Source organism: Mustela nigripes, chromosome 6, assembly GCF_022355385.1.
Source record: "Mustela nigripes isolate SB6536 chromosome 6, MUSNIG.SB6536, whole genome shotgun sequence".
Taxonomy (NCBI): domain Eukaryota; kingdom Metazoa; phylum Chordata; class Mammalia; order Carnivora; family Mustelidae; genus Mustela; species Mustela nigripes.
In genome coordinates, this window is record NC_081562.1 from 16472640 (window position 1) to 16544728 (window position 72089).

At 43.1% G+C, this 72089-nt stretch overlaps 1 protein-coding gene across 1 annotated transcript; it reads right to left on the reverse strand.

The window, feature by feature from the left end:
• Positions 1–10192: 10192 nt before the first annotated feature.
• C6H12orf75 (chromosome 6 C12orf75 homolog) lies at positions 10193–47605 on the reverse strand. The gene is made up of 6 exons (XM_059404626.1): positions 47089–47605; positions 33190–33214; positions 15525–15560; positions 14629–14708; positions 13781–13812; positions 10193–11086 (listed from the first exon to the last, which is right to left on the reverse strand). Exons 1-5 carry the CDS (start codon positions 47462–47464, stop codon positions 13808–13810), a joined length of 522 nt encoding a protein of 173 aa, XP_059260609.1. The 5' UTR covers positions 47465–47605; the 3' UTR covers positions 10193–11086; positions 13781–13807.
• Positions 47606–72089: the final 24484 nt, after the last annotated feature.

Below are 72089 nucleotides of genomic sequence, written 5' to 3' on the forward strand. Positions count from 1 at the left end.
ACCTATATCCAACTGCACCTGGGCGGGCAGGGGAATGGCTCCAGCCGGGGTCATAGTCAAGTGACTCCAGCAAGCACAGGAACAAGGGAGTTGATGACGTATGCGACAGAGTGGTGATATGGATCACCCTCGGTGTTTCAGCTGGGCTAAGAGGGACATGAAGGCACAAGAGAGGCTAGCAATGAAAGCAGCCATGAATGGTCCCCCTGGGGTTGAAAGGCTGCTGGAGTCAGGAGGTAGAAAGAGAGGATAGCGAGCGAAGTGTGAATGTCAGAAAGTGTCCCTGTAAAACAAAAAACAAATGTTGTAGTTATAAATAATAAGAGTTGGAGCGTGCGGTAGGAGTGAGTGTCAGAGGCTGGGTAGAGAGCAAGTTAATTGCGGAAGGTAAGGTCAAGGAGCTGGGAGACCACGCAGGGATGTTGAAAGCGAGGAGGAAGGCTGGAGAGTCACGAGACCAAGACCCGCCATCTGAATGGAGCAGCAGGTGCTTGCACTACAGCGGATGACCACAAGGGGGTGTAGGGGAGTACTGTTTCAGAGGTTAAAAATTGTGACTTTTATTAGCAATATTTGATTTTAAAGAGGCTGAATTCCACCCCTACCCCGCAGTGATTCACTGGCCATTTGTATTCTTTTTGTGAATTGCCATTGGTTTCTTTGTTCATAATTTTCTTGAATACTTTTCAAAACTCGTTAACCCTCTGTCACAAATGTTGCTTGTGTCTTCTTCAGTTGTTTGCTGTTAAATGTTCCCAGGCTTGTTTTTTCAAACATACACGTGCTTTCATGTTTTATGCAGATCCAACAACACTTTATGGACTCAGCGTTATGTGCCATTTACATGAATCTCTTCCAGTCTATGTGAGATAGTCACCAATATTTTCCTTTTGTATGGTTTTATAATTCACATAATGCTCACATGCACTCAAATATATTGAAAGATTATTTGATGACTCTTGCCGTTTCTCCACCCAGGTAGTAAATTGTTTTCAGCACCATTTTAAAAATATAATCTTCCTTTACATACTAATTTATTAAAACATTATATGCAAAATTTATATTGATCTGGATGTGTTTTTTTCTTCCATTCTATCAATCTATCTACTCCTGGACCAGCCCTATTGTGGCTGTTGTGGCTTAATTAGTGCTCTGAGATCCAAGAGGTCAGGTTCATGGTCCACTCATCACTTGCCAGTTTACATGTTTTTTTTTTAAATAACTGTAACTGCACTAAAGCTACAGGCAATTATGGAAAGACAATAATTTGTCCACAAAAGACACAATCTCCTTCGATCATTCCCTCTCAATATACCACCCTTGTGCACAGAATTAGGAAATCCCAGACTACGGATTTCATTCTTTAGCTCCAAACAGAACGTACATCAGTTGAAAATATACCTAAGTCAACAATGATAATGGATCTAAAGAGGGTTGCTTTTTTTTAACAGACCATTTGCCTAAAACAAAATCAGAACCTCCAGCCTCTCTTCTCTATTCCTAATGGCTTTGTTTCTATGGGAACCTGTGCCTGTGAGAGTATGGTTGTCCTAAACACTTGCCACTGTGGGGCGCTTCTAACACGGGACCCTGTTCAGTGGTCTCTGTGTGTGATTCCCAGGACACCAAACTCCCACATTTTCTCTCACCTCCCACCCCACCCCCTCTCCACCTTTTCACTCTTCTTGGCTGGTCCTTCCTCATCTTCTGAGCCCCAAACAATGAGTGGCCAGGATTCAGCCTTTCAATCTCTTCTCCATCTACTTACTCTACTGGCGATCCCATCACCCTATGGCTATAAATTCCATGAGCACACTGTATATATACATCCTCCCTCCTGCCATCTTACCTTCCTTTTCTATGTCCCCACTTTGAAGTGGAAGAAGCATCTCAGAGTTAATGTGCCCATGTGCCCTGTCACCTGATTATCCCTCAAACCTGCTCCTCCCAAAATCTTCCCCATCTCAGCAAATGGCAGCTCCATTTTCCCAGTTACTCAGCAAATATCCTTGGAGAACTCCTTAATTCTTGTTTTGTTTTACTCTTGTATCCCACATCTGATGCATCAGCAAATTCTATGTGCTCTCCGTTCAAAATATATCTAGAATCTGACTACTTCCAAAGCTCTCGCCCTCTTCCCAAATATTATCATCCCTCTCCAAGGTTATTCCAACCACCTTGCAACTGACGTCCCTGCCTCCATCCTCACCACACACAACACAGAAGCCTATAATTCTGTTAAAACTTAGCCCACATGACTCTTCTGCTCCAAACCACCCAAGGGCTTCCCACCTCACAGAATGACAGCCAACGATCTACATGCAGAAAAACAAAAATAGACAAATGGGATTGCATCAAACTAAAAAGCTTCTGTACAGCAAACAATCAACATTGTGAAGAGAGAACCTACAGAATGGGAAAAATATTTCCAAGCCATACATCTGATAAGGGTTAATATCTAAAATATATAAGGAACTCAAACAACTCAATAGGATATAACCCAATTTAAAAGATGGCAAAAACCCCAAATACACATTTCTCAAAAGAACACATATGAATGGCAACAGATATATGAACAGATATATAAAGACACTCAACATCATCAAAGAAATGTAAATCAAAAGCATAATGAAATATCACCTCACACCTGTTAGAATGGCTTTAATCAGAAAGACAAAAGATAACAAGTGTTGGTGAGAATGTGGAGAAAAGGGAACCTTTGTGCACAGTTGATGGTAATATAAATTAGCACAGCCATTGTGGGAAAAATATGGCGATTCTGCAAAAAATTAAATATAGAACTACCATATGATGTAGCCATCCCACTTCCAGGTATATATACAAAGGAAATGGAATCAGTATATCAAAAAGATAGCTGCATTCCTAAGTTCATTGCAGTATTATTCACAGTAGCCAAGACATAGAGACAATCCAAGTGTCCATCAATAGATGAGGGCATAAAGAAGAAAGAAGATATATAATAAGGATATATAGTTTATATAATACATAATATTCCATTATATTTCTTGTGCTAATATTATGTTTTTATAGGATTATATATAAATAAATTGAACGGAATATTATTCACTCACGAAAAAGGAAATGTTGTCACTAATACTAAATGAGTTGCCAAAGGCTTTGAAATCGTCTCAAAGGTACTACTGCTCTAGAGAAGACACCACAGTTGTTCCTTGTCTGGGAGAGAGCTACAAATTATTTTGCTTTCACTTACCAACATAAGGCCATTTCTTCAGTGTGGTTCTAGGGGACCCAATTCTAAGAATAATGAAAAATAATATAAAATTTTATACAAATATACAAGAATATACTTGTCTTCTAAGGAGTCTTCAGTACTTCAAAATTAAATATTTAGAGAATAAGCAAAATATGTCATTGAGTGCTAAGTTATCAAAGAGTTAATGTCTCCACTGGACAACGAAGTTTGACTTCATTTAGTGGAATGGTTTTGTGGAAAAAGAAATTAGAGAAATGCATGAAACAATAGGATGACCTCAACATTACCAAGAACCTAATGACTAGACATCTGGTTATATCTGGTGTTGGGAGGGGCATGACCCTGTCTTAAGGCAATGTTTCTGATATTCTTTTTTTATTTTTTTTTTTAAGATTTACTGGAGAGAGAGAGCAAGGGCTGGCACAGAGGGAGACAATCGCAAGCAGACTCCCTGCTGAATACAGCACTGGACATGGGGCTCGTTCCCTCAACCATGAGATCATGACCTGAGCCAAAGCCAAGCGTTGGATGCTCAACCAACTGAGCCACTCATGTGCCCCAATGTTTCTAATATTCTTGATGGAATGTTTCATTTGGAACAGATGCCTATGTTTCTTCATTATTCTTGACTCTCTACATTGGTTTCTATACATTAGATAACATTAGACAAACAGTCACCTCTTCCAGTCTTGAAGATGTGGTCTCGTGTAGGAGAAAAACCTTATCAAACTCTTAGTAATCTTTCCAACCTTTCTATGAATTGCACTGTTTGTGTCTGAAAACTCCAAGTATTTTGTGTTATAGATTAAATGGGAAGCCCCACCTTCACCATGTAGAACTAATAGTATTACTATTACTAATAAATACTATTCAATACTACTTACTATAGTAAATACTATTAATAGTAAATTACTCTGGCCTCCCACAGAGAGAACTATAGTACTATAAATTACTATTATAGTAAATACTATTTACTAGAGTAATAGTACTATTAATAGTATTACTCATGGCTTCCACAAAGGGACCCACAAACCAGGAATTGGAACAGATGGCAAGAGCAAACCTTCAAATGGCCCCAGACAAGGGGTAAATGAAAGAACCCAGCACATAAGCTCCATGACTGCCTCTCCCCAGGGCCTTCCCACTGCTTTCAGAAGTTCCAGCGTAGCTCAGGAAGCCCCTCACCAACTCATCTTGTCACCCCCCCACCCCATCCATCACCACCAGCTCCCACCTAGATGAAGTCCTAGCAGTTCCCAGGACACTCCAAGGGCCTTCAGGACCTTCTTTGCACCTGAGGTTCTCTGCCTGAAGTCTCTTTCTCCCATCTCCAGTTGACCAACTCACACTCTCCTATGTGGTTCTGCAGGGGATGCCCTATGGGGGTCTTTCCTAACCTGCAGGTCTGACTTATTTGCTCCTGGTCTGTGCTCCCAAAGTAATCCACGCCAACATTGGCCACTGCTCTGTACATACATATCAGGTTACCCAGTACATCCGCCACTGTTCTAAAGAGCCTACAGTGTGGGTGCCTGGGTGGCTCAAGAGGTTTAAGTATCTGCCTTCAGCTCAGGCCATGATCTCTGTGTCCTGGGATCGAGCCTCGAAGTAGGCTTTCAGCTCAGCAGGGAGGTTCCTTTTCTCTCTCTCCTTCTACTCCTCCCCACTATTCATGTTCTTTCCCTTTCTCTCTCTCTCTCTCTCTCAAACAAATAAATAAAATCTTCAAAAACAACAAAAAAACAAGAATTCAGGGATTGCGGCTTTCAGCCGTACCTTTAGTAATTAGTACCCACCTGAGACACAAAAAGAACTTGACTGGCAATTGTTGATAAGCAACTGAAAATCAGAACTGGGTGTTAGGACGCAAGCTATAGAAGAAGCACATCACTTTGAACTGCTTGAATTTATCATACACATCAAGTATAAATAAGCAAATAACCAAATATCTTCCTGGGAAGGCCTCTTACGTAACTTTTCCCTCCAGAAATTCCTCACAACCCTGCTCTCATTTGCAGAACTCAACCTGTTTTCTCTTCCTCTTCAAGCTCTTGCCAACTCAAATACCCAGAGACAGCTTCCCCATTGTGCTGACTTAGCATCGTCTATCATTCTGCCTCCATCCCTAAAGCCTACTCCAAATCACTTTGGAGAACGCAATTTATCAGGCCCGCCATTCTTCCTTCCACCCCAGGAGATGGCTGCACTAGCCAAAACCAGACTTCTCTATTCCAGATTGGAGCAGTGTCTTCCAACACTGAACTCAAGCCATCTTTCTTAACAGAGACTAGGAATAAACGTCTCCTAGCTTAGAAAGATGCTTAAGAAAACATTTTCTATTAATCAGAAATTCTCTGAAACTCATCTGTATCTTTTTAATAAGCATCTTACACAGAGCCAGGATATAGTGTTTGAAAAGACATTACCTTAAATTTCAGGCATTTTCAAGGCTCCATTACTCTTTCACTTTTCTTTTGAAAGATCTTAATGTTAATGTTTCTCCTTCTTTAAGTCTTTCACTCAAGATTTTTGAAGTACTTAATAAAGATTATAAGCATTAACCTTAATACAGAGGTAAGTGGGTGGCAAGTATTATTAGCATGTCAGAATCACAAGGTTCTAAATTTAAATAATGTCTAGTTGAAGGAAAATGTGAAGACTTGTCATAATATGGAAAACACTATTCATTTATAATAAAATTTGATGAAGTTTTAGGAATATGTTTTAACTTCTGAATAGGATTTTTATTTTATAAGCCAGCTTGCTATTAAAAGTCAGCCTAAGGCAGGGGGTTTGGGGGAAGCTTGGGTCATGTCAAGAATCAACTTGAACCAAGGACCAATGGTCAAACCTCAAAGAGTCTGAGCCATGAAACAGTGACAGAACTGGATTATAACCTAAAGAACAAAATGAATATCCATGAGTCAATGCTGATATAAATAAGTGATTGAATAAATAAGTAAATAGGGGAAAAGGGATAAATTTTTCTTGGAGAAGAAATCTGAGTAATACATATGAAGGAATGAGGGAAGCAGAAAATCACCACCGGAACACCACAGCGTTCAATGCTGCAGGCAACTTCCAGGGGTGAATGCTAAAATTCATGGGAGAAGAAACTAGACATTGTCGGGGTCTCCAAGTATCTCCCTCAAAATACTCATGCTTTAACGGGTGTCTAAAAATCCCTTGATGTTCCTTCCCCCAGGAGCTGGAGTTTCATTCTTCTTTCCTCTGAGTATGTTATAAACTTAGTGACTCACTTAGATAGGGCAGAGTTTGGAAAAGAAAAACTAGAAACCTTGTGGAGAAATCTGACAGATGCCCCCTAACCGAGCAGGTGATTGTGGTCAGTACCATCAGCAACAAGTCAGGGTGAAATCATGAGCTAGGATATGCGATGTTCCCCTCAGTCTATAACCCCAGTCCAATCATCAGAAAACATCAGACAAATCCAAATTGAGGGAAATACCACAAAATATCTATCAGGATGCTTCAGAAGTATGAGGGTCAGGAAAAACAAGGCAAGACTGAGGAACCATCTGGACAGGAAGACTAAGGAGACAGGACGACCCAAAACAATGGACTGTGATGAAATCTCAGATTGGGTCCTAGAACAGAAAAAGGACATTTATGGAAAAACTAAAGGAGTCCAACGAAAATCTTGTTTAGTTTGCACTAATGTTTAATTTCTTAGTTTTGGCAAGTTTATGTAAAATGTTCACAGTAGGAGAAGCTGGCTGGGTCAAGGGCATATAGGGACAGTCTGTGCTAACTTTGCACTCTTCTGTAAATCGAAAATTCCTTCAAAATTAGAAGTTTTAAAAAAGTAACCTGCTGGGCACCTGGGTGGCTCAGTGGGTTAAGCCGCTGCCTTCAGCTCAGGTCATGGTCTCAGGGTCCTGGGATCGAGCCCCACATCAGGCTCTTTGCTCAGCAGGGAGCTTGCTTCGCCCTCTCTCTCTGCCTGCTTCTCTGCCTACCTGTGATCTTTCTCTGTCAAATAAATAAATAAAATCTTTAAAAAAAAAAAAGTAACCTGCTAACCTCAGTTGGATAAACTGCTGATGTGCCACCTACATGCCATTATGGGACAAGAGCATGTGTATTATAGTCGTGTCTTACTGAGTCTTATGTCAATATATATATATTTTTTTCATGTTGAAAGTCCACAGGCTTTTATAAAATTCTAGGTTCATGAGATTTGAGACTGAGGTGGTGGACAGTGTAAATGGAAAAATGAGACTGTGTCTTGGTATCTAGGGACAGAAACCAACATAAGCTAAAGCAAAGGGGAGAATTTATCACAGCGCCATGAATTTCTTTCATAGTAGCCAAGTCACACGGCCTGGGCAGACTGGGGCCAGGGCTGTTGAGTCATTGAGAACAGAGGCAGCTCTCCCTTTGCACTCGCTGTGGGATCTCCTGGCCTCTCATTCGTGCTTCTTGCCACACAACAGCTCATCCTTATGTGCAAATGTCAGTGCGATGTACATTAATGGTTGACGTGTGGACATTAACTATCCTTGCATCTCTGAGATCAATCAACCTTGATTACAGTGTATGGTCCTTTTAATGTACGGTTGAATTTGGTTTGTTAGAATTTTTTTTAAAGATGTTATCTCGTTATTTGAGAGACAGAGAAAGAGAGAGCACAGAGGGAGAGGGAGAAGCAGACTCCCCAATGAGTAAGGAGCCCAACGTGGGGCTTGACCCAGGACCTGGGGATCATGACCTGAGCCAAGGGCAGCCCCTTAACTGACTGAGCCACCCATGCGTCCCTGGTTTGCTAGTATTTTGTTGAGGACTTTCTGCATCTATGTCCATCAGGGTTACTGGCCTGACCTTTAATGTTCTTCTCTGTGGCATCCTTGTCTGAGGATAGTTATGTCATCTTCTTTGAATGTTTGATTTCATTCACCAGTGAAGCTATCTGGTCCTGGACTTTCATTTGCTGGGAGGTTTTTGATTACTGATTCAATCTCCTGGCTAGCATTGGTTTATTCAGATTTTCTGTTTCCTCAAGATTCAGTCTTAGAAGATTGTGTGTTTCTAGGAACTTATTTATTTCTTCCAGATTGTCCAGGTTTGGGGCATACAATTGCTTGTAGTGGTCTGCTATGATGTTTTATATTTCCATAGTATCAGCTGTAACTTCTCTTTCATCTTTTATTTTGAGACTAGTCTTTTTAAATTGGTGAGCCTGCCTTAAGGCTCATCAGTTTTATCTTTTCAGAGAACCAACTCTGCATTTCACGGATCTTTTTCTGTTATCTTTTTAGTCTCTATTTCATTTATTTCTACTCTGATCTTTATTGCGTCCATCTTTCTACTAACTTTGGGCCTCATTTGTTCTTCTTCTAGTTCTTTTAGATATGGATCAAGCCAGATATACAGCCAGCAGCTTTCAGGGTGTGTAAATAGACACAGTCTTATGGGTCTGCATTCCTAAACCATGCAGACTTCCAGACCAAGAAGCCTAGAGGTGTCCTCAGGGCAACAACTGCAAAGCTTGTGGCTTTAGAGGTATATAAGCTCCTTTTGGGGTGGTATGTGTGGCCACGGGAGAGCATGAATAAATATGGTTATCTCCCTGCCCATCTTCCCTGGGGGCACCTCTGTGGCCTAGGACTATAAGCCAGACCTAAAGCCTGTCCTTCAGGCAGGATCTCCAGGACGAGAAACTATGCTTCTTTCCCATGAAGGCTGAGAGTGTTTCCATCTACTGTTTGTACAGTGGCTTGGGGATGTTGACCTGTCAAAGACTGTCTTTGTCAGGTCCACGGGGTCCAGAGAACAATCCTCCTCAGCCACCAGAGCCAGGGGCTCAAGGGGCTTCACCGGTATGGAGCGTTCATGTTCTGTGGCTGGCAGAGTGGGTGTGGGGGAAGGTACCCCCCTGGGCAGGGTCACTCTCAGCTGTGCTGCACAGGGGCAGGACCCCCACCAGAGGAAGCAGGCTGGGGCGGAGAAAGGGGTGGATAAAAATGGCCACCCCCCCATCACTAGTCCCAACAAGGCAGAAGGAGAATGCAAAACTGGTGTCTGATCAAGCACCTCTGTCCCCAGAGAGGCCCAACAGGTTCTTGTCGCTCTGGCAGACACGTTAGGGTTAACAAATGAGTCTCCTAAGTATATGGTCGGGGTTTCGTGGTGGGTCCTGGGATAAGTGGGTCTGTACATGGGCCCTTTAAGAGTGGATTTTCCACTCCCTAAAGCCCTGTGGTCCCCCTGGCCATAAGCCTGTGGGTGCTTTGGGGGCTCATCCCTCTGATGCAGTTCCCAAGGGGTGGGGTGTCTGTTGTGGAGCACAAAGGTCTCCCTCCTCAGGGACACACTCTGTAGTAAGGAGATCCCTCCCAGCTGCTGGTCTTTGCGCCTAGCCTGAGGTTTCTTGCAAGAGCATGCCTCTGTCCCTCTCACCCATCCCAATGCGGCCCTTTTATCCTTGTGGTGGAGCTGCTGTTCCGCTAGCAGGCAGACGCTTTTCAGAGGGAACAATTTCATATGTAGCTGTAGGTTTTTGTGTCTGTGGGAGGAGATGAGGCTAGGCTCCTCCTATGTTGCCATCCTGAACCTCCTCCCAATAAACCATCTTAATAAAATATTGACAACAGCTAGTAGGACCAAGCAGATCCCCTAGGTGTGCTTTACTTTTTCCTCGGAGCTGGGTCCCAGGGCTCGTCACACTCCAGGTACAGCCAGCAGCCACGGCAAGCAAGACCCGAGACTCAGCTCTCACCACCGGCTCAGAAAATCACTTCAGATAATTTATAAATTGGATATCCCTATGGACCAGATTTATAAGATAATCTTTTCCTTCTTATGAAAAATTTTGGTTTTTCATGGTAACCTATTTATTCACTAGCTTTCCAGAGACTGATATAGTATCTATACACAATGCCATGGGTGACTTCTTTGAAAGTGAACTTTTTCAAAAAAACGATGACGAAATCCAGGTAAAGAGGGATAAAAATGTTTTAATTGTTGAAATATATTGGTAAACGGAGTAATCTACATCGCAGTACCAAATGGCTACACGCGGCCGGCCTCAGATGAAGAGCTTTCCAAACACCCCACTAACCCATCAGTCACAAGTGGTTGAAAAGAGTATAGATGACCACGAAGGGAGGCCAGGACCCCACAGAGGAGAGTGGGAGGATCAATGACTGTGAAGGATTCGTGGTGACATCAGCCTTCAACTACAGAAAATGGAAAGTTGATCCAAATGTGTGTAGGGCATGCAGATTTCGGTGGCTTTTTTCAACATTGCAAGGTCATACGTTGTTCCTAACAGAAGACAGTCTCTGACACTTACAGAAAGGAGAAAAACCCAAAGTAAAAAAAGGGAAAAAGAGAAAAGTAAGAATCAATTTAACCATTTTACAGCTAAAAAGCAATGTAACCTAAAAATAGTGAAAGGTAACCCACAAATATATTACTTTAGGGAGTTCATTTATAGTGCCTTCTTCGCTGGAGTTATAAATAGAATACAGATCTCATTATAAAAACTATCAAAAAAGTATCAGTGAAAAGACATGATTCTCATGAGCTGTGTTGAATAGCCAGGGGAAAAAATGCCGCCAGACGCAGCAGGCTGGCTTCAGACACCAGGTTTGTCAGCCTGTCTTTCTCAGGAGGACCCCAGAGAGTTCCAGACACCCGTGCATTGTTTATCCGATTCCTTTCTAGGACCACAACATTCAACATGTACCCGTGGGTTCAACTACAGACTTGAGAATTTGGGTGGGGAGGGGAGGCAGAGAGGGCGGCCAGTTAGAATTTCCTTGGAAACTTCGGTGCACGTCAGGACGGCCCATGGAGTGCAAGTCCTTCCAAGTCTTAATGAGCAAGCTGTGAGGACCACAAACAGAAGAGGAAAAAGAGTTAGCAAGCTTAACAAAGGACGGCTTAGGAAAAAAAAAAATCAGCTTTAAACCTACAAATTATTAACTGATTTTCTTTTCAGTAAAACACACATCCAAGAGTCACTCAATACTTAAGACTGAATATGTGGCCGGCACAGTGCTAGGCACTGATGATACTTTACAAAAGCAATGAAGAGCCGTGGGGAGAGAGACTGATGAACTTAGAAGTAAAATATGATGTGACAATGGCCAGGCCAAGCTGCGCGTCAACATCACCCAAATTAAAGATACAGACTTTCAGTCGTGATGCCATCCCTCCCCTGCGGGGTCAGACCCTGCTAGGAGAGGGGTAGCCCTCCACGCTCTCTCCAGCTCTCTCAGGAGAACCTGTTCCAGCCAGTCCCTCAACGGCATCTGAGAGCACCCCCCGCCCTGGGTGTTCCCCACATCTAGGTGGGCATAACACTCAGCCGAGGGTCATTTGTAGAAGAAACTACACATTTGTACCGTGATGTAAGTATTGTAACAGATTCTGAAGTCATTCCTCAATTTGCTTCAAAAATTCACCAAAAAAAACTTTGAACTCCTGTCAATAAGGGAGTTTGGTGGCATTATTGTGAGAGATTTGACATGTTAGGTCAAAAAAAGTATCTCCGATCCTTTCCATAAAATAGCTTCCTCTGCAAAGGACAGTCTTCTCCTCAGTGTTTCTGTCCAATTACTTTTTTAAAAAAGGTTTTATTTATTTATGTATTTATTTATTTGAGAGAGAGAGAACACAGGCAGGAAGAACAGCAGAGGGAGAGGGAGAAGCAGACTCCCCACTGAGCAAGGAGCCCAACATGGGGTTCCATTCCAGGACCCTGGGATCATGACCTGAGCCGAAGGCAGACACTTAGACTGAGCCAGCCCTGGTGCCCCTCTTTCCAATAATTAAAGCCCAAAAAGCCATGAGCTCAGACATGTCACAGGCAAGTATCATGGTAGATGCTTATCAACTATGGAAAAAGGACAGCCTTTCAACTTAGAGCACTTTTCAGGCAATTCACACGGACAGGGATGGCAATAAAATATGTTTATAGTCACGGGCAATAAAGAGATATTTTAGCTAGCAGTCTCAAGTTGTGGGCTGGTTTACCAGCAAGATTGCTAAATTGTTACCAGGCAATTTGAGATCCACACACAAAGTTGAACAACCATCTCGTCCAACCATCCTATGAGAAAACCAATCTTGAAAAAGCCTGAGAGGAAGTTAGGGATTCCTCCGAGGTCCTGTGTTAGTGACAGAGTTACCACACCTCCTGATACCTAGCTACGGGATACCTCTTTCCACTCTGTTCCAACGCTTTTTGAAAAACAACCTATTTTCAGGAGGGTAACATATGCTTGATTCAACTAGACTGTCTTTTCTATTTGATGCAAATAACAAAAGTACTTCTGCAGTGGAAAACTGGCAGGGAACCTAGAGGGTTAGAACTCCTAAAAACACTAGAAATAGAAAATCTAAGCAAATGTCCAAACAGAAACTCAAACTCCACAATGTGGTCATAGGCACTAGGGAATAAAGCTCCATAAAGCCTTCACCTTGAGGAGATGGTCTTCAAAGAACTGGCTACCCAAGACTGTTGTACCTCTTGTCAGGAAGAAACTGCTTACAGTCTCTGTCCCTCTCCCCTAGTGGGAAAGCTCATTTGTCTCCCCCTGTTAAGTTTATCCTATGATCCCTCCCCATCCCAAACACCAGCTCCAGTAATGGGCCATTAGCAAGAAGTAGGTTCTGTATCAAGTCGGTTTTGCTCTGAGTCTGCCAAAGCCTGGATTGTTGTTACAAAACAGAAGAGTAGGATGATGAAAACAACAATCACCAAACTACCATTTGTGTCACATCAAATCCTAACAATATCACAGAAACAATCATTCATTTCATAGGGAATCCTAACAGCACCGTTCAAGCTAAGTATTGGTGCCATTTTACAGATTATAAAATGGAGGCGACAAGGGGGAAGTAACTTGCCCTGCTAGTAAGTGAAAGAGCCCGAATTCATATCCAAGGTTGTCTGACTCCCAAAAAGAGAATGGGCTATCTCAGGAGATAGGGCATTCCTGATCGTGGGATATTCAAGAGGCCAGATGTCAGTCAGCAAGACTGAGAGGCAGTGGGGAACCAAGCATCACATGCATCACTGGACCAGATGAACTGAGACTTTCTGCCTCTGTGAAAATCCTGCATGGGATCTTTTAGAAATGGGCACACAGAGGGTTAATAAAGGAGAGCTTGTTTTCCCCTGTCCTTGTTCCTACTTGTCTTGGGATAATTCTACCTCCCTATCTATCATTTCCAAAGTCTTAGCACCTCAGTTCCTGGCAGTGAAAAGTGAAACCTTTAGGCTTTAGGCAAACACATAAAGCTTGTTCTTATTAAATGAGTTAGGTTTACTTATTAAATGAGTTTGCATCTGAAGCAAAATAAAATGAAAAATAAAATTAATTGCAAAGAAAACTGATCTAATTATCAAAGACCCCTTTACAATATTACATGCTCCATTTCATAGATTCAACTACAAGATGAGACCCCTCAATCTTTAAGTTCAAGATTTCTCAGAAAGAGCTAGCAACAATATCTACAGCTCATTAATCATCAAAGCTAAATATGTAAAATTATTTAGAAAAAATACAGTACCTCTTGGTTATGGAGTCATATTTTCTTCTAATCTTAAAGAGAAAATTAAGAAAAGTTCAATGTTTAGATTATGAAGATCATAGTCTAGTTGCCTATAAAATGACAAATAGTAGTGACATATATGTATTTGCTAGTCCAGACGAGAATACAGAAAAACAGTGTGAGAAACAAAGAACTATAGTACATTGAAATAAGACAATAATACAGCCTGTGTGTAAATGAAACATATCAACAGTCCTTTCAAACTATGCAACAGACAACTGTACAGCGATTGGTAAACCAGCATTCTTTACCAGGAGTCCCACATTTAAGCCAGAAGCTAGCTCTGTGGCTACTGTTAAGGGAGCCTATTACCAAAAAGACATTAGCTTCACAATTACTACCTATTGAAACAAAAAGGGACCTCCCTGCATTTAATTATACAATATGCACTTGATTTCCCTCTAATCATCAGACATCTATCAGTACATTACAGGAATATGTTATAAGAATTTACCTGTATTTCTACAAAAACTCCATAAACTTACTGAAACATTTGTTCTCATTGTCATACGGATCGTCCCTGAAATTAACAACAAATGTAAATTTACCCATGGAGAAAAATTTGTTTCATCCATGGAACATAACCACAAACAGAAGCTTAATTTTGCTCTGGAACTTCTCTCATCACATAGGTGGCAATTTCAACAAATGATGACAAAGAATAGACAATGGCTTCTTCTATAGGATTAACAGCAACTGAGTAATATGTAGGTTGAGTCAGGCACGCTGAAATATAAATTTCATATTTTTTTCACAAAACAAGAAGACAAATATGGAGAGAAAGTAAATCCCACCATTTTACTTACTTTTTCGTACAGTCTTTGTTTGGTTGGACACCATATCGACAGCTTCAGATGGCAGCCCTACATATACCCCTCCGTAGTTTCTTAGAGAAAACAAGCAGAGACAGAAAAATCAGACCCTTATCAATGATATTCTATATCTGCAGAAAATGATAGAAGCATGGAGTACTGCCAACTATTACAGAATTATTAAAATAACTCATGACTTTTCAAAAGTAGAATTTGGAACATTCCTGCCCTTGGAAATATAATTTTTTCTATGTTAAAAAGAAGCTCTACATGAAAAAAAAAAAAAAGCTAAGTTAAGTGAATAGAATTTTTAGATATTTAACTTGTTATGAGAAAGAGGAAAAGAAATCAGGATGTTTATTATGTCGTAAAGTAACAAATATCCATAGAGTAACATGTTACAGTTAATCCATCAACGTTCATCAAGAATTCAGAGTGGTCAGCGTGGTAGTAGGTGCTATGGACACATGGAACATGTCCCTGGAGGTAGAGAGAAACAGGATAGGAGGGGAGAGAGAGCTAATGAGCAGTGAGAGTAGGATGCAGCCCACCAGAGGAGGAGAGGGGGGTGGAGTGGACGGGGAGAGTGAATGAAGTCATCTGTTGGGGAGAAGAGCTCATCCAAAGGCCACGGGATGGAAACTAGCACAGGCCATGTGCACAGGACAATACCCAAGTTTGCCTAAAGGCGAAGATTATGAACCCAGGACAAGTTCTTTTTCAGATCACACACTCCTACCTGTATTCTCTGTGCCAGAAGCTGTCTGGGTATAATCTGTGTTATTGATCATGTACTACATACAGTGTTAAATTATATCCATGCATTAAATTAATCCATATACGATGGCCAAAATTATTCAAATTAAAGCCAGCTTCAATGTCAAACATACCTCCTCTTGTCGTCTTCTGTTATCGATTCTTCTGTTCTGAAAGGTCAAAAATATTTGCTATAAGCCATCTGGTCCCATAGTCAGACACTTCATTTTTGGTTATGAGGAAAAGAGAGCAACTAAGCAACAGTCAATTGAGTCTATTCAAGTTCTGCCATCAAGTATGTTTGTAACACACTGCCCTTCCCACCTCAATCATTCATGCATTAAAAAATTAGTCATTTTCTCCTTAACAAAATGTGCAAATCTAGAAAATGCCAAAAAATCCAAGTGCTAAATGAAAGGACATACACAGGACAACCGAGATTGCAAAAAGCACAGTAACTTGGTGTCAGGAAGCCGAGGTTCTTGTGATGGGCGTGCTATCAGCACAGACAGGCTGTGGGCAAGCGGCCTGGCTGCATCTCATCTACAGAATGAGGTGGTCAACCAGATGATTCCTAAGGTTCCCTCCTGTCCTAGGGGACTCGGATTCTGTGATCCTCCTGCTACTCAGTGACACTACTCGATGTATGAAAGATTTCTTTAGTGCAGAAGAGGTTGTGTCCATTTGATTTCCTTCTATCTAAAAAAAAAAGCCATTTTATACATGATGTGCAAGAGAAGGAGGAAATGCTTAAAAGGAAATTTTTAGAGGGAATCACTATTTTTAAAATGCACAGCTTCTTTCCTTACATGAGAGGAATTCATATTCTACTGATATTCCTTGGCATATTTCTAAAAGGATCGGGAAACTTTCCTTCAAGCAATAGTTAGCATACATAAGTTACTTTTCTTAAAGAAAAAACCCCAAGATTGAAATGTATCTGGCCGAACCCAACATGTAATTCTAAAGGGCTTCAGCCAAAAAAAAAAGAAAGAAAAAAAATCGAAACAGCTCTGAATCTATACATTTTAGGGACTGTCTAATCATGGTTTTACCCATTTAAAAGCTGTGAATGTTTCCAATGCACATGTACGGGATATTTTGCTTCTTTGCATCTGCCGGTAAGTCTCCAGTCTACAAAGAAGGGAGGTGCAAATTTGGAAATCATCCGTGGAACCCTGGCCGCGCCCAGAGCTAATACTCCGATCAAGTGCAAAACTCACCTTGAGATCCAATTTATCCAATCAAGCACACAACCTAAATTCACCCGATAATTGTCAACTTCCCTCATCTCCTGCTAAAGTTGGATCTTTTAAATTCAAAGGTGTCAAAGTCATACTGTATTAGAAGTGGGGTTATGCTTATTGAAGTGGTTGTTCACTACTTTTAATTAAAATGGATTTATAACCCATTAGGATAGACAACAGGAAAATGATGGTGACTGACTCGGTGGAGTACGTTAGGATTGTCTACCACCAGTCCCAAATGGTTAATGCCATCATGACATTGTTTCTGAAGCTACAGGTCACTGGTAGTTTTGGACACATACAATGTCTCGTTTTCTGGCATAGCTTTTCTTTTCCTATCCAACTCTGTTTATTTTTTTTTTAAGATTTTATTTTTTATTTGACAGACAGAGCTCACAAGTAGGCAGAGAGGCAGGCAGAGGGGGAGGGGGAAGCTGGCTCCCCGCAGAGCAGAGAGCCCAATGCAGGGCTCAACCCCAGGACCCTGGGATCATGACCTGAGCCAAAGGCAGAGGCTTAACCCACTGAGCCACCCAGGCGCCCCCAACTCTGTTTATTCTAATTCTTTCTCCCCTTCCCTAATTCTGCCTAAAGATATATTATTAAAGGTTTTAAAATATATTTTAACTCCCCCAAATGTAACAAAACCATAAATGATTTTTAACCTGCTATCTCTTATAAAGTATTCAATACCCTGAAACCCACTCTGTGTCCCTTGTAAAATTAATCAACAACCTTGTACATCTAACTTGCAGGAAATGATGATATAGCTGCCATATGTATTAGGTAATAAATTAAGCTTCAGATATATTACTAAATCATTAACAATACCATTTATAAAGACTCATTGGACGTATACTCTTCTGAGCCTTCAAATAAGTTACAATGCCTGCCTTTGTATATACGCCCCCCACAAATAATCATTCTACAGTATGAAGACCACATGGGTAAAAATGGCAGCATGATGGAGTCTTTCCTGCATGTCAGATACAGGGCAGGATACTTCATGGGCATCAGTGTGATTTCTCACAACAGCTCTGAGAGTTTAGACCTGGGAAAATAGGTCCACAGAGCCATGTAATTAATAAGTGTGCGAGTCCAACAAGTAAGACTGACATTTAAACCCCATCTGACACCCAAAACCGTGCTCCACACTCTAATTCACCACTTGCCTCTCAAACAGGAAGATGGAACAGTAAAAACACGACCAGTGACAAACCAGCCTGCTGGCTGCTCCTGACCTGGGGATGCCTTCACACCACGCCCGCAGAAGCTTCGAGCATCCCCGCATTCTCACAGCCTCCCGGGGAGCTGCACGGGCACCTCTAGTGCTATGGTATGGTTTCCTTCAGTCCTCATCACCATCCTGCACAGCAGGGATGAGCCACCTTTTTAAAATTTTTTATTTATCTATTTTAGAGAGAGAAGGGGAGAGAGAGCAAGCCAGGGTAGGGGCAGAGAGAGAGGGAATCCCAAGCAGACTCCCAACTGATTGTGGAGCCCAGCATGGGGCTCGATCCCAGGACCCCAAGATCATGACCTGAGCGAAAATCAAGAGTTGGATGCTTAACCAACTGAGCCAAGCAAGCGGCCCAGCCACATTTTAATGGAAAGCTGAGGCTCTGAAAGGTTGAGTAACACGGCCAAGGTTACACAGGTGGGTAACCATTCTGTGTGATTCCGACTCCTGCTTCATAAACTGTGAGCCCACACTCAGTGAGTGAGAGAAACACCCCATCTCCCTAGCTGGATCTCTTCAGTTTTTAATCCCACTCACAGAAAGAAGGAAGCGAGATAGTTAAGAGTCTTAGTCAATATTTTGTTAGCATTAGAAGAAACGTCCAACTGTTCCAGGGACAATCTATGTAGAACTTGTTGGATTGCTGGAACTCATTTGTTATCCAAGTACAAAAATTGTTCTGATGGACAGTTAGGTTAGAATCTTTTCATCTGGACACCCAAGTCCAGACTGAGGTTAAATCAGAAAATAATAGTGGTTGGTCTAAAATCAATCTCCTTGTGAACAGATAGGTCCAAACCGGTATGTTTATCTGCCTGGGGACCAAACACTGCCTCATCCATGTCCAAGAGGACAGTGTCCTACCATCTGGGGTGATAGGTCCTGCCCCAACTGCATTAGGAACAGAAATGGTTCACCAAGCAGCAGTAAAGAATCCTGAAAGGCTATCTCTTACTGGTAAGAGAAATGGATGTTATCCTGGGCTGTTGTTGAACTTAGCACACTACTAAGTGCTTACCAAGCCTTCCAAATTCTAATCCTTGGGGAAATTCTCAAGTTTCGAAGAATGCTGTCAGAATATCAGGACTGCCCCACCTATACCCCATTTTAAGGACTCACTGCAGGTTTCTTCTCCTCATAAAACATATTTTGAAAGATTTTGTTATCAAACCACCTTAATAATTCACTGGCAGATATTTTCTTAGACATTCAAGTGCCAAAGAGAGCTTATGATGAGCTTGGGGTTGGGGGTGGGGGTCCTGTGTCCTCTGAATCAAAAGTGAATAAATTCTACATTTGATAAGCCTGCGCAGTCTCCTTTCTGGCACATGCTGATTTCCTTTCGGGTTTCTGAGGTAATGAAAATAGTCTGTGGCCCTTCTTCAACCCAGCTGTTGCGGAGTGCCAGGCTGGGAAGCATGCTACAGTCAGAGCATCCCACCACCATGGAGGTATTTCTGGTTTTCACTGAGGACTTGATTATGTTTCTTTTCTGGTCACTACAGCTTAAGGGAGAGGGGCAGGGGCTCCTGGGAGGCCAGCCGCTGTGACTGTTGCTCAGTTGCTAAATATGTGCCCCGAGTCAGTGGGGGTGGCGGAGGGAGGGCAGAACACGAAGCCACACCTCCCCCAGCTTTGTGAGAACAGCAGCCGTGGACAGATGGTCCAAAAGGTCCTCAGAAATAGGCAGCACTCCCTTATCTCCTGCCAGCACTGACACAGGGCAGGAAGGACAAAGACGGAGATGACTCTGGCCTCAAAACTCCCCTTAGAGGTAAGAGCCTGCAGACTGAACGAACTGTCAACAGAGTGAAACCAAGGCCAACGCATGGTCCGTGACCTGGAAAAGAGGGCGGTCTGCTTTGCTGCATTTAAAAACACCTGACAGGGGGTGCTGGGGTGGCGTCTCACTCTTGATTTCAGCGGGGGTCACCATCTGGGGGTCGTGGGCTTGAGCCCAGTGTCAGGCCCCACTCTGGGCATGGAGCCTGCTTGGGATTCTCTCCCTCCCCTTCTCCCTCCTCGCCTCCTCTGAACTTGGGTTCTCTGTCTGTCTCTCCCTCTCTCTCATACAACAAAAACAAAAACATGCACCTCTCACGAGCTAACTGGTCCAAATATCTCTACGAAGTCAGCCTACCCATAACCTTGCTCCCTTCGAAAAGGAGCAAGTACACACATCAACCAGGATAAGCCTCCTATCACAATAAGCTGCTCTCAAAGAATAGTTTTGTAACAGTTCTGGAGTCAATGTCCAGGAACCTATAAGCAAAGGCACTGAAAACTGGAAAATGGACCAGAAATGGGAGAGAAACCTTAAGAATGAGGTTTCTACCAAGACATCCCCATTTAACTTGCCTGTGGCCCATGCAAAAGGCCGGTTTATTTTGGAGAGTAATTTCGATTACTGTAAACCTCGTGAAGGGGTGATTTCAGCTGCTATTCAAGCTGTAGGGTCTTTATTGAAAATAATCAACTCAGCTATGTGAGAAGTTTCTCCCTGTTTTCAGTTTTTCAAGTCTTTGGTGCCAGCACTATCTTCTACAACTCCCCCTAGAGATGCTGTATCCCTTTTTATTTCTTTTTCTGGTAGGGAAGGAACATAACTGCTCTAGTAAATGGACACACGTCCCTTTGAGGAAGATGTGGAGAGGTATCTACAGTACCTACAGGAGGCAGTGTTGAAAGTTCCCTTGAGGAAACACGGCCTCAATCACTGGGAGGCTGACTTGGGTTTGGAAACTGGGTTAAGTGGCTATGCCTTTCCACTGTGGTGACTCAAGTTGGGCAGGTTTCTGGTTACAGACAGAAGTTTTCCTCTTATACAAATACAGAGAGGGAGAAAATGAACCTTTAGAAGGCTGTCCTTCAGGGGTGCCTGAGTGGCTCAGTCAGTTAAGCGTCTGCCTTCAGCTTGGGTCATGATTCCGGGGTCCTAAGTTCCCACGTCAGCCTCCCTGCTTGGTGGGGAACTTCTTCTCCCTCTGCCCTTCCCTCCTGCTCATGCTTGTTCTCTGTCTCTCTCTCAAATAAGTAAATAAAATCTTTTTTAAAAAAAAAAAAATAAATAGCAGGCAGTCCTTTTCATTTATCCCTAGGGAGACCGTAACCAACCAGCCATCATCAAAGTTCCTTCCAGGATAAGCCCTTTTGTCCTTCATCCCAACTTTCTCCATGACGCTAAGTGTGCCCACCTTGTCTCGGGGGGATAAGTTCTATCGCTTGGTAGAAATGTGATCCTGTCCTCTGGGATCCCATCATGCCTGGTGAGATAAAGCACCCACCTCAGGGCCAGTGTCTCCTCTGTCACAGCCCTTACAGAAGACCACACCACCTTAGAGCTTAACGGGGACACCCTCTCACTATGCGTTCCCCAAATTTCTCAAAGCCTGAGTGGAGGGAGCATCATCTGTGATGGGGAGCAGGTCATACTTGACAAATTCACACCAACATTCTCTTCTCCTTAAGCCTTTGGGCTCCTTCCCCTACAACATCCCGCAAAAGTTCTAGCCTTTTCCACCCCTGGTTAGAGTGTAAGCTCACTGCGTCTTGAGTTTCGCCAACCAGGACAATTAACTTGTTAGGGTCCCTCCCTGCACCTAAATGATTAAATCCAGAACCTCCATTAAATACGACACTATCAATAAATTCAGTCTGACTCAGTATATATACTCCTTCCTCCTTGGTCTCCTACCCTGAGAACGCCAGTCCCACACGCATGCCTTCGGCTTCTGGTGACATAAACTATACAATCCTGCAATTGCTCTGCAATAGCAGCTCATTCCTCTCAAGCCAGACTGTGCATGTCTGTCCCTTGGGAGCACACGGAGCTCTGACTCTCTCTGTGCGTCCAGAGGCAGGACGCGGCTGGCTAACAAGGTGAGGGAACCCAACTCCACGCCTTCCCACCCAGCTGGCCCACCCCTCTCCCAAAGGCACTCCTGGGAAAACTGGAAGTTTCTGGCTGGCAAAAACGGGGAAAGTAAGCCAGCTTCGTTTCACCTCAATTCTAATTTAGGCTAGTCTAGTGCCCTCGTGAGAGGCATGAGAACCAGAAGAGGCCGAAACAGCCATCTCTGGCCAAGCCGGGGACCGAAGATCTACAAGGTGCTCCCTGCAGTGTAGAACTGAATCTAAAACAGCTAAGAGAAAAATGTCCTTCCATTTGCCAGAGCTTCAATGCCCAACACAACAAAAGTCATGGCGCCCTTCACTCCATGTTTCCCCACCTCAGTCAAGAGTCATGGCAGGGAAGGAAAAGTGTGAAGAGGCAGGCACTTTTTTCTTTATTCAGTGCTGTGAGCAAACACCTATTTGAATACCTTTAAGGGTCTGGAAAGGCCAAGATTTAAATATAGTTTCGTTTACTGGCTCAAGTTGTGATTTCAAGTTCTCCATTATCAGTCACATGGGCCTCGGCCTTGGTCAGGGGGAGGGGAGAAGGCACATGAGAGAGAATGGACGGGGACTGGAGAGAAGGGGTTAGAACCAGGAGCTGGGGTTCGGGTATCAACAGGGTCCGTCGCACAGTTGTGCTCAGGACAAAGGAGCAAAGTAGGCCTAACAGACTCGAATTAATTTTAACGAGTACACGCTCCACTTTCCGGTTATGGGTAAGCCACTCTCTGCAGAGCACACTTGGGGGAGGCACTGGTGTTCTCCAGAGGGAGCAGGGCTGAAAGCCTGCAGGGAAGTGGCTTTCTCTGGTATCAAGACAGTGTTTTGTTTGTTTCTGATCCTACACAGCATTTGGAAATGTGGGGAAAGTGATGTAATCTTCGAGAAGAAAATGTTAACAGTGAAATCATCTTAATCATAAGCTCACCTCCCATCTTATGAGGAAAACCTTTTAAGCCACAGGAACCTTCCTAACTGACATGTGGAACACATATGAACAATTTTGAACCAGGTTTAAGAAATACAGTGGGCATTTCATCAAAATTGTGTCTCTTTTTTTTTTTTTAATTTTATTTATTTATTTGACAGACAAAGATCACAAGTAGACAGAGAGGCAGGCAGAGAGAGGGAGGGGGAAGCAGGCTCCCCCCTGAGCAGAGAGCTCAACGCAAGGCTTGATCCCAGGACCCTGAGATCATGACCTAAGCCAAAGGCAGAGGCTTTAACCCACTGAGCCACCGAGGCGCCCCAAAATTGGGTCTCCTTTTGTTGGCAAAGATTTAGCTTCTTTATCAAAGACTAGTTACTCGCAGGGAAAGCCTGTGTTGAGGGTAAAGTGTCCCTTTGAGACTCATGATAATTTCTTAGAGTAAGAGGACATGCTCACAGGCTGACCCCAGGCTCTAGGTCACGGCATCAACAACAACGTTTGCAGACACAAGGGTTACTGAGGGTGGACTACAAGTCAACGTATCTTCCCACTTTGGAGATGGGTGAAAAGATAAACTCTCGGTTGATAGTTTAAAATGACACACCCTTGCAGAGTAGTAGACTGTTTGGTGATCTCTGTCTCACTAAAATTGACCCAACCCATGGCCCTCCCACAGGCACGTCAGAAAAAGGGGGGAAAAAAAAAACCCCAACCGACCAACGGCAACCACCACAATTAAGCTGGTGGTTGTATAACTTGAGGTTTCACAACTGCTTTCTTCTGTCTCAGCATCTCCATCGAATACTTCTAGCCTACTTCCTGTGAGCTTGCAGGCACCCGCCCTTCTCAGACGGAATGCCTAACTGATCCAGGCAACTGCACACCCATCTGCTTCAGACCAGCTCTGCAGACCTTTCCTAAATGAACCAGAGAGCCCGAGTTTCTCTCTAAATATAAACAAGCTCTGACTTCTTTAAAGTCAAGATTCCAGAAAATGGCCTGCCTCAAAACCAGCTATGGGTCTGTGGTTGCTCTCTGGGGCAGGCTGGCTCCCTTCTGCCTCTCCTTTTTTGCATGAATATAGCTGCGAATGCCTCTTTAAAACCAAATATCCAAATAGAACACTTCAACTTTCTAGATGATTCTACTGTAATTTTCCACTTATCACTTCAGGATCACTTATCACGTTCATCTATCACTTCGATGGAGAGAAACCTTATTTAGAGTGACTCTATAAAATATAAGCCACTACTTTTTCTTCCTCAGTAATACCTGGTAGTCAAAATATTTATGTCGCTGTATTTGCTTGGTTTCTGGGTTGCATAAAATAGCTATCCCTTGGGGCATCTGGGTGGCTCGGTTGTTAAACGTCTGCCTTTGGCTCAGTCGTGATCCCGGAGTCCAGGGATAGAGGCCCACAATTGGGGAGTGGGGGGGAGGCCTGCTCAGCAGGAAGCCTGCTTCTCTCTCTCCCACTTCCCCTGCTTGTGTTCCCTCTCTTGCTGTGTCTCTCTCTGTTAAATAAATAATAAGCCATTTTTAAAATAGAATAAAATAAAATAAAATAGCTATCTCAAGTGAACTAAAAAAAAAAAAAAAAAGGTTTCAAAGATAAAATGATGAAACCATGGCACTGATTGTTACATGCACTTTCAAGAACAAATACAGATGATAACTATTAGCCAGCAGCCGGCCACTCCAATTAGCATCTCCTGCCTCAGCCTGGCTACAGCAGGCCTTAAAATTCACAAACTTCTCATTTCCCTGGCCTTTCAAGATAAACATAGCTATGTGGCAAAGAAAAGATTTATTTCTTACTTATTTATCAAGAAAAACGTTCTAAATATAGAACTGTTCTTATTAGCGATGATCTAAAAAGTAGAAAAGCAGCATGCAGTCTTTTCTTTTTCCGTATCTGCAATATCGCTGAAGAGGCCAAACTTATTTGGTTTGTAAACAATAAAATTAAATATGGAAACGTCTGGAGACCGTGTGCATAACTCTAATTATCTATTTTTAGCTGCCATTCACAATAATATTTTGGAACAGGCTTTATTAATGCACAATGTTTATTTCCTTGACACTACAGCTCTCCAGATAAAGTATAATCATTTAATCTTCTTTATAACACGTTCTTATGATGGCTCCTGCTTTTTTAGGATAATTTCAAGCAATTTTACCACTTAATTACATGTGATTTTGGACAGATTAATATTTTATCATTGACTATTTTGGAGTCTATGTAATCTCATTCATTTCTTCAAAATTCAAAAGTTCCTTTGGACAGTCATCTTCAAATCTCTCTCTTTGTATGAGCCCTTGGCCAACAGGGGTCCCTTCCTTTCTTCCAGAACGTACTACCAGAAAATATGAATAACATTCACTCTTTGTCTGGAAGCAATGGACCAAGAGCCAATTTGCAATTTCCCTACCCTCCTTCTGCTCTCCTGAGAGGCACGCAGTGCTCAGGATTATTTTGGCATTGGCTGTAGAGGCATCATTTGCTAAAGACAGGAATGTTCTCTCCACCTCCTTACCTTAAGAAACTTTGCTTTTCCCTCATGGTAACTCTTTGCTCGAAATATCCCAGTGTCTCCAAACAGAAGATGAAGCCAGCAGGCTCCCAACCTCCCCTCTGAGCTCCTTCAGATGGGGCCCGTTTCACATTCACTGAAATCCTCTCCTCTGGGAATTGGAACCCTGCGACAGCAGCCCCAAATACCTTAAAGGTCCTTGGCCCTGACCCCAAGGTTTTCTTCTGAACCGTCATTATCTTAAATGATCTGAAATTCCATGAACATCACTCAGTTAACCTTCGTTTCACATTTTGCTGACTTGCGCTATTCCAACAACTTGTATTGCTACGTTAATCACTCACTCCCATGACCGCTCTGAGGAGCTTAGTTCCTGGAACTACTTCACCTCTGACATTTTACAGTAGACAATCTCACTCCCTGGAGGGGAAAAAAAAAAAATCATCCTTCTGCTCTTGCCCCCTCCTGCCCGCCGCCATCCTAAGAAGCCACTCTTCCCCCTCTCCCCATTCCCCCATTCCTCAGCCAAACATTTTGCCAATACTTGCTGGTCACCACCATCTCCGTCTGCCCTGGGAGGAACACACCCACCTGTTTTCTCCTCCTCATCCCAGTGCACTGGCCCTCCCTACCTAAGGAGAATCTGACCGTGTACTGATGGGCCGACAACGGGACTGTGTGTTTCCTAACTTCAGCGATGGACTGGTTCTTCTACTGTCAGGTGTTCATAACAGAGCCTCTGCCAAGTCTTTTCAACAACACTGCGAACATCTGATAATCCTAGCTACTATTTATGGGCAGCAGGAAAGCATAATGCCAAGTATTATCCCGAGATACTAAATATACTGTACCAATAGCCATCACAAGCCTTGGGCAGTTACTTAACTTCTCTATGCCCCATATCCTCATTTGTAAAATGAAACATCATACTGTTTCCATCAGACTGTCATGGGTACAGAAGGAGAGAATGCATAAAAATAATATATCATAATGCATAATCATTATATATATATGTATATATACACACACATATATATATATATATATATGGAGGAGCTCTAGAAACAGAATGATGATGATAAGGATAAAAATGGTTGCCCTGTACATTTGTTATCCCAATCTTATGGCCAAGATCACTGAGGACACAGTATCAAACAGCTGGTAAATGGTGGTAGGAAGTTCAAAGGCAGATCTCCCTGCTTCCAAAACGCATGCTTCTTCAATGCTATTTCCACACCATCCTCCTCAACCTCCTGCTACTCCACAGGGGAGGCGTAAGCCCATCAGACACCCTCGGGTTTGTAACGAGGACTAGAGAGGGCTCAGCTGACAGGTGTATTGGGCATGAGAAATCCATAAAGGATTCCAAGGACACTCAAGATGAAACACTCGTAATTTCATTTTATTTAAGAGGTGGTGCTTCACAGGGTTTTGTTCATTCATTCCTAGATACTCTTCTCTATAGTTACTACCTTCCATAACAATAAAATAGCTTCGTCAAGAAAAAAGTCTTTAAGAAATGTCACTATACAAGTGTTAAGTGAAAGACATGTTTGAATTACCTTGTTAAAACGGGAGTGGCTATGATCTTTTATTCTCAACAGCAAACATTAAATTAGTATCAACTTATTTCATGTTTTTTCTTACTAAAACATGTTTGTAATATTCCCATAAATTTTGCTTAAAATTTAAATAAAGAAATTTTTTTAATAACATGAAAACTGACCTACAGCAGAACATACTTTGTTTCTGCACGCCCAGATCTAAGTGCCCTCCATTTGGGTAACAGCTTCAGGATTTGTCTTTAGCCACGCCCCCAGACTCTGACTACCTGGTCAGGTGGAGCGAACCCTGCTGATTGACTCCAGTGGTGGGCACTTGTCCCAGACCTGGCCAATGAGAAACCCCCCTTCCCCTGGCTCATTGGTTGATTCAGAGGGAAGCAAATGACCTCATGCTGTGGCAGGGAGAGCCCAAGCCATAGGACTTTGGATCACACCACTGGGAAAGAAAAGCTGTTTTTCCACAGGAGTTATTAAGCTGATAAGAGATAAAAGATGACCATCTCCATCGCCACTTGAGGAAAGCTTCTAAAGTGAAGCCCAAGATAAGAAAGCAGCAATCACTTTCTTCCTGTCATTGGATCACCTGGATCCAGCTGTGACTGGGGCCAAACCCCTGGAGCTTTTCCATTACACTCGCCAATAAATTCCTTTTTGTTTGTTTGTTTAGGCCAGTTTAAGCTGGATTTCTGCCATTTCCAACCAAAAATATCCCAATGCAACCTATTTGTGCCAAATAGCTAAGATAATTCACTGAAATAAAATAAAAGCATGGTTGATTTTTCCAGGTCTGTGAAAGCAGCCAAATGTCGTCACATTGATTCACATCTGTTTTATTTTGCATGTTACAGCGCTATGATTTAATTTTGAAAAGACAGAGAGAATACGACTCACTCACTGATATGCATGAGTCTGTGTTATGATGACTAAGTTTCTATACAAGCATACCTCAGAGATGATGCAGGCTAGCTCCCAGACCACAACCATAAAACGAATTATCACAATAAAGCAAGTCACATGAATTTCTTGGTTTCCCGTCGCCTATAAAAATTATGTTTTTATAACTACACAATACTATAGTTTATTAAGTGCACAATAACATTATGTCTACAAAAACAATGTATAAAACTTAAATAAAAATACGTTGTCGCTAAAAAATGCAAACAATCATCTGAACTTTCAGCAAGTCGTAATCACCGATCAACGATCACCGTAACAAGCCTAACAATGAAAAAGTTTGAACTATTGTGAGAATTACCCAAACGTGACAAAGACACGAAGTGAGCAAATGCTATTGGGGAAAAGGCTCCAATAGATCTGCCTGATGCAGGACTGACACAAAGCTTCAATTTGTTTAAAAAAAAAAAAAAAAAGCATTATCCACAACGGGCAAGGAAGCCGGGCAAAGAAAAGGGGGGGGGGGGGGGGGGGGGAGGTGCCTGTTATCTTCACCCCTGCTTGCCTCCTCCTCTCGAGTTGGGCCCTCCCGCCTACTCTGGGATTCCCGTCCATCACAGATCCCCCTCCCTCACAGCAGACCCTTTCCCAAGCCACCCACAGCCTGGCTAACTCCACCCATTCCTACCCTCGAGTCCACGGTGTGTAAAAAAAAATAAATAGAAAAAGCAAAACAAACATCCATATACAAAATCATCCATACACTCACCTGGGCAGAAACAGAAGAAATGAAGAAATGGGAGAAAAGCGTGTCAGATGTTAACAGCGCCTGTCTCTGCTGGTAGATAAGAGCCTATGTCTTCTTTTAAAAATATATATATATATATATTTCCCAAATTTTCTAGGTACTTCTTTTCTAACAGAAATATATTTTTTTTAATGTTTCCTCTTTTTTTTTTTTTTTAGCTTTTTTAAAGTTTTTACATCGATTCCAGTCAGTGAGCATACGGTAATATGAGTTTCAGGCGCCCGATACCAGGATTCGGTACCCTCGGACATCAGCATCTCTAACCTGCTGACATCCTTCCCTCCCCTCCTGGCAATCATGGTAAGAAGAGAGGCCACGCAGCCCTTCCCCGCTCCTCGCCCACTTCCATTTTCACTCAGCTATTACTCACACCCCTCGAGGGAAACCTCAGACCCCCAGTGCCCGTGTGGGCATCGCACCATGCCAGTGGCTTCTCTCCCCGCTTCAGCCCGGCTGACCTCCTGGGATGTTCCCCCATCCCTTCCCTGGGCTAAGGTTTGAAACTGCAGCGTGAGCCTCAGATTTTCCTCTCCTTTCCTTCCCTGTTCTGTCATCCAACAAATCTCAGTCATATTACAAGTGTACTTCGAACGCTCGGCCCTTCTCTCTCCCGTTGCTACTGACCACAGTCTGCCCCTCTGGTGGCCTCACCACCTCCTTCCCTCCCTGTGGCTCCTCCCTTCCCCCGCCTCACACACTGCTCTGCTTTGGCAGTTAGCGCCCTAACACTCAAATAGAATCATCGCATCCCCCCCACACACACCTTAAGATCCCTAATGGCTCTTGACTGCATACAGTATCGAATGAAATTAATGACCTGGCGCCGAAGGCCCCTCACAAGCCAATTTCAGCCCCGTGGCCTCATGCCTCATCTCTGCGGAGCATGCCCCAAGGTCTCCAGAACAAACCCACAGGCTCCTTGCAGGGGAGCTGAGGCTCCCTTACACCCATGAGCCTCTTGCCATGCTCTTTCCTCTGCTCCGGGCTGCCATTCTCCCTTTCTCTGCACGAACTCTTATTCATCCCTCAAGACCCAAACTGGCATTAAATTCTGACTATCTCAATAATTAGCACTTATCCCACTGTATTTTGGTCCCCAGTAGACACTAGCCTACTTAAGGGCAGAAGTGTCATTTTATCTGTTATTATATCCTGGCTTCTTGCTTACAGAAAATGGGCAAATAAACAGGAAAGAGGAGAGCGGTAGTAAATATCACCAACCTTCCCTACAGAATGGATTTTGTGTTATATTAAGAGGGTAACTACAGTATTTCTCTCTTCTGAAAATAACCATAATTCCCCCCAGCAAAAGACTTATGTCGCCTGTATAATTCGGTGGTGGCTCTCTGTGAAGTTGTGTACTTCTTAGCACCCATTATGTGATTTTGGTCACTTCTTTGGGTTGGGATCAGTCTCTCTAGATTAAAAAGGAAATTTTAGATCTTTATAATAAAGTGTAAACTGTCTTCATTTCTTAGCTGTTCATTCATAGTTAAGACTTACAAATCTGTACCTTCATCTTTAAAAAAAAAAGAACATGTTTGAATATAGCTTTTGTGCAAGGAAAAATAATATTATGATATTCTTTCAACTTTTTCTAGTTTATTACATTTATTTCTAAAAGGGTCAATTATTAAATAAAATGATATCTTTCTAGGACATAAATTGAGGTATATACAGTTACAGAAAATTTAAAGCTAGAGAATTCGGGATTTCAAAAAGTAATTAAGCAGCGTCTCACATTGTGGAATAGTTAATTTTGTTGACAAGGGCATCATTAAATTCTACTAGAAATTTCCATGCCTCTAAAAGAAAGGAGTCAAGATATCAATCTCTCCCTGAATAGGAATGATGGGACCCCTCAGCAACTATTCACTAAACACCATATTCAAAACACGGTATTAATAACCCCGGGAGACATGCAGAGGAGTAAGATATTTCACTTCCCTCAGTGCCCAAGAGGGACAAGAAGATAAATAACCAAAATGCAAGCCCCATCTGATGTCTCATAAGAAAGGGGCAGGGGCTCCTGGGTGGCTCAGTGGGCTAAAGCCTCTGCCTTTGGCTGAGGTCATGATCCCAGGGTCCTGGGATCGAGCCCCACATCGGGCTCTCTGCTTGGCAGGGAGCCTGCTCCCCATCCTCTCTCTCTGCCTGCCTCTCTGCCTACTTGTGATCTCTCTCTGCCAAATAAATAAATTTTTAAAAGTAACAAAGTAAAAAAATAAATAAATAAAAGGGGCAAATGCTCTAAAAGTTCAGAAGAAAAAGACATTCTATCCAGTTGAGAGATCCAAGAAACTCTTCTTGCAAAGAACAAGACAGAAACCCTGAAGAACAACTAGCTTTTTTTTTTTTTTTTTTTTACAAATAGAATTGAGAAAAAGGCCATTCCAGGCAGAGAGAATAGCAAAAACGGAGGCAGAACATGGGAGGTCAGTCTGGGCCCCTGCGCGAGGTCTCAGAGGGCGGGACATCAGCTCACTTCTCATCCTTGGCCTTGCTCACTCCAAATGCAGGCTTCCTTCCAACTCATGCAGAGCCCGTCAGAGAAAAGCTAAAAACATAAATGATCTTCCTGTTCCCAAAGGATTTTGGGCTCAGTCTAGTGGGCAATGGAGAGTAATTTTAAGTTTTTTGAGCAAAGGCCCTACAAGGCCAGGGGAGTGCTTGAGGTAATGAATCTGGCAACCATGTAGAGACATGGAAGGAGGAGGCCTGGAGAGACCCAGATACACAATGAAAGAAACAAGGTAAAGACAATGATGAACTTGTGGTTGTTACATGCTTTGGTAATAAACTCAGATACTGCAACCAGGAGTTTGAAACAACGAATATTGCTTCTTGGTTACAGAAAGTCCCATAGAAAATACATATTTAACTCCTGGAAAACCTTCCAATGCCATTCTCATCTTCTATGAATTCCTCTTTGTCATAATAATAAATCTGACTCTGTTTTTGATGTTTGACCACTGACAGCTTTCAAGTCCAACCACTCCCCCTTCTGCCTCACAGCCGTGCAAGCTGATTAGGAAGCCTGGGAATTCCTTCCTTTGTGCTGGTGGGAACGATAAAACCAGGCAAACCTCTCCCCATGCATAGGACCCCTCGAGGACGCCCACTCCCAACCTCAGTTAAAACCAAAGCCACTCATGCCTCCGCTTCCTTTACTCAAGATGAATGGGCCAGTTGGGTGCCTGCCCTGCTCCCCCAGAAAGCCTCATTACATGTGAGTGAGAAATCATCTTGCCCTCCTTAGTGTGTGTGTGTGTGTGTGTGTGTGTGTGTGTGTGTGTATGTCACACTGTCAGTCTTAACGTCCAAACCAACTAAGCATCGTCTCCCATCGTGGGTGGGTGGGGCAGGGGTCCATCCACTCTCCACAGAGTAAATAGAGAACTACTGCAATGTCCTTACTGTTCTAGATGAGATATGGAAAGATGCAGACATGGGCCATGACGGAAATTCTGGAAGGGCTCCTGAGCTCTCAAAACCTCCCTCTGGGAGACAGCTGCCCTTGATTTAATGTCCCGTGGTATAAATATCAACTCAGTATTGACTACACTGAATGGTCATACATATTCACCCAAATACCTGGTCACCAGATTTAAACCAATCCCATGTGTGTTTGGTACCTGCGTGCCCCAGCCTCTCCCCACTGGCTCACTCTAACACAGTCACAGGAGCTATGTGCTTAATGAATTCTCCCATATCCGCTTGTTTTCAATGAGAAGAAATCTCAGCACAAGTTGGGAAGGAAGCACAATTAAATGTTTCCCTTGGTTAAAGTTCTAACTTACAGTGCTAGGGCTACAGAAAGGCAACATAAATAGTAATAGAATAAATAATAACACAGTGATATTCTTCAAATAGCGCTTTAGTTATAACCTAGATGCTAATCTTGATTTTTGCATAACAGAGAATGTATTCCCGTATCTTTTCAGGCATACCTACACCTATTGAAAGACCACAATCTTTGGGGTAAATACCTAGGAGTGCAATTGCAGGGTCATAGGGAAGTTCTATTTTTAATTTCTTGAGGAATCTCCACACTGTTTTACCCCAAAGATACAGATGTCGTGAAAAGAAGGGCCATCTGTACCCCAATGTTTATAGCAGCAATGGCCACGGTCACCAAACTATGGAAAGAACCAAGATGCCCTTCAACGGACGAATGGATAAGGAAGATGTGGTCCATATACACTATGGAGTATTATGCCTCCATCAGAAAGGATGAATACCCAACTTTTGTAGCAACATGGAGGGGACTGGAAGAGATTATGCTGAGTGAAATAAGCAGAGAGAGTCAATTATCATATGGTTTCACTTATTTGTGGAGCATAACAAATAGCATGGAGGACAAGGGGTGTTAGAGAGGAGAAGGGAGTTGGGGGAAATTGGAAGGGGAGGTGAATCATGAGAGACTATGGACTCTGAAAAACAATCTGAGGGGTTTGAAGTGGCGGTGGGGTAGGAGATTGGGGTACCAGGTGGTGGGTATTATAGAGGGCACGGATTGCATGGAGCACTGGGTGTGGTGAAAAAATAATGAATACTGTTTTTCTGAAAATAAATAAATTGAAAAAATTTAAAAAAAAAGAAAAAAAAAAGAAAGACCACAATCATGAACAACAGTGTCTTCCTCAAAAAAGAGTTTAGAAAATCATAATATTAACTACTTACACATCTTTAGCTGCTCCTGCAGGGCCTAGGGAGGAAAAAAAAGGTTTGCATTATTGTGACAGAATTATAACAAAAATGTGAAACCCAATACCCGTCTAAAATAATCTAAAAGAGACAAGTTGAAAATATGCCTTTTAAAAAGATCATCTCAAAAGAAAGAAAGGAGAAAGTAGGAAAATCACATTAAATCAATTCACACAAAATTACATTCAAATTTTACATTTTGAATTTATTCTGCCCATTTTTAACAATTCCTCTAATTTTTAAGGTGTTGGTTCTGGAAAGGATCACCTCATCCGATCCCTTTATTTTACAGATAAACTGACAGAGTTGGGAAGTATTTTTATTTCAAAGTCACCCGCCTTCTAAGCCGGTGTCCACAGGGCCACAGGGCACTAACCAGGGCACTAACTTGGAAAGCGAAGTTACAAGACAGAATGGAGGTGATATCCTCAGTCAATGAGAAGCCTCAAGGACACCAGCCTAGCTCTAGGGAGCTACCTGCCCGTCTAGCTCTGCTCCTGTTTGCTCCTGAACCCTCCCGCCCCACCCCACCCCCACATTTTGCTTCCCACCCACGTGCCAAAAACACCCTGTCTCTTTCGGACCCCATGCCTAGCAGTCATCACAGATTCTCTGCCACATGTAGTCGGTCCCGTTTCCACGCTTCCTCCTCCCACTAGCCTCATCTGAGCAACACAGCCCTTGGTTCTAACTTTACTAGGCATGTAGTATTTAGTGTCTTTTAACCTCTTAAAACCCCCCTTCCCTCCCTTGTGTCAAATGAGGATAATAAGAGTTAATATACAACAGAGAGAATAAATGGAATGACCACTGGTGAGACAGTTATTGAAAATGGAGCTGGGGGATGCTCCGGTGGCTCCGTCGGTTAAGCCTCTGCCTTCAGCGCAGGTCATGATCCCAGGGTCCTGGGATGGAGTCCCCGCGTCGGGCTCCCTGCTCAGTGGGGAACCTGCTTCTCCCTCTCCCTCTGCCTGCCACTCCCCCTGCTTGTGCGCTCTTGCTCTCTGACAAATGAATAAAATCTTTTTTAAAAAATAAAAAAATAAGTGGAGCCGGGAGGACACCGAGGAGGCAAGGCTCGTGCCCATCTTCTGTCCCAAATTCTCAGAAGTTTTTTGCTGAACTCAGCTGAAAGCCAAGGCACCTACTTACGTCATAACAGACATAAACAGACTTTCTAACATGAGCGTTACAACCAATCACATGTAGTTTAATATAACTGTATTTAAACAAGAACCAAACACCTTTTCTTCACATCGATTTATGTACGTCTTCTCTTTCCTCTTTAAAAATTCTACACTCCTTTGTCTGTCTCTCCAGAGCATGTTTTCAGCTTCAGTATAGTCTCCTGGATTGCAGTCCACTAAGACCCCAAATGACCACATAAATATAATTTTGCAGCTTGCAGTTTTGTCTTTTGTTACTTGACATGACTGTGAAGATTTGTTTTTTGTTTTTTTTAAAGATGCATGTCAACACTTAGCACAAAGTCTGGTACCTAAAAGTAGCTCACTAAATTGTTATTATTAGCAGTCAAATTAATTAGAAATTAATATCTCAATTTCCGTATCTATGAAATGGGAATTAAAGTAATCTCTGCCTAAGTCACACAGAGGTGAAAATAAAGAAAGATGTGCTACACAGTAAGCAAATAAGCCTATAGGAAAGGTCACTGCCAAAACTGCCACAATTGTACCCTGGTGATATGAACTTAAAATCTGTTAATCCTGTAAATTCAAAGCAGAGGACAAAGATAATGAACAGTATGCCTCAAACAAAATTTTTTTTTCAAATGTTTCCGCCATTCTGTAGGCTGCCTTTTAGGTTTTTTGTTTGTTTGTTTGTTTGTTTGTTTTGATTAACATATAATGTATTATTTGTTTCAGGGGTGCAGGTCTGTGAATTATCAGGCTTACACACTGCATAGCACTCACCATAGTACATACCCTCCCCAATGTCCATAAAGCAGGCACCCTCTCTCTACCCCCACACTCCCCAGCAACCCTCCGTTTGTTTCCTGAGTATCTTATGGTTTATCTCCCTCCCTGGTCCCATCTTGTTTCATTTTCCCCTCCCTTCCCCCCACGAACCCCTGCTCTGCCTTTCAAATTCCTCATATCTGAGAGATCATATGATAATTGTCTTCCTCTGATTGACTTTTTTCGCTCAGCATAATACCCTCTAGGTCCATCCATGTCATAGCAAAGAGCAGGATTTCACCCTCAAACAAATTCTTGTAAGGCTCTGACCAAACCTTAACTTCATAATGAACCTCATTCCTTTTTTTAAGGAAAGATTAACATTTCTATGTCACAACAATCATTAAAATTGTATAAACAAAAACAAAACTGTTTTTGGGTGCCTAGATGGCACAGCCAGTTGAATGTCCGACTCTTGGTTTCAGCTCAGGTCGTCGTGATCTCAGGGTCCTGGGATCGAGGCCAACATCGGGCTCTGTGCTCAGCATGGAGTCTGTTTGAGATTGCCCCTCCCACTCACGCTGTCTGTCTCTCTCTCTCTCTCTCAATTAAATAAATAACTTCTTTGGAATCTGAGATCATAAAACAAAACAAAATCCTAAAATTAAAAAAAAAAACCTTAAGAACAGAGGAGTGTTTTAATAGGAAAAAATAAGCAAAGGATGGGTGCCCCCGAAAATCCATGCAAGTGAATGTTTTATTCCAGAGTCAAAAAAAAGCATGGGAATCTGGTAGAAAGTCTAGAAAGAAAGTACTATCCTGATTTCCGTATTTTCATGTTCATGGAAAAGTACAAAGAACATTTCGGGGTTTTGTCATAGACAGGAGATGGGAGAACCAGAGGGGTCAGAAACTTTGATTCTGCAAAGTCCTACAGAGAGAAGAAAGCAGAGACCATAATGGGACTCTGAGTCCTCTGCAGAGGGGAAGGGCCACCGAACAGAATCCACAGAGAGAGCAGAGGAGACAGAAGCCATCCCACTCCATCTCAGGGAGGGCCCCAGAGTGGCAGGGAATGGGAAGCCAAAGACACACACAAAGTCCTTGCTCAGATCATTCATTCAAAGGTCACAAAATCACTGCTTCGGTTTCTAATACTGGGCACATAAAGGCAGCTGAGAAGACAACGCAAGGGTAATGTGCATGTAACTAGTTTCAAAACAGCAACATGTTGTCTAATGAGCGCTGATTTTAATCAGCCACCAGGAACCCTCCATCCACTTCAAATGATTGCTCCGGGTGCCAGGCACCCTCAGAGCCTCTTCCCTGCTGGGATCACCATGCAGCATCCCAGCGGGAACCCTGGCAGATGCCTGGGGTTACCTTCCAATAGGAAGTCTGCACACCATTACTTCTGTTCTCAAACGTCCTTCATTTAAAGAGCACCGTCTACTTAATACGTGCAATGGTGGGGTGGGCAAAGATATCGGAAACACTACATCAGGTATGCCGGTCTTGTAATATGTATGTAATATGTTGTAATATGTATGTAATATATGTTGTAATATCCATTTTTTTTAAAGGACAGAAATGTGCATCTTAGAAGGAAGGTAGCATGGTATCATTAAGGATAAGCTTATAATCAGGATAGGTAGAACATGACTCCCCAAAATACAACTTGTCAGAGTAGGGGGAAAAAAAAGTGCAAACTGTTGGAAACCCTTGGCAAAACTATCGGAGTATGTAGGTATATAAAATGTAAAACAGCTTTTTGTTCTGCAAAAGTATAAAATCATAAAATCAATAAATAGAAGAAAAATCACATTACCTTCACTACAACCTTGTAATCACACTTCACCTATAAATTGATTAACCAGATGGAGATCTCTAGAGAATTCATGCAAAAAAAAAACCAAAAACAAAAAACAAAAACACTTTATCTCGAACAATTCAGAGCAGCAAAATCCCATTTGCTTTAAGTTGTGTTTATGGTTTACATGACTTAGCCTTTGCTAAACATTTATTTATAATGTCATCTAATTCTTTCCGGGCCCCTGGGATAGAGTATTGATTCCTGATATCACCACTTCATTTCCTGCCAAAATGACTCTTTACTGTTTAAATGTAGCCTTGATGTATTCACATAATGGCTCAGAAGAAGCAGAGATGGGGGAAAAGCAATAATGCTATTACAGAATGAAAGCACCACAAAGTACATAAGACTAACGATTGGATGACTAGTTTCCAAAACCGTATAAAGGAGGATAATTTTAAATAACATGCTAAAAAAGAGAAGGGGGAAGGCTTGTTCTCAGAAAAGTATTATATGCAGTTTCAGTGACCAAAAAAAAAAAGGAATTATAAATGGCTAGGGTCTGTAAGAAAGAACATTTCCTTCTGAAGGTAGGAAACAGTTAAACATTGTTGGCTGTTCAGAAGGAAACCAAGACTGTGTAGACCTTCAACTTTACACACTTCAGAAGATTTTAATATTTTGTTTATGAGTCTCAAAGTCAAAAGTCTCCGTCACTTAAAAAGGCACAGCAAACCCAATTATTCAAATATTCAAAAAACTTAATCTGATATTGTGAGGCTATAGAGAGATATTTGGGCTTTGCCCCCTCTTTCTGTCACAAAACATCTAAAATCTTTGGAATTCCCTGAGTGATAAGGGTAATAGGAGCCTCTTCCGTTCCAGTGAAGAGACTCCTAACGGGACCCAGGATAGCTTCAGGATGGGGCACTGGTCACCAAAAAAGCCAAGTGTTGTTAGAAGCTTGGTACTGCTGTCCCTGTCCCTGTCCCCAGGGAAGGGAGAGGAGCTGGAGATTGAGTTAACCCCCAATAGCCAGTGATTCCACCAACAGACCCATGTAATGATCCCTGCATAAAAAGCCCTAAACAATGAGGCTCTGAGAGCTTCTGAGCTGGTGACCACATCCATGCGGCAGGAGGGTGACACACCCCAACTACATGGGGACAGAGATTCCTACGCTCGGGACCCTTCCAGACATCACTCTATGTCCATCTGGCTGTTCATGTGTGTCCTTTACAAATAAACTGGTGCATTTAAATCCAAAAGTAAAGTGCCTTCCTGAATTCTGAGCCATTCTAGCAAATCATCCAATCTGAGAAAGGGTGCTGTGGGAACCCCCAGATTTGTTGCCAAGTTGGATAGAAGTGGGAGTCATCTGGGGACCCAGTGCTCGCGACCGGTGTCAGAGGTGAGGCCACCTTGCGCAACCTTGTCCTTAAGCCTCCAGGTAGTGCCAGAAGTGAAGCAGATTGTGCGACTCCCAGCGGGTGTCAGAGAATCGGAAAGTTGGATTGTATCAGGAGGGAAAAAACCTCGCAGATAGTCTCCATATTTTTTAACGTGTTTTATGAAAATGCGGTGTCCTGAGAAGTCACTGAGCCTCCAAAAAACCTTGACGTGCTCTGTGAATCACACACCAAGACGGGATTGCACAGCACTTGCTTCAGCAAATCATTCTGCACCCCGGGTATAGCCTGTAAGCTGTATTTCCAAATTTTCTAATTACCTCCCACTCCCAAAGAACTACAGGAAAACCTGTGGTAGTTTCATACAGCTGCTGTAAGAAATCCCCAACGACTAGGTGGCTTCAAACAAGAGAAGCCGATGCTCTCAGCCTTCTGGAGGACAGATGCATAAAAACAAAGGGTCCGCAGGTCCAAACTGCCACACACCCTTAGCATCCGTTGCTGTGAGCCTTGGTTCCTTGGCAGTCTCTGGCCCATGGCCACAAGGTGCACACTGTTGCTCCACCCATGTCCCCCCCCCCACCACTGTCCCTCTGTGTAAGGACACTTACCAGTGGACTTAGGGCCCACCCAGATTATCTCAAAATCCTTAATTATATCTGCAAAGACCCTTTTTCCAAACAAGATAAGATTCCGCACATTCCAAGGATGAGGACGGAAACTTCTGTTTCGAGGCCACCATTCAGCCCGCTAAACCTTCTTATCCCGGTCCCCGCCCCCCCCCGATCCCTCCAAAAATTAAAATTATCTTTTGAAAAGAAATATATAGAAAAATTAATATGGGGGAGGCATTAAATTTAATGTAACATATCCTACATCCCACAAACTTAGGCAAACCTATATTCCTAGTGCACGATAAAGCCAACCAGTTTCAAAACACTACACGGGGCAGGGGGGCCTGGGTGGCTCAGTGGGTTGGGGCCTCTGTCTTCAGCTCAGGTCATGGTTCCAGGGTCCTGGAATCAAGCCCCGCATCAGGCTCTCTGCTCAGCAGGGAGCCTGCTTCCCTTCCTCTCTCTCTGCCTACTTGTGATCTCTGTCAAATAAACAAATAAAATCTTTAAAAAAAAAAAAAAAAACAACACTACACAGGGTCAGTAGTTTTAGGTGGATAGCGAGAACATCTTGGCTTCTATAGAAGATGTCTCTTTGCCATCTAATTGTTCTTACAAAGTAAGAAGAGTGAGCTGTAGTGCCCAGTAGGTTTTCAGCACTGTTCCGATCTGTACATTTACCATTTCAAGTTTCCTCCCATATGCCAAGGTCTAACATAAAGAAAAGATATCTATTTCTTAAAAGAAAGGACACATCCGTTTCTACACTTGAAAAAACTAGCCTTCTGACGCCTTTCTTCATCATGGTCCTGTTGCACTATATTGAATTTATGTAATAGACTGGAAATAGTCACAAGTAAATGAATTGCTAAGTTACATATTAAATTGTATTTCTATCTTCCGACTGAGTGGTGATAATTTAAACACATGCGTCAAAAGATAAAATTATGTACACGGAGAGTTTCTAAAAAGCACTAAAGATTTTCAGATCACTCTTCTCTTGGCATAAATGATCAGAAACATAAATGATTGTGGCTCTTGTGGGAAATAATAAAAATATGCAGGAATGTCCTACTCTATTTGTTTTGTAAAAGAAAAGAAAAGGCCCTTTGAGAACTGTATAAACTTAACTACAGAACAATAAACAAAATTCTCTTTAATTTTGACAGCTCATGATGTCTCCTCTGACCCATAATAGTTCCAAAACGATGTCATAGTCTCACTTTGGCCAAAAGAAGTACAACAACAGCTCTTAGTTCACCCAAAGCAAAGTTATTTTTCAAGAAGCCAACAAAAGAACTAGATTTGTAAGTCATTCTTTTCAATAAAGGAGAAAAAAATTCAGGTCAATGTGTCCTAGAAATATACAATTCTGTTCATGAATATGGAAGCTCTTGCAGAAAAATCTCTTCATTTGCAGGTTGTTCTTACTGAACAGCTACACTTCAGAGAGCTAAAAATTAATAAATAAAGACAGCCACAGAAGGACGGGCATAAGGTAAAGCAGTGACATCTGGCTGCTATATTATAATTCCAGCCACGTCTAATACTCAGCGGTAAGTGGTTTGTGGCTGAACTGAATACCTCATTGAGGTCACCTTTGTGACCCCTGCACGTGGCCCCAAGAGGTCACCTTCGTGACCCCTGCACAAGGTCACTTCTGGGGAGCTGGGACACATGAACGTCCTGATTCTGTCTCACCAGTGAAAAGTGCCTGGACAGAGGTTTTCCACATCTCCAGTCATTCACAGTCACTTCCAATGTGGAACCCCCAGGAGTGTACTGATCACTTGCCTCTTCCTACCTTCCCTTTAGAGGCAGCAGAATCTTCCAGTTAACGAGGCATTAGTTTGGGTTCATGTTTATATCACCCTCCCATGCAGCCCATCCTAAGCCTGGCTGTCCCAGGGGTCTCTGGCATCAATGCTTCCAGGCCCTTCTTACTGCCCTGACTCCAGACAGCCACTGCTATAAGCCCACTCTTTCCTTTTACACTAGTTACAAAAGTCTTCCCCTATATTTACAATAAACAGCATAGTGAGTACTCACAAAATAGACAAGGCACTGTTCTAAGCACTTTACTTACATAAATTAATTTTATGTTGGAGTCAATTCTATTCTTACTCCCCTGTTACAGTTGAGAAAACCAACATATAGTTCAAGTTGAGTTACCCAAGGTCACACAGCTAATAAATGATAAAAGCAGGATTCAAACTTGGGCCTTTTGGTACCAGAACCCACCCTCAACTCTGAGGCTTGGCTTCCTGCCTGTCTGTCCACCTCACCCTCCATTCTACCCACTCTTCCTTCCCAACACCCTATAACCAACATGAACCACTAAAGCCAGCCAGGCCAGATCTACTGCCCTGAAATAAACAGAGCCCATTTCTGTCCCTGTGATTTCACACAACACTAAGAATGTCCTTCCTTCCATTACCTGCTTATCTGAACAGTTACCTATTCTTCAGGAACAAATCAAGTGCCGCTTCTTCCAAGCAGTCTGCCCTGACTGCTTGAAGTTTCATTTTATTCTCTCCATTGCTATATCAATGACACAATTTAGGACTTCATTTTGCATCTTTGTTTCCCCAGTATGTTCATTCATTTGAACAACAACAACAACAACAACAAATTGTTTGCAAGCCAGAAATTCCATTGAAAGTTTGGATCCTAGTCTAGAGGCTGAGGGTACAGCTGGGAATAAGATGCGGGAGGCTCTAATGAGGCATCTGGAGGAAAGGAACAGAAGAGGCGAAAAATAAATAAACAAAATCAGCTCTCCAGCAAAGACAGTTTCAGACAGAGAAAACAACAGGAGTCAGTTCAGCACAGTTCGGGGAACTGAAAGGATGGTGGGGTTGGGGTCTGGGGGCAGTGGCAGGGAAGCAGCAGGAGACACACGTGCCTCCTAGGATGCTATCAACAAAATTTTATACTATGTCCTCGGCTCATGCTAAGCACAGTGGCAACATTTCGGTCCTACAAAACCATTTATAGATGTAAATTAAGGCTGGACCACAGAGCTACAGCAAAAGAAGGGAATGCAATTATCTACCTAATTGAAGATGAAAAGAAAACTAATCTAAATAATTGGACCCAAAAGGATTGTACTAACTCCCTGGGTACACTGACAAAATAGGATAAATAATTATTAAAATCCTCCTCTTCAGACTATTGTTATATAAATAGCAGAAAGAACCATTACAGAAACATTCTGATAATAAACCGCCATGGAGTTATGATCAGACAGTTGCCAGTTACATATCCCTGCTAGAAAAACTACAACTAAAAAATTCAGTTAGCTATCATGAGTAGAACAGTTCTGAAGTAAGTCTTCTGCTGCAAAGAATGTCTACAGCCTTAGCCTGCACTGATAGAGGCTATTGTAGATATTGGGAACCATCCAAACTTTTTAAGGGATCTTCTGATTTACCTGAAAAGAGATCATCTGGCTTACATTACAGACTTGCTTACCCATCTGTATGGATGAGGTATAAAAGGGAATGGCTGACCTGTTCAGATCATTAGCTCAAACACAGGGCTGCTCATTTCTCTGCCTAGGTAAAAACTATGTTCAAGGAAAAACCAGGGGACAGAGAATCTGATGGTGGGGGGGGGGGGGGCCGCTGGAGAGCAGAGAGAAATAGATTAAGAACTCCCTGCGATACAGAAAATGGAACACTTTTACATTGGGTATTTAAGCCAGATGTTTCTCTATAGTGGAGGGGCCAGAATCTATTCAGGACAAACATACTGAATCTTCACTGAGTGGAAAATATAAGAAATCCTCCCACTACAGTTCTAGGTTGGGGAAATCAAATTCCTAGGTTGCAAGAGTGCTCTTACTAAAACAAGAAAATGGAGAGAGCTCTCATGCAATGGAAATTGTTCTCAAGACCTCATCTGGACCTACAGCTCCACTCGTCCCCGAAGTCTCCTTTGATTGAACAATATTATTCACCATGTCCCGGGCGCTTGCGTATTCTGTCATACTTTGCCTTGCCGCTGTTCTCCAATGGCTAATCTTCCTACCTAGACTATCGGCTTCTCGAGAGCATGAAAATTTGTTTTCATTCAACCACCCACTGGTGGCTGCCCACGGCTTGCCTTACAAGTTCTTAGCAAAGTGCCATTCTCTGCAGGGAGAGGTCGACTGGGTGTAAGCTTACAGTTAGAAATCTTCAGGAGAAATCTAACCAGAATTATCTAGGGTCTGGGTGATCTGGGGCTGATTTCTTACGACTGTTGGATCATTTTACGGCAGATCAGTTTCTCCACCTATTGGACATACAGAATTAAATTTACTCAAGCACACTACTAAATATCCGTTTGTCATATTAACCAATTTCTCTAGACGAAAGCCAAGAAAGGCAGTTGTTCAGATGGCTCAGGGAGAGGGCAAACAATGATCTCATGTTGCCTGAATTTCTTACAGAGTAAAACAGGGCTTATAACAGAGATTTCAGGTTTAAGGGTCATATTATAATGTCCTGATGCACCCTTGGAAGTAGATATGCCATGGTCTTGTAGAGAAATGATCAGGGAAAGCCATTTCACCTTCAACATGGTACTATTCCACTACTCTATAATAATTACAGTTTACACAGCGCTTTCCCTCTGTAACTCAGAAATGTGAAACGAAATGCTCCTAGCAACAAGCCCAGAACTGAAGTCAAGGCTTGAGCCTCACTCTCCGGGCTCCAAGTTCGGCGCTCTTCCCACCTTCTTTTTGTATTTTGTTATTCATATATCTATGGCTGGCTGGATGGATGGACTGACTGATTGCTGAAAAGCTTGAGTGTAACTATTGAATTGTATGATCCTGGGAAATTTCGGAAGTTGGGCATTGTAAATACCTGGAGAACAGGAACAACATCTATTTTTTTTAAGATTTTTAATTTATTTATGGTCGGGGGAGCAGGGATAGGAGCAGAGGGAGAGGGACAAGCAGACCCCACAATGAGCATGGAGCCTGACGCCAGGCTCCAGCCCAGGACCCTGAGATCATGACCTGAGCAGAAACCAACAGTCAGATGCTTAACCCACTGAGTCACTCAGGCACCCTGTGACAACATCTATTTAATGCATTTATTTCATGCTGCTTGGGTTCAGGACCACACGATTGCAACTTGGTCAACAGCATATTTCATGCTGATGTCAACATTCACAACTGAAAAATATTCAAATACCTTTGCCTTGTGGCTTACTTTTCTTCATTTTACATATTTCCTTTCTGAAACTAAAGTCCTACCACGAGCTGACAGAAAAATTTCCAAATAACAATGACCACATCCCACAGCTGGCCAGCTGGACTCTAGTAGGGCGTGTTTAGGGAATGACCAGGGCAGATCCTTCAACGAGGTGATGTGATAAGTCCCCCACTCATCACGTTCCCTCCTTAATGTTTCACAGTCTGCCCTCTCTATCTGCCATTTCCCTGAACAAAACACAATTTTTAGCCAAGAGCAAGCTAGAGGACACAACAACACGCTCTTCTGTGAACTGTCCTTCATAAACAGGCTGCCCAACAAGAAGGCATGCATTTGGAGTAGTTTTTTTCAACGCAACTGTGTAGGGTATAAGGGATGTGCATTTCGAGAGGAAAAAAAAAAAAAAGGTCAACCAAATATCTGTAAGGAGAATCCAATTTTCCCATTTTCTTTTTCTCCCTTTTTTTTTTTTTAAGATTTTATTTATCTATTTATTTGACAGACAGAGATCACAAGTAGGCAGAGAAGCAGGCAGAGAGAGAGAGGAGGAAGCAGGCTCCCCCTGCTGAGCAAAGAGCCCTATGTGGGGCTGGATCCCAGGACCCTGGGATCATGACCAGAGCCGAAGGCAGAGGCTTTAACCCACTGAGCCACCCAAGAGCCCCTGATTTTCTCATTTTCTGATAGTACCATTTCCAAATTACCTTATCATCACTGATTTAGCAACAGTGCCCCCCTCCATCCCCAGATCTGACAAGCAGTTCATTAATAAATAAAAATGTAAATGAACTAACCTAGCTCCACTTGAAAGGAAATGTTACAAATCCTTCCCATGATTTTTTTTTAAATATGGATAACTGTTCTTAGCCATTTTTTTAAAAAAAGGTTTTTATTTATTTATTTGATAGAGATCACAAGTAGGCAGAGAGGCAGGCAGAGAGAGAGGGGGAAGCAGGCTCCCTGCTGAGCAGAGAGCCTGATGTGGGGCTTGATCCCAGGACCCTGAATCATGACCTGAGCCGAAAACAGAGACTTTAACCCACTGAGCCACCCAGGGAACCCCTGTTCTTAGCCTTTTTAAAGAGAGGGTACCCATTGCAGTGGATGGTGTAGGACCCCAGTGTCTGTTAGATTGAGAAACACGAGGTCTGGTGTAGGTTTCCATGCAGAGCTTTCTGGCTGCTCTCAGAATCTCGTTTGCCCTTGTTGGCATAAGACACCAACCACGATAACCAACATATCTCACTGTTAAGTGAACAGAAAGGATTTCTTCTCTGGTGGCTCTCTGCATATATCAAGGAGGAGAATTTCATTCAAGATGGTAAAGATTAGGGGCGCCTGGGTGACTCAGTGGGTTAAAGCCTCTGCCTTCGGCTCAGGTCATGATCTCAGGGTCCTGGGATCAAGCCCTGCATCAAGCCCGCATCAAGCCCCCAATCAAGCCCCACATTGGGCTCTCTGCTCAGTAGGGAGCCTGCTTCCTCCCCCTCTCTCTGCCTGCCTCTCTGCCTACTTGTGATCTCTGTCTGTCAAATAGATAAATAAAATCTTTAAAAAAAAAAAAGATAATAAAGATTATCTGTAAGAGATCAACTTTTTGGTGAATCATCACCTGGGTTCATTCACAGCTCTAGGACCAGAACCCCACATATTTTAGTGTCTTCTCAGGAAAAGCAAAATATTCTGTGTGGTTACAGACAAAGAGGAAAAAGAAACTTGGCGGATTCACAGACCACAGAGCAGATTTCCACATCTGACCCCACTAAGTAAACGTCGAAATAAACTTTAAAATAAATAAACGAATAAGGCTTGAATGTTAAGCTCCATCTTCCACAGATGTCTAGGTTAAGGGAAGTGACAGGTCCAAGGTCACAAAGACTGAGAGGGCACCCATGCCAGTCTGCTAGGAAATACTGCAGCAAGAGACTGCTGTTTGCCTTTGCTGGGGTTTGGGGGGGGGGGGGGGGGGGGGAATAGGACGCCGCATCTGATTGATCTCAGTTGGAGGCGATGGGAGTTCTTTACCCGAAAGGATACTAACAGAGGCCAGCAGATCCTACTCAAAACTGATCCTGATTCTTAAATCAGGAGACACGAGCTGGGTTAAGAGAGAAGGCTGAGTTTTGGAGTAAGTCACTTAACACAAAGCCTGGCCGACTGGGGGATAGGAGATCTCGCCCGCCAATCAACAAAATGAAGTGGTGTAAAAGAAGTTCTAGTCTATTTTTCTAATGAAAAACATGTGAACAGATCACTGCTGATATAACTCTGTCACACTTATCTAAAACATCCTTAATACTGCAGCTTCTCAGAGGAAATCCTACACGCAGCCCAGCCGCTCTCAGGCATCAGGACAGACTCAGATGAATTTGGAGCCCGGCTCGCAGTTCCTCCCAACCCCACTGGCACAACCACCACCACCACCACAACCACGGCCGCCACCACCAAAAAAGTCCTGAAATGCTCTGCCGCACTTTCCTGTTGCAGCGTCAGGGTTCCGAGGGCCTGGCGCCGAGGTCTGCGGGGCGATCATGGGAGGGGAGGGAGCGCATGCGGGCCACTGCCGGGAATCCTCTCCCCACCCGCCCCCGTGAGGGCACCGGGCGCCCCGCCGCAGGGGAGCCCCGCCGCGCTTCCTCCCCGCGCACCCTCCGCAGGATCGCCCTGCAGGCTCCCCTCGTCCAGGCGTGACCGCCCCCGCGCGGGGGAAATGCCCCGCTGCGGGTCCCTCCAAAAGCGGGCAGTCTGGCCCACCCACCCACCCCCGTCCCGAAAATGGGGACGGGGAGACGGGGTTGCGCGCCCTCCCTCCCCGGGTCCCCGCCGGCTCTCCGGGCCTCTTCCGCAGCTGCGGCCCGCCCGGCAGACCTCCCCGCCGCCCCCGAGTCCCCGGCCCGCGCCCCCGCTCACCTCGGCCGGCGCCCGCACTGGTGGCGGTGGAGTTCCCGCAGCCCATCGCGCTGCTGGCCCGGGAAGCCGCGCTCCGGAGCCGGCTGCCGCTGGTCCTGGGGGCGGAGACGGAGGCGGAGGGCGGCGCGCCCCGAACCGGAGGCCGGCGGGGGCGCGCGGGGCCGGGGGCGGGGTGGGGGGCGGTGCGCGGGGCCTCCCCCTTCCAGCCGCCGGGGGGTGTGGGCCAGGGCGCGGCGGGCGGGCGCGGACCGGGACGGAAACCGCCCGGCACCCCTCTTGCTAGCTGCGGTCGGGGTCCCCGCCGGACCCACCCGTCACCTCGGCAACCGCGGCGACGCCCAATCCCCGGCCTCCTTCGGGCTCTCCGGCCGGGCATTGGTCGTCGTGAAGAGGGGGCGGGAGTTTGAAGTGGGTTTGGGGGCGAGGGCGAGGTTGGGGGCGTGGCCGGCGCGGGCAGGGGGCGAGGCGGAGGTCTGGGGATACCCACCTACCCACCGCCAGGCCCTCTTTGCCTTTTCTTCGCCGCTTCCCCTCCCTGCTTCAGGATGTGGGCAGGTGTGGAGGGGGCGGAAACACCTCTTTTGCATATGGGCGCCCAGTAAATGTTATCGAATGATATTCAGATCTGAAGTCAACCCCAAAATCCGTTCCTTCTTTAACAGAAAGCTAATGCAGCTCTGTTCCCCGATACACTTTGCTAGGAAAGAGCATGAAGTCTTCCCTAGGTCGGTCCTACTAGCCTACCCCATTTTAATTGCATTTGCTGCAATTTCAATAGCCTGCAGGACCTTCGCTCATTTAGAGACGGAACTGTGAATTCACTTGGCACCTTTCAAACTAACACTTTGGCAGCTGTTACTGCGGTCAGACTCTTGAGTTATAGCCCCTGCTCTGCCCCTAACAATTGCGTGACCTCAGTAAAGTTCCTTAACCTGTTAGTGTATCCGTTGTTTTACCTGCAAGATGGCAGTAATAATGTGTAAGCCTGATGATTCACAGATCTGTACCCCTGGGGCAAATAATACATTATATGTTCATAAAGATAATTAATTTTTTTTAAATGGCAGTAATAACTCGGGCACATGGAAACACCTAACACAGTGCCTGATCCCAAATAAATGCTAGCTATTCTTGTTCTTAAGTCCTGTTAGAACTGAACATAATTCCCTGAAGGTAAGGACTATCTGATTTATCCTAGCGTCCTCCTGGCTCATAGTACAGACTCAGTAAGTGTTTTGTGAGATGAATACAAGCCAGGAATTAAATCTCCATTTTAAATCCATTTAATATTTATAGAGAGCCTAGCCTGTGCCAAGTCCTTTGTTAAAATTAAGTTCCAGTGATACAAACATGTAGGAGCCAGTCTAACCAGGCAGACGGATTATAAACAAATTAATTACAGTATAGCAGGGATGCTAACAAAGGAATACAGGGTGCTCCAGGAGCCCAGAGGATGCTGGGATCCCAGTTAAAAGACTTTTCTAAAACAAAACAGTCGTATTTGGAGAAAACCTTGACTTGAACCGAGTCCCTGGTGAACTGTTGATCATGACCTTTGAGGCAATGGAGAGCACGGGGTAATCTCATTCAGGATACACCATCCCTCCTTTGAAAATTAGACATATCTGGGCATGTCCTGAGATAAGAATTAGTTCTTGGGCAAATAAGGGTATTTCCGAGTTGACTTCTAGAAGTCCTGTTTCTCTATCTTGGCCTCCACCATCTTTGCTCAGTGGTTCCCTTCTTACAAATCCAGCATTGGAGGTGGGGGTGGGGGTTAAGGGGAGTAAGAGAGGAAGACTATCAAGTAACCAAACAAAACACTCTTGCTTACTTCTGGGCTGACACTGGACTCCAGCCGTAGGAGACTCGGAGGAAAAAGAAAAACAGACCCTGACATCCAGTCAGCAGCCTGACACCGTGAGGCCTTTGGGTTCATAGCTACACAGAAGACCAATCTCAGACAGGGCCACTCTCTGACTCTGAGGAAGAAAGACCAGAAATAATACCAGTTAAAAGACCAGAAATAATACCAGTTCGTAATCTTGTCTGATAAGACAAGCTCACTGGCAAACCACAGAGCATCACTCAATCCTGGCTAACTTGAATGATCTGCTTTTTTGTTTGTTTGTTTGTTTGTTTTAACCAGTTACAGTTTCATCCCAGGATCCCTGCCTCATAGATGAAATTTATTAAGACTCTCCCACCATAGATTTGTCGGTGCTTCCTGCCAACACCCGGTTCAGGCAAAAAAAAAGATGTCCTGCTTTCTTAAACCCCAACCATAACCACCTAACTTGAGCCCAAATTCTATAGAATCTTTTCTAACACCCCATGAATGAGATACCTCGTGATTTCCTGTAGTGCACATTCTCTTTCACTGAAAAATTAATAAACCCAACTTGCCTAACTAACTGGCATGTTCCTGGTGGTCTTTGGCAGGAGGACACTGACCCTCGTAAATGACATGAACTCAGCTTTTTAAGGTTATAGAATGTGCTAACTATTCATTCTTTCAACAAACACCATTGAGTGTTTCCTTTGTGCTAACCACTTTTCTAAATGCTTGGGATGGAGCAGTGAGCAAGGCACAGAGGCAAAATCTAGTGAGAGGAGACAGATCAAAATCAAGCAAAAGATAAGAAAACAAAGCCTGGCACTGAAATAAGTGATGAGGGGTAGAGGGAGAAGTACTATTCTAGGTAGGAGCATCAAGGAAGATCTCCCTGAAGAATGGAAATTTTAGCTGAGGCGTAACTGTTGAGAAGAAGTCAAACATCTGAAGGCCAAGCAAAGGGCATCCCAGGCCAAAGATCTGGCAAGTGCAAGAGCCCTGGGGCAGGAACATGCTGAGTATGTTTCATAAACAGATGAAAAGGCCAGGATGGCAGGACTAGAGCAAAGATGGAGAAGGGCAGTTGGGGAGATAAGACAGATCACACTGGGTATGATGGGCTTTGTGGGAAGTTAAAATTTTATTCAAAGGACAATGAGAAGTCATTTGATGAGACAAAGTAGGCAAAGTTCCTAACAAACTTCCTAGTAAGTGCCTCATAAATGTCAGTCCTCTCCCTGTTGTGGAGTGAAGAAAAAAAAGAAGAAGAAGAAGAAGAAGTCTAGCATCTCCTTTTTCCTTTTTAGGAATTTAGTTTATTTTTATAAATAACAGCTAATTGCATTTGGGTGTTTTCAAAAACAATGAGTCAAAAGAAAATCATTAATGCATGTCTCATTTCCTGACTGGTCAGTTTGGGCTTCTATCTTGGTCCTAGTTAAATCGCACCATTGAGCTGTTGTTTTCATTCTTCAGACAAGAACTGATACAGTATTGAGGGAGAGACAGGTATGCATGACTGAAATTGATCTGGCAAGGAAAGGAAACCAAGACACAGGAGAACATGGAGCTAAATAAGTCTCAGCTTTCATGGTTTTTCTTCCATAAAGGGTTCCCCACAAAGTGTCTGGCAGCCTGAGTTTAATTTTTGTTTTTCTCCTTTTCCCTGTTGACATGCTGCAGGATGGCTGCCTCAGCGCTGGGTAGCTCTTCCACACACAGCAGAACTCAGCAACAAAGGGGGATCTTCCCCCTGCCCCCTGCATTTTGGGTCCCTTTTGAAAGCTGAGAGGCACTGGGAACACTTCCTCTCCCATTTCTTTGGCCAGGATTTGGATCATGCGACTTTTCCTGACCCGGTCCCTGGGAAGGTAAAGTGGAGAGCTGTAATTGGCTCCGGCAAGTTCCAGTTCACCCCCGAGTCATGACAGGGAGGGCAGGAGAGACACCTGAACAAATTGGGGCTCTGCCCCGGGAGGAAAGGGAGGCAATTAGTAGCTGTTTAACCAGATAGTCATAGTCCTAGTACGTATGAGCCCTTTTGTACTAACTCTTCTGAGTTAGTTCTCTTCTGGATTAGTCTTCCCACCCCCTTGGAGATGGGCACAGACCTAATGACTGGCTTTGGCCAATGAAAGGTGAACAAAAGCGAAATGATGACTCAGAGGCTCTGTGAGTTCCCGTCTGCTGGCAGTTAGGAGATGGGCGTACAGGAGATTTGGCATGGGTACTTCCTGAAAGATCCAGGGGAGTGGGATCGGGGGTAGGCAGGGGAAACCTTCAGGCTGCCTTGCAGGACTGATACCCATGGGAGAAATAAGAAGAAGGATATATAAAGAGGACTGGGTAGGAAGAACTTCAGACTATAAAGCCTCTCTGAAAAAGTCTTGGCCAAGGCCAAACAGAACTTCAAATGTAGACTGCCTGTGGGATAGCCTCTTGTTGGGCAGACATGGTCCTAGTACCATGGCTGGGCTGTGAGCTGCCCAGAGAGAGCCTGGCCTCAGCTAGAACACAACAACAGACCTAAAGTGTCAGCAGTTGGGGGCTGTCAGCCAACTCCACTCCTCACAGCACATTCTCTCCAAGGGAGATCTAACGGGGGCATCACCAACCCGTCCGCACCAGGAGAAGCTCTTGACTGAGAGTTCTAGATTCTCCAGTTTCCAGGACCCTGGAAGCATGTGTGGAAGAATTGCAGCTCCCATCAGCTTGGATCCCTAAGTCACACCAGCTTGGATCCCTAAGTCACATCCCTAAGTCACACCAAAGCATAAGGGAAAAAGGAAGTTTTGTGATGTTAAGCCACTGAGATGTTGTTGTGCATAAGCACCGAGATGTGTCGTCCTAACATCATAACATACCATAACACCTCAACTCATTTTATGTTGGAGTCAGTTTCACAGTGGATCCTAACACAGAGGTGACAGCCACCTATGTCTGTGACGACAGACATCTTTCATGTTCATTTAATTTCAAGTGTCATAAAATTAACCACAGTATTTTCTCGGGGTGATTTTTATCTCTTTCATATCTGTGGTTGTGCCCCCTTCTGCCTTCCTTTGCTGTTGATTTCCATATTTTCTTTCTTGTGCTATAGAGTTGTCCATTCTATTGGAGTTTTGGAATCCATTTTTAATTTTTTGACCATCTTTTTTTTTTAATATTTTATTTATTTATTTGACAGAGAGAGATCACAAGTAGGCAGAGAGGCAGGCAGAAAGAGAGAGGAGGAAGCAGGCTCCCCGCTGAGCAGAGAGCCTGATGCGGGACTCGATCCCAGGACCCTGAGATCATGACCTGAGCCGAAAGCAGTGGCTTAACCCACTGAGCCACCCAGGCGCCCCTTTGACCATCTTTTTGTTTTATGTTCTATTTGTTTACTTTCAGTCCTTATCTTTATTATTTTCTTCTTTCTAATTTCATTGAGATTACTCTTACTTATAAAATTTCTTAAGTTAAACACCAAAATCATTGAAGTCCTTTCTTTCCTTCTCTCTTTCCTTCTTTCTTTTTTCCTTTCTTTCTTTCCTTCTTCCTTCCTTTCTTTCTTCTCAATACAGTTTATATTACATCCAAAATTTTGATATTTCACTAACGTCACTGTTGTTCAGTTATAAATTCTTTGCAACTTCTGTTACCTGTTAACCCATGAATCATTGAGGACATTTTTGTTACCAAGTGAATTTCTTTTTTAAATGTATCCATATTTTTACTATTGATATTGATTGCTCTTGGAGAGAGCTGCCCTGAAATTAATGCTCAGAGATATATTGGGACTTCCGCTGCCATTCTGCATGTTTAACATTTGAACATGTTTCAACACATTTTCTTCTGGCACGTGTTATTATTCAGCTCACAAATAATGTTTTTCAACAGACAACATTAAATACACATAAGTTGTGTATCTCTGATTGAACTGTTAGCTCCTTGAGGATAGGGATGGTGTCCTAAACTCCCCTTCCTTACTGCACTAGGAGAGCAAGTAAATGTCATTGTGTGTGTATAAACAGAGAGAAGTAAGAGACAGAATCATAAAAACATTTCTTAGCTCAACAACCATTATTAATCCCAGAGCTGGTTTTTCAGGACAATTTGCATCATCTTTCTGAAAACAAGAATAATGAATGTTTTGAGCTCTTCCCATGAGTCAGGCACAATGCTGACTCCTTCGATGAATTATCTCATTTAATCCTCATAAAACCTCCAGGGCTTCAGTTCTGTTGCGTGGTTTGCAGACTTACTATGAAGGCTGGGAACCACACCTGTAAGGTGTTCAGGAAGCAGGGAGACTCAGCACTGGGGACAAAGCAGCCACAGTGCATGGTGCCTGTCCACCAATGCCACTGCTCCTGCCTTGCCTCTACCTGCCATTGCTGCTCTCCCAAATCTAACCCCACCCTCACTGAACCATGGGTCCCTCTGTCAAGATCCAAAGCCCCAGGGGGAAAGATCCAAGGTCAAATGCTACGTAGGGTCAGAGATAGAAGAGGCTGTCCTCTCTTCAGCTGAGCAAGAAGTGGGGAACTCTGCTTCCCATCATGACTAAAACAGCAGGGGATCTTTCCAAAACTTAAGAGAGGGTTCACTTCCTGGGTCATTTAAAGGCAGTTATCCACTGTAACATGTTAAGCATTTGATTTAAGGACACTGAATCCAATGCTTTCATTAGAGAGTGAGGAAACAGGGCAGACAGACCTAGCTTCCCACTCCATTATTAGTTATCAGAGTAAGAATTTAAACCCACAGCTTTTCATTTCCTGTTCCTCTCTCGATGAGAGTCCTGAAAGACACACTGAGCCAAGGGCATCTCCCTGACTGTCCTCCTCTCTTGCAGATTCTCCTCTTCCTTTGGGAGAAGGAGAGATTGTGGAAAGTCAATCGTTAGACGTCAAATAACCATCTAGTTTGGGACACGGCTTTGCCTCTGAAAACCTAGAGAGTTGGTTGAGACGCCCAGAGTCCTGGCTGGGGAGGCCGTGGTGAAAGGTACTCAGCAGGGTGCCCCCACCCTGGGTGGGAGAGAAGGATGATCACATCCTTCCCCGGGCATGGCCACAGGCACATCTCCCTGGAGAAGAAGCCTGGCCTCAGTGGCTGCCACACCCCTGCTTTTCCATCCCGCAGCTTCCATGGCTTTCTGACTTTTCTGGTTCCCTGACTCCCTCCCTTTCCCCTTCACATCAGCCAGAGTAGACCCAAGCTTCCAAAAGGAACCTTACTAGGAACCTTAGAGACAAAAGTACCTTTTCGAGCCCCAGGAAGGGTAAATTCACACCAACTCTCCTAACTAGATTATAATTTCAGATCCTCAAAAGTACATCTTCCCAGGCAGTGGGGACCATTTCTCTCCCGCTTCACTTCAGAGGTCTGCTCTGCTTGGCAGGAGTAGTTGAATCAGGAATTCCTGTCTCTCCCACAGTCCTAAAGCAGCAGGTGGGCCTGTACCCATGGAGACTGCTTTCATGCTCCCCTAACTGCCCATCGGCCCTCACCTCTTTGGGGTGTGCAAAAGCAAAACAGGAAACATTGGCTCATGCAATCAGAAAGTACATAAGCAAGGACAACTCTAGCCATGCTTTGATTAGATACAGAAAGGCAGCAGGACTCAGGTTTGCACCGTCTCTTGGCGTGGCCTCATTCTCAGGTCCCATACATCGGCCCTGGTAGCAGCCTACTGACTCTTCACTTCATGCTGGTGAGGCAGCTGTAGCAGCTGTTCCTGTGTGCTGAGTGAGGTTCAAGGCCAAAGAGAAAGCCCATCATAATTCCCGCTAAATGCCCCACAGTCACGCTGACTGAGCCAGGGTTCCCTCACCTGCTGCTCCTCCAGGAACCAGTCATTGAGGGGGAATTTCAGTACATTTCCTAGGATTTCAGAACAAGCATGGACCCCCAGGAAATGTGGTCCAGGGCCCTTCTGGTGGGACCCAATGGTAGGACTCACATAATGTATCCACTCCCTTTTCTCTGGACTGACATCTAGTTAGTTTGCTGGGGGGGGGGGGGGGGGGGTTTAATAGATTTTTTTATTTATTAATTTGACAGACAGATCACAAGTAGGCAGAGAGAGAAGGGGAAGCAGGCTGCCTGCTGAGCAGAGAGTCGGACTCCCGGCTCGATCCTAGGACACTGAGATCATGACCCCAGTGGAAGGCAGAGGCTCAACCCACTGAGCCACCCAGGCACCCCTAGTTTGCTGTTTTTAAAGGGAGGTGGAGGGACGGGAAGCCAAAAGTGACTTCAATTTCCTTGTAAAGCACCCTTTTCCCTCACCACTCATCACTGCCAACTCTCACAACTTGATGCTATTACATTTAAAAAAAAAAAAAGGGTGTAAAATTCACTTAGCACAAATAAACCATGTTAAACCATTTAATTCAGTGGCATTTAGCCTTTCTATCCCCACGATCTCGTTCCAAGCCGTTCTCCTCAGCCCAAAAAGAAACCTTGCACTGGTGAGCGGTCCCTCCCAGTTCCCTACCCTCACGCCCAGCCCCTGGCAACAGCTAATCTGCTTCCTGTCTCTGCGCATTTGCCTTTTCAGGATATTTCATACAAATGGAGAGGTGACTGCATTTTAAACTGGGGCTGGTATTCTTACATTAGCAAAGCTTGTACCTTGTTTCGTGCTCGCGTGAACTTAGAGACGAGCTGGTTGTAACTGAGATCTAGGATAAAAGGCTTTATTCAGAAGTCAGTGGTTATTTACAATAATGAGGGGGAACGAGGAAGAGATTTACAGCAGGCAAGTGACAAACCTGTTGCTTGGTACCTAATCAGCCCTATGATGAAAGTCGAACGCGCATGTGAAAAAAATAATGTCATGTCCTTTTCTCTGAAGCAAACTATTAAAAGAGCCTCATTTCCTTGGGGCAACAGAGAGCATTTTCCTTGGATATAACAACATTCAGAATGTGAAAGACATCTTTTGGCCTGTGTGGAGTGGATGATGGATTGGTGAGAGCTCAACTGGGAATTCAAACCACGAGCAGGAAATGATTTGCCTGAAATTGTCTTTTTGTATTTTTAAACGAGATTTTATTTATTGATTTGCAAGAGTGAGAGAGAGAGCGAGAGGGAAAACAGGAGCAGGGGGAGCCATAGGCAGAGGGAGAAGCAGACTCCCCACTGAGCAGTGAGCCCAATGAGGGGCTCGATCCCAGGCCCCTGGGATCATGACCTGAGCCAAAGGCAGACACTTAACTGACTGTGCCACCCAGGGCCTCCTTTGTATGTTTTTAACATATTATTTTTGAACATTTGAAACATGGCTGAATAATCTTTGATGGCTTGAAAGAGTCTTGTAATATTATATATTCATTTACAAATTTAATGTTAAACTTGTAAATGCTCCTTCCCTTGAATTATGCTGAAGATCACATATTTTAAATTATGAAATACAATCAAGTCTTAGGGAAAACCAGGAGTGATGGTTTAGATGTTTATATACGAAGTCTTCATTGCAACAGACTGTTATTTTATAAATTCAATTTTAAAAATGGGATTTTAACAACTTCATATTTGTTTCTCTCAACAGGAAAATAAAAGGAAGCTTGATATTGAAATTCTGAAATCCACATCTTTCCTGAGAAGTTCTTTTCTTCAAAAGGAATTCCTCTCCCCTCGTGATTATTTTTTTCATAAACTGCTTTCTCTGAAACCAGATGAGCTACATTTCATCCCTGTGATTGCTTTATACATGTATTTGAAAGCCAAAATGATGTATTCTCACACTTCAAAGAAACTTCTTTGGTTACCACACCATCATTTCCAAGTGCATTGTCAATGCATGAAGATCAGTTAAACCTTTACATTAGGATCTCAAAACTGTGGCCAACACAGCTGGACTGTCAATATCGTGTCTAAATTTAGTTATTAATTTGTCGATCAAACGGCTTCGTTGCCATGACTGACTAAACAAGACACAAGAACGGTTAAGATTAAATTGCCTGGAAAAGAGGGAGGAAACTGAAAGGTAAAAAAGGCAGCATTTAATCATTACCTAAAGCACATGGAATTTGGACTCCTGTGTCTGGCTGGACTCAAAGGGATTTCTAAAGGAAGTGATTTCCAGATTCAAGCTCCTTTAGTAGAGAAAATCCGCCAGGAGTCGGAGAGATAATGAGGACATCACTTTCTGATCTTAAATGCTTCAACAGATGACAAAAAATTTTTTTATTAAACTCATATACTTGTTCCTAGCTTAAAGATCTTAAACAGTGATTTCAGACACAGTGCCTCATGCCTCTTCCTAGATCCAAGCTGCATTCTGAATCCCAATTTCTTACTGGCTCTCTATCCACCCACCTCGAGTCTGCCCAGCCGCCCCCACAAGTGGCTGCTTCTAATCCCACCATGAATCAGACATCTCCCTACAATGCTGTGTTTAATTCTGCAGACACTCCGTTCTCTAGGTGTAATGACCTTAGTAATGACCCCGGTGAGCACTCATAGGATCTTTGCCGTGGAACAAGGCAGAGAATTGGAGCTTTAGGACTCAGGAACCAGATAGAGATGGGGTCATTTCCTGATGTTGATCACCGAAGAGCCTGGAGCCCCCCGACTTCTTCAAACCTATGCTCTGTATGCAATCCAATCAACAGACAGCACCCAGATTCTAAAGCCGGACTGCCTGGATTCAAATCTAATTCATCACTTACTAGCCAGTTACTTATTCACTCTCTGTCTCAGTATCCTTATTTGTAAAAAACAAAACAAAACAAAAACAAAAACAAGGGCGGTGGGGGGAAGGAATAATGGCCCCTGTATGAGAAGGTTGCTGTGAGCTAATATATGTAACTGATAACAGTATCTGGTACGTGGTAAGAGCCATATGTGATTTCAGCAGTAGTTGTTGTTGTTGTAGTGGTGATAAAATCAGCAGTAATAGAAATGTTATTGTCACTGTCATCAAATAATTGTATGGGAACTGAAGGAGATCACAAAATGCCTCATAAAGAGGAAGTATTCAATCAGTTGTACTTACTGTCTCTTCAATCAGTTGTACTTACTGTCTCTCACTGCTTCAGAAATTACCAAGGCTGGGATGCTCATTGTCCTTCATGGGACAATAAATATTTCCAGCATGCAACTGTGAGCGGCTGGGGACTGGGCTGAGTGCGGACTACACGGAGAAGCAGAGGCCGGAGGCCACTTCCCAACGACGCACAGGGGAGCAGGGAAACGAATGTGCAATGATTCGGTGCCTCCAGTGCTGTGATCCGTGTTCCCTTCAGAGCAGGGAGATCAGGGAGGGCTCCCTGCAGGAGAAGACCCTGGAGCTGAATCCTTAAACAGGAGCAGTGCCAGCCAGATGGAGAAGTCCAGGGGCTTTCTAGGGGAAGAAGCAGCCACGCCCACGGGGCTGCCAGGGGGTCTATCTGTCCCAACACACCTGACCCTGTCACTCCCTCCTTCTCATTGCATCTTGGCCCCTCACTGCCAAGGTGGGCATTTGAACAAAGCCTTTTTAATCATCTGACCCTACCTGCTTTGTTAAAGCATCTGCAGCCCCTCCTTTTCATGAGCACTGTGTTCTGAGCACTCCACTCTGGCTTTCAGCAGCTGCCTCTGTATGGCACTTCTTCCTCCCTCTCCTCTATCCCCTGTCCTGCACCTTCGCACCCCAACTTCAAGGCCCATCAAATGTCCCCTCCTTGACAAATCTTACTCCTCTCTTCCCAGGAAGAAATAATTCCTCCTCCCTCTACCTTAGCTGCACTCTTTAACACATTGTATCATTATGTCTTATTTATTCCCCCTCCCCCCCATGCCCCCACTATAATACAAATTTGGCAAGGTCAAGGTTTTATTTGACTTTGCATTCCTAGGGCTTAGCCAAACACGTGGTGAGCTCCTGATAAACTGGAGCTATTATTTCTCCGAAGGACGCAGAGCAAATACTCACTGAGTCACAGAGTTAGTTTAAGCAGCGCTTGCTGAGGAAGGAACCAGTCTACCAGAGCAGAAATTGTTCACAGCAGTTTTGTGTGGGGAAGATCAGGCACCATTTCTGACCTTCTTTCTCCTTAGTCTCCCAAGTGCTTGCTTTTGAAACGTCCAGCTGATAGGAAAAAAGGAATTGGAAGAAATTACCCCTTGGGAGTCCCGTGTCTCCATGAAATGTATAGTCCTCGTATCTGAGCCTCTGTTGCCATCCAGTGAGCTCTCATCAGCTGTTAGAGATCATGGTCTAGATTTCCTGCACAATAAGTTGGAAGCGATTTCCATCTATTCTTACCCTCCATAGCTTGCCAGGAACATACATGAGATCAATTCAGATTCTACAATTAGAAGCAGGGACCTGGGGGCTCCTGGGTGGCTCAGTCAGTTAAGTGGCTGCCTTTGGCTCAGGTCATGATCCCAGGGTCCTGGAATCAAGCCCCGCATTGGGCTCTCTGCTCAGGGGGAGCCTGCTTCTCCCCTACCTGCCGCTTTCCCTGCTGATGCTTGCTCTCTCCCTCTCTCCCTCTCTCTCTCTGTGTCAAATAAATAAAATTCTTATTTAAAAAGAAGGGAAGGAAGAAGGGAGGAAGGGAAGGAAGGAAGGAAGCAGGGACCTGGGGAGCTCATCATTTCTGCTACTTGTCACAAACTGGAGAGATGTTCAAGTTGGAGGGGCAGGTCCCTTCCTCTAAGCTAAGGAACTTCATAGACCCACTGTGTCAAGTCCCCTGCCCCACACCATTTGTAATCTTTCCTAAGGGATAAAATAGACTCTAACTTGTATTACTTTAAGTAGTGTTCTTGGCAAGTTTCATTTGACCAGCCAAGATTCATCCTACAGAAAAACACAGTTTACTGCTGGGGAACCACAAGCTGCTAAATGCTGATAGGCCCAGAAGCTCCCTGGCAGGTTGATTGACTTGTCATTGTTTCCTAGAAGACTATTCAAAACCTCCCTCTCTCTCCCCCCATGGTTTTGGATAGCATTTTCCAAAAATGAAGTCTTTATCCCTTGATAGGGGAAAAAAAAATGGTTAAGATAATTGACCAGGACTCAAGTTCAAAGTAAAGTTGATTTTGACAGAAGATACATACTTCCAGCTTGAAAGGAGAGGGAGGGGTATTTAATTTTAACAACTTTGCCATTTTTCATCTCTTTATCTATGAGCATCAGGTGTTTATTTTGGGTGCTTCCTGCAGACCTCTAAGTACCATGTTTAGGTGACTTCTTTCTGCCACTCTCCCAGTAGAAATGTTGCCTTATTCTTATGATAAGTTTCACACATTATCTTCCATTTTTGCCACCAGTTACCAATGGAACTTTCCTGCCTTGTGCATAAAGGAGAATTTTATCATCTTTAAAAAAAAAAAAAGTTGTGGGCAATTGTTTATTTCTCATTCTTATCAGACAGTCGGAAGGAAAACACAGTTTCTAATCCTGATGAAGAAAAGTTCCAGCCAAACACGGCAATGGTAATCCTTAAAACATATTTTGCCACATGAGCTAAGACAGTGGTTTCTAAATGCGAGTTCAGGGACTAACTTACGTCAGAAATAATGGAGGAGCTTCCTTGAAAAAGTACAGATCCCTGGGCTTCACCTGATCCAATGAATTAGTCATTTTAATGGAAAACATGTCCATTTGAAAGACTGAAGTGTAGTTGCACTTTTTACATATGAAGGTGTCCAAGAGACTGCAGCCAGGAAAAGCAAGCAATAGGTCCATAGATACAGAAATGATCACATCTGCGAAAAATAGATATAAGCATCCATATGATTGTATTACGTGTAAAAGGATTTGGAAGACAATACACAAAATATGTTGATGGTGGGATTATTCTAGGAAATACAAAGAGGAGGAGACGGAATTTACTTTCCACTTTTACCCTTTGGCACAGTTCTTTGAATTATTATCACACTAACGAAGAGCACGAACAACTCTTATACTCTGGAATTAATTAATCAACAGTGAAAATATATTAAGAGCTTTCCAGAGCATTCTGATCATCAACAGTTTCAGGGACCACTGCACCAGGCAAATGAGATAAAAGTCCATTAGTTTAATTTCTCATTAAAGAAATTCCGCATTCCCTCAAGATGCAAATTCTTCCAATTATCCCATAAATACCAGGCCTCCAAGCAATGTTGACACCTGCTAGCATTTTAGTTGCTCAGAAAGTAATAATGGAGAATAAATGATGAGGAAATAAACAACTCACATTGAAATGAGAGCGGAAACATTATAGCTCTGGGAGAAAAAAAGTCTTATGACTGCTTTTACTGGGAAGACAGACGGAGAAGCTAAGCTCCTACTCATCATTGTGTATGTCCCAAACATACAGTAGTTCATCTCACTGCTTTCAGGGAAAAGATCCATAAGTCAAGCTAAAATTTTTACTGCTTTGTTTCCCTCCTGAAAACGTCTGATTGTCGGTGGCCAACATACTGAGTGTTATGGTTAAAAATTGAAATCATTTCAGGGGCACCTGGGTGGCTCAGAGGGTTAAGCCTCTGCCTCCAGCTCAGGTCATGATCTCAGGGTCCTGGGACCAAGCCCCGCATTGGGCTCTCTGCTCAGCAGGGACCCTGCTTCCTCCTCTCTCTCTCTCTCTGCCTGCCTCTCTGCCTATCAAATAAATCTCTGTCAAATAAATAAATAAAATCTTAAAAAAAAAAAAAAAGAATTGCAATCATTTCAACATAGGTTTTTTTTTTTTTTTTTCTAGTTAGACAATGACTTTATTGCTTAAGGATATAGACAAATTTATGCAACCAGGACAGAGACTGTTGATGACTCATATTTCCAGCTGGAGGGGAAGACTCTTTAGTCTTATAATATCAAGCCGATGGCTAATACAGTTCTCGACCAGCATCAGTCAGATTTAGCATCCTTTCTGTTCTTCTCAGGATGCATTGCAAGAGCAACAGCTTTCATCATCCGATGGTAGAGATCCTCGGGAGGAGCAAAGCAAGACCTTTGGACTTAAGAATCCTCAAGATTGGACTGCCTGTCACAAAACAGATTTGAACAACACCATGTGAGTCTCTCAGAATCACACCAGTTTGTGAGGGAGTCAGGCCCTTCCTGGCCAGTTTGTAGATCTGCTCCTTATGTCATCAGATGTCAGCTTCAGCCAGGTCGGGCAGCTGCAGTGGTAAGGTAGAGCCCACCGGGACAGGCCTTTCCCAGCAGTGTGCATGCGACCCATGATGCTACAGGTCAGAAAGCAGAAAACCATTCTGATATAGGTCTTAATGAAATAGGTTGGGCCAGCCCCAAATGGAACATTCCTTAACATTCTTCGGTAGTAATATCCCACTGCCACCAGCCGAAAGAGCAAGAATCTTCTACTGTTCAGATTGTCACCTTGGGATACTAGCTCTGACCCATTGTACTCTTTCTCATCATCCTCCATGCCATTGTCTTGGCCCTACACCTTGCCATACATCAGCCATTTGGAGATGAAAGCAGCTCAGCGGACGTGTAGATCAAATCTCAGGACAGAAAGTCCTGCACGTTGGAATTGAGGAAGGCATACATGATTCTCAGCTCGGGTCCTCCATCAGAGCATTACTCCAGGCCAGGTCAGCCTTCAGATTCCCAGCAGCTACGCCTGGAAATAAGGATTCAATAAGTTGGGTACTGGACGCAGGAACCTGAATTTTAGCCAGTGGCCCAAGAGATTTTGCTGCTCCCCATAGGAGACCCAGTATAGAGAAGATAGTTTTGGACAAGGAGTTCAAAGTACTTAGACTCTATAGGCTGAGGTCTGGTGCTGTCTGGGTTATTTTGAGGAAGTCACGACACCTTAATCTGCCTTTGTTTTCTCCCCGTTGAACAAAGGATTACATTACAATGACTCTGAGGTCTCTTCTACCTCTGAATTTCTGTGATACCATAAATTAACAGAATGATCAGGACTTTATGGAAATTGTCATGTTACTTCCTAGCAGTGTGCATGCTCGGGTCATGATCTCAGGGTCCTGGGATCGAACCCTGCATTGGGCTCCCTGCTCAGTGGAGATCCTGCTTCTTCCTCTCTCTCTCTGCTGCTCCCCCTGCTTGTGCATAGTCCCTCCTTCCGTCAAATAAACAAAATCTTTAAATAAAATAAATGAATAAATGAAAAGCTTCTTTTTCTTTTTTTCCACCTTTGTTCCCAAAGACTCTTCACATTTTTTACTTGGGAGACCCCGCCTCTCCTCGTCCAGGAAGTTTGTCCTGCCTCTGTCCTGTCATGAATAGTTGCAAGATGTAAAGATGCCTAAACATGAGACGCCTACTTAAAGACTACTTTATTGTAAAACAAATTATAAGTTAATTCATAGTAAATCGAAACAGTTGACAGATAAACTCAAGACAGTCACTCTCACAGCAGTCATTAATTCATCCATTTATTCAATCATTTGGCAAACACTTGTTGCATATATATTATCTGTGGGCTAATGTACTAAACACTGAAGGATATTCAAAGAGAATAAAATCCACCTTCTCCCCTGGAGCTAGAGAGCAAAATATACACAAGCCTGACACAGCTCTGTAATAATGCAAAGACAGCAAGTGACCAAGTGGTAAAAAAGAGGTTTTGCCAAAAATTTATTATCATTTTAGAGAGGATGGAAATTGGCTGAAACCATTTTCTAGACAACTTTTTTTTTTTCTAAATAAAACATTTGCTTCGGTAAATCAAACTTTTCTGACAATTTTTCCCCAAGGCCAAATAGTCTATTTTGGAACCAGGGGGGGGGGTTATTTATAAAAAAAGAGAAAGAGTCAGAAAGTATTTGTAGAAGAAAGCAAATGTTTCCAAGTCCAGCCCTTAGTTCTAAATACCTCCTCTTAATTTTTCCCAAGGGATCCATTAAACCCTCAAGGAAATATGAAATATAAAAATGATTCCAGATCATTCCTGTGAACTAGAATTCCGCAAGGGTGATACAAAGGATTTCCTTAAGTACCCTGTTTGTGCATGGATGATGGACCCCCACATCAGAGTCTATAATCAGACCCGCACTTCCTCTACCAGATCCCCATGGGGTAAGCCTGGTGCCTCCTCAAACATGGGGTGGCAGAAAACCTTTTGAATTAAATTATGAAGGGATCATGTATGATGTATGAAGCCATGTTAAAGGCAGAGAAATTAATGTAGAGACAAATTTGTGTAAGAGGGTAATCAAGCAGGTGCAGCCACTCTGGAAAACAGCATGGAGTTTCCTCAAAAAGCTAAAAATAGAGTTACTCCATGACCCAGTGGGTATTTACCCCAAAGATAGAGATGTAGTGATCCGAAGGGGCACCTGGGACTCAATGTTCGTAACAGCAAAGTTCACAATAGCCACACTGTGGAAGGAGCCAAGATGTCCTTCAAAAGACAAATGGATTAAAAAAAAATATGGTTCATTTATGCAATGGAACATTACTCAGCCATCAGAAAGGATGAATACTTACCATTTAAATCAACATGGATGGAAATGAAGGGTATTATACTAGGTGAAATAAGTCAGTCAGAGAAAGACAATTATCATATGGTTTCACTCATATGTGGAATTTAAGAAACAGTGCAGAGGATCATAAGAGAAGGGAGGGAAAACTGAATGGGAAGAAATCAGAAAGGGAGAGAAACCATGAGGGACTCTTAACCATGGGAAACAAACTGATGTTTGCTGAATGGGAGGTGGGTGTGGGGATGGGGTAATTTGGTGATGGACATTAAGGAGGGCCCGTGATGTGATGAGCAGGTGGTGTTAAGGGGAACTGACAAATTGTTGAATACTACATCTGAAACTAATGATGTGCTGTGTATCAGATAACTGAATTTTAATTTAAAAAAAAAGAGAGACAAGGGGTGCCTGGGTGGCTCAGTGGGTTAAAGCCTCTGCCTTCGGCTCAGGTCATGATTCCAGGTTCCTGGGATCGAGCCCTGCATCAGGCTCTCCGCTCCTCGGGGAGCCTGCTTTCTCCTCTCTCTCTCTGCCTACTTGTGATCTCTGTCTGTCAAATAAGTGAATAAAATCTTCAAAAAAAGAGAGACAAATTTGTGCAATCGTTGTCAGACAAATGCAGAAATAGAACCTAATGTCATTTTTTTGCCCTCTTTGTTTTACTACACACTTGTGTATTCCCTTCAGTCTGCTGTGCAAACCAAGCCTAGAAGCTGTAGGTTTAGAGTAATGGAAATGGGAAGTAATCAAGTATCAAAAAGCTATACTTTGCAAAAGGTCACTTCCCTTTGAGTAGTAGAAAATATGTTGTCTATTGTTTAGTAAATGTACAAATGTATATTTTAAAAAACGTATTAGCTTTACCAGATGCACTGTATCATTTACCAGCCATATTTCTATCATAAAAGGATTTGGCTTGTCCCTGAAAATTTAAATCAATAAAAATGTCTATGTTGTAGGTGTAATTGACAGCTTCTAGTCTTGTGCAAATGCCAATAATAAATATCCTTGAGAGCAGAAAGGCAAGGATGTTGTACAGATTTGTTTAAGGCATCCCCTGGACTTTCCAGAACATTCCAATGTCAAATATTTTACACCATGTCTCTGTATATATTCTTGGATGCAAACCCAGTGTCTTTGTAATGGGGATCTACTGTGTTTTCTACTGACCTCTCCAGTCTCGCAAGAACTGCCCCAACCTTCACCACTTGTTGGAGGCTCCCTCCCAATTAGAATATCAGGGATAGACACATGACCCTTAGAAATATCTAAGATTATTATATCCTCTTGAGTCGTTGACCTCTTTATCATTACAAATGACCTTTAGCCTTCTTTATCTCTGGTAATATAATCTTTGCTCAGAAATCTACTTAGTAGGTTAATCATAATAATAAGCTTATAAGAAGTTTTGCACATGAGAGCTTTTCTGATTTAATGATTTCAGCATTTTGTTGGAGAGTCATGTTAAGGAACAAATGCTAGATCTTTTTTTGCCTTCTATATCCTAAAACTGTGATCAGTATCAAACAGCGTTTTCATGAACAATGACCAGGAATATTTTCACTGGCTCTTTTTCCCTCATTGAGAAATATAAAGGTCCCAATTTTCAGATGATTATGATATTCCAGAGCCAGACCATATATACTTATTAAACGTTTGCAAGGGTTTTTACCTGGATCTTGGCTACAGTCCATCAATGAATTAAATTCTGCCTCTCAGGGGCGCCTGGGTGGCTCAGTCGATTAATCATCTGCCTTCGGCTTGGATCATGATCTCAGGGCTCTGGGGTTGAGCCCCATGTCTCTCTGGCTCCCTGTTCAGTGGGGGGTGTGCTTCTCCCTTATCCCCTCCCTGCCCCCCACTTGTGCTCTCTCTCTCTCTCTCTGTCAAATAAATAAAATCTTTTAAAAGAAATAAATAAATTCTGCATCTTGACTTGTTAAAAAAATCCCTTTACCTTTTTTTAACAGTGTGATAAAATACACATAACATACAATTTACCATCTTAACCATTATTAAGTGTACAGTTCGGTAGTGTTAAATATTGTCACACTTCTGTCCAACCATTATTCAAAACTTTTTTATCTTGAAAACTCTATACCCATTAAACGTCTCCCACTTCCCCCTCCTAACCCCTAGATTTCATTCTACTTTCTGTCTCTATGAATTTATCTTCCTTTTGCTTTTTTTTTTTTTTATTTGACAGACAGAGATCACAAGCAGACAGAGAGGCAGGCAGAGAGAGAGGGGGAAGCAGGCTCCCCGCTGAGCAGAGAGCCCGATGTGGGACTCGATCCCAGGACCCCGGGATCATGACCCTAGCCGAAGGCAGAGGCTTTAACCCACTGAGCCACCCAGGTGCCCCTTCCTTTTGCTTTTTTAAGCACACTTTACCTCATCAGGATCAAAGTACTAATTTTTTTTTTTTGCCAAAAAAAAATAGACAATCTGGAAATGTACACAAGTAGAAATTGAATTTGAAATTGAATTCTTCCCATTTCCAATCCCATAGGCCAGAGGTAACAACTATTAGTAGTTCAGTGCAGACAAAGCTGCTTTTTTCTTCTGTGTATCTGTTGAGGAAGGTGGAGTGGAGGGGTTGAATCACATCCCCTCTTCAGGGATCTGCCGAGCACTGCACCTGTGCATTTCACAGTCCTCCAGCTGGTCATCACGCACTGTGGCTCCATGCTCATTTTGTGCTTTTCACAGATCGTAATTCATGGACTACAACCCCTGCCTCTCCCAATCACCGTCAACCGCCATGTCCACAATCCACTCCCATTGCAGAGACCAGCAAATGCATATGAACATGGAGTTTCCCACTGGGACCTTACCAGTTACTTCGCTTCTCAGTACTAACTCAGAGAGAGTAGCAGGCTTTCCTAAAGGGAAGCATGAAACATTGAAAATAGCTAATAATGAATTCTGAAGACTAATCTGGCAATATCAAAATGACAAATCCCCCTAGCCTTTGATCTAGTTGTGTTCTAAAGATTCTACAGATGTACTCATATATGTGCAAAATAACTAATGCAGAGAATTATTCATTACAAAATTGTTGGACACTGCAGAAGACTGAGAACAGCCTGAAAGCCTATTAATAGGAATCTAGCTAAACTGATTCTCCATGCAGTAGTATGCTACAGTTTGTTTGTTTGTTTAAGATTTTTATTTATTTATTTGACAGAGAGAGATATAGCGAGAGAGAGAGAGAGAGAGAGAGCGAGCACAAACAGGGGGAGTGGGAGAGGGAGAAGCAGGCTTCCCACTGAGCAGGGAGCCTGACGTGGGGCTCTTTCCCAGGACCCTGGGATCATAACCGGAGCCGAAGGCAGACGCCTAACGACTGAGCCACCCAGGCACCTCTACAGTTTGTTTGTTTTTTTAAAGAATGAAGAAAAGTCTTACATATTAATCTGAAATGATTTCCAATTTATACTCCTAAATGTAGAAAAACAAGATGCTGAATAGAATGAATATTATACTACAATAGTAACATAATATGATGTGTTATTATAACATGATATAATAACATATAATATTATACATGTAATATATAATAATATAACATTATATGCTATTACATGAAAACAGAAAGTGTCAAAACAGACAGAATAAGGTTGCATCAGGGTTGGTTGGCAGCCTCATACCAATGATCTTAATGTCACATTCCTCGGTGTGGAGTGTGCATTACACTGAAGCCTTATCAATGCGGGAGCTGATAACGTGACCAACGAAACACATTGGTTGACTCTAGGAAAGATAATTAAGTGGCTGAGAAGCTAAAGAAGGGTATTTGTTTACCCTTTTGTTCTTTATGAATTAAAAATCTTATTTAAAAAATTACAACTTTTCAAATAAGATTTTGAGCTGTGAAAGTACAGGATGGAAATGAAGAGAAGGAGAAGGAACTCACAAGTCAAATGTTGGGTTTCAACTGGCTTTCTCAGAAAGTGATCCCTGGCAGTGAGGATAACGTTCTGCTCCCTGTTAGATGTCAGAAAAGAAACGCCCACTTTCTCTAGTGTTTGCTTTGCTCTTTCATTAAAATTGATTTCCTGAAATGAGCATTTTTAACACAATTTAGAATAAGGAAGGAGTTCCTAGAAGCAGAATAAGTGTTACAGAAATTTGCAGTCGATCGTCAGGAAGATCTAAAAATAAATTTTCTTCCTTTACAGGAACATTAATTTTTAAAAATTTTTCTTTTGATTTTGTCACATTATTGCAGGGAAAGCACCGATGATTATTTTAAAACTCTTTTCTAGTTTTTAAGCAGAGTAAATTTCTATTCATTTCCTTTATTATATAGACTAACACATTTCAAAAGCAAAGCCTCTGGAAGTAGTTAGCAACAGGAGACACTCTTGAAAGGGGCAACTTAATCTCAAGAATTTAGGGGGGGAGACCTTCTTCATATGGAAATATTTTTCAAATCAAAAATTATCATAGAGGCTAATTTTTCCTGTTTCTGGCTGAACCTTAAAAATACCAACTTTTATTTCACGCCTCTAATAACTTAGAGAAAGTAGGTATTCCCAGGATAATTCCACAACGGAGTCTATAGTTGAAGCTAATTCATTCAAATGACTGAAAGCAGAGCATGCTGATTGTTATTCTCTAACGCAAATTAAAAGAAAGCCACTGGTAGTAGAGAGCATTTCTTAAGAAATACAAAACTGCTGCTCAAGAAGCCAGAAGGGATTCAGGACAGCCAACTTGAAAGCTAACCTTTGCTTTTCCAGATTTTAAAGACACCTCCAACTAAAACCCTGTATGGAAATTATTGGGCACTTGCATGAATTTCTTGCAAAATTCATTCATTCATTCATTCATTCATTCATTCATGACCAAGTACGTTAGCCTGAGGAAGGGTTCCTTCCATTCACACAAACTCCAAACGGCACAGTTAAGGACAAAGTGACAACACAGATGGAATTTAACCTGTGGGTTAAGCACTCTGCCTCATGCTTCATAGAGGGTTACCGCAAATTAATGCTCACAACTTCCCTGCGGGGTCAGTACCATTTTTTAAAATTGTGATGGAATATGTGTAACATTGACTCTATCACTTTTAACATGTTTAACTGTACAGGTCAGTGGCATGGTATACGTTTACCCTGTTGTACAACCGTCACCACGGTCCATCTCCAGAACTTCAACTTCCCAGACTGAAACTCCATACCCATTAAACCTTAACTATCTGTGTCTCTATAAATTTCACTCTTCTGGGTACCTCACATAAGTGAATTCATAAGATATTTGTCCTTTTCTGTCTGGCCTGTTTCATTTATCATATTTTCAAGGTTTGCCCATGTCGTAGCCTATATTAGAATTTCCTTTTCAATGATGAGTAACATTCCGTTGTATGGATAGAGCCCGTTCTGTTGATCCATTCATCTGTCGATAGACGCTTGGGTTTTTCCTTCCTTTTGGCGATTGTGACTAATACTGCTATGAACATGGGTGTGAAAATACCTTTTTGCCTCCTTTTTATCCTTTCAGTTCTTTTGGGTATATACGAGCTGTCAAAAATCATTTGACTGCATATATGAGAGTTTATTTCTGGGCTCTCTATTCTATTTCTTTGGGCTGTATATCTGTCTTTATGCCAACACCACACTGTTTTGATAGCTGTGGCTTTGTAGTAAGTTTTGGAATGAGGAAGTGTGAGAACTCCAACTTCATTCTTCTTTTAACAATTGTTTTGGCTATTTGGGGTGCCCTGAGATTGATATGAATTTGGGGATGAGTTTTCCTCCTTCTGGAAAAAAAAAATGGCATCGGTCAGGATTGCATTGAATCAGTAGAGTACTTTGGGTAATATTAACATCTTTGCAATATTAAGTCTTTTGATCCACAAATGCAGGATTTCTTTCCATTTATTTAGGTCTTCCTTAATTTCTGTCATGAATGTCAGTGTACAAGTCTTTCACCTCCTTGCTTAAGTTTATTTTTAAGTATTTTTTCCCTTTTGGTACAATTGTAAATGAAATCATTTTCTTAAGTTCTTTTTCAGGGTGTTCATTGTTAGTGCAAAGAAACACAACTAATTTTTGTGTGTTGACTCTGTCCTGCAACTTTGCTGAATTTGTCAATTAATTCTAACAGGGCTATTTTTGTGGACTCTCTAGGGTTTTCTACACACAGACCATGTTATGTGAAAACAGATCATTTACTTCTTTCTTTTCCCTTGGTACTATTTTTACTCTCACTTTATAAATTAGAAACACTGAGTACATCAGATAAGAATGGATTCCAATGGAAGTAACAACATTTACTGGGGCTTGACAAATGAATTGTTCCTTTTTCTCACTGAATGAAAAGTCCAAAGTTCAGAGCTAAGGCAGAGACTCCTCAAAACAGTTAAATGACTGAGCTTTTTCTCTTTCCTTCCTAAGATAGCCTGCTGACTTTCCTTTTCAAGCTCGTAAGATAGTCACTACACCTTCGGGATTATGTCAGCCATCCAGGCAGGAAAAATGAGGAAGAGTTTCTCCTTTCAAGGATTCATCTCATATTTGGGATGGATTCTCCCCTCGACCTCACCCATCAGCCAATTTGCCCTGACATCTCTCTAGCCGTAACGAGCCTACCTTTAGACCACTTCCTGGCCAAAGGGGCAGAGATTTCTATGACTATTTTGACCAACCATTATTCATATCCTGTGACCAGAATAAGATGTAGGGCCACCTGAAGTCAGGAGAGATACTGACAACATCTAAAGAGATCCATGTTCCCTTAGCACGGAGCAAGGAGAAGATGGCTGTTGACAGCCAGTGGCGTTAGTGGAACAGTAACAGAGGTTACATGACGAGCCAAGATTCCAGTCCAGGCAACCCAGCCTGGAAGCCTGTTTGCTCCTAACCAGATCAACAGGGGAACAGCAGGCCCAGTGGCCAACAAGCCAAACTGAGTCAATGATTGAGTAGGCCTTATAATTTTAGAACACTGAAAGAAATGAGAACATAAAGAGTTAGATATCAGAGTGTCCTGAAGGACTTTCTCTAAATGATAGCTCTCCCCATTCATCCTGCTGTGACCTTCTAGGACATGTGGTCAAGGCCAATCCCTATTGGATTGCATGTGTTTATGAGCCTCTGTTCCCAATGGCTTTGTTTAATTAGGGGGAAAGGTTGAGAACCACTGTGATAAGGAATATCCAAATTGTACGTATGTTCACTTTTATGCCTTTTAATTGATTTTGAGGGAGCTGCTTTTGTTTTTTTTTTTGCTTCGTGTTCCAGTGATATCTCTTTTTTTTTTTTTTAAAGATTTTATTTATTTTATTTGACAGAGAGAGAGATCACAAGTAAGCAGAGAGGCAGGCAGAGACAGAGGCGGAAGCAGGCTCCCTGCTGAGCAGAGAGCCCGATACCGGGCTCAATCCCAGGACACTGAGATCATGACCTGAGCCCAAGGCAGTGGCTTAATCCACTGAGCCACCCAGGCACCCCGATATCTCTCTTTTTTTTAAAGATTTTATTTATTTATTTGACAGAGAGAGACATGAGAGGGAACATAAGCAGGGGGAGCGGGAGAGGGAGAAGCAGACTGCCCACTGAGCAGGGAGTCCTGGGGCTCCATCCCAGGACCCTGGGACCATGAACTGAGCAGAAGGCAGATGCTTAACGACTGAGCCACCCAGGTGCCCCTCCAGTGATATTTCTTTTACAAAATTCTGAATCCCTGTTGAGTTAAGTAAGAAGGGGATTTCCTCCTACTGAGGCCAAGGTCCTGAAAAAGATAGTTTAAAGATGCAAATTCTGAATAT

Excerpts from the sequence above, each read along its gene's own strand:
- C6H12orf75 (XM_059404626.1), bottom strand. The coding sequence starts at position 47,464 with ATGCCCGGCCGGAGAGCCCGAAGGAGGCCGGGGATTGGGCGTCGCCGC. Across the intron at positions 33,215-47,088 it reads CAGTGCGGGCGCCGGCCGAG|GCCCTGCAGGAGCAGCTAAA; the intron begins GTGAGCGGGGGC and ends TTTCCTCCCTAG. Across the intron at positions 14,709-15,524 it reads ACAGAAGACGACAAGAGGAG|AAACTACGGAGGGGTATATG; the intron begins GTATGTTTGACA and ends GTTTTCTCTAAG.